The sequence below is a fragment of the Lampetra fluviatilis genome, unplaced genomic scaffold (genome assembly GCF_964198595.1).
Source record: "Lampetra fluviatilis unplaced genomic scaffold, kcLamFluv1.1 SCAFFOLD_212, whole genome shotgun sequence".
Classification (NCBI taxonomy): Eukaryota; Metazoa; Chordata; class Hyperoartia; order Petromyzontiformes; family Petromyzontidae; genus Lampetra; species Lampetra fluviatilis.
In genome coordinates, this window is record NW_027620848.1 from 27,270 (window position 1) to 99,054 (window position 71,785).

General features: G+C 50.0%; 1 protein-coding gene across 1 annotated transcript; it reads right to left on the bottom strand.

Annotated features, from left to right (window-relative positions):
- Window positions 1-12,261: 12,261 nt before the first annotated feature.
- LOC144954430 (uncharacterized) lies at window positions 12,262-33,530 on the bottom strand. Its single transcript, XM_078884933.1, has 6 exons — window positions 33,199-33,530; window positions 25,945-26,064; window positions 24,071-24,349; window positions 16,947-17,204; window positions 15,408-15,659; window positions 12,262-12,485 (listed from the first exon to the last, which is right to left on the bottom strand). Exons 1-6 carry the CDS (start codon window positions 33,242-33,244, stop codon window positions 12,262-12,264), a joined length of 1,179 nt encoding a protein of 392 aa, XP_078741059.1. The 5' UTR covers window positions 33,245-33,530.
- Window positions 33,531-71,785: the final 38,255 nt, after the last annotated feature.

The window sequence follows — 71,785 nt, forward strand, 5'->3', positions numbered from 1 at the left end:
GTCACTGGTGGTGTTGGCCGTGAGCGGGAATCCAACCCGTGTCGCCGGGTTCGTAGCGCAGCGCGCTAACCACTACACCCACCGCTCCCCACTATCAATCACACACACAACGCCCTACACACACACACATGGACTTACACACACACACACCTTAGATAGACACACATGGAGTTACACACACACACACATATGGACTCACACACACACACATGAACTTTAGATAGACACACATGGCCTTACACACACACACATACATAGACTTACACATATGGACTTACACACACACATGGACTCACACACACACATGCACTTTAGATAGACACATATGGACTTACACACACAAATGGAGTTACACACACACACACACATAGACTTACACACACATGGACTCACACATATGGACTTTAGATAGACACACATGGAGTTACACACACATACATGGACTCACACACACATACACACATGAACTTTAGATAGACACACATGGAGTTACACACACACACATCGACTCACACACACACATACATAGATTTACACACACATCGACTCACACATATGGACTTTAGATAGACACACATGGACTCACACACACACACATAGACTCACACACACACACATGGACTCACACACACACACATTGACTCACACACACACACACATGGAGTTACACACAGACACATCGACTCACACACACATGCATAGACTTACACACACATCGACTCACACATGGACTTTAGATAGACACACATGGACTCACACACACACACACATGAACTTACACACACACACATGGACACACGCACACATTAACTTTAGATAGACACACATGGACTTACACACACACACATGGACACACACACACACTAACTTTAGATAGACACACATGGAGTTACACACACACACACATGGACTCACACACACACATGAACTTTAAATAGACACACATGGCCTTACACACACACACATAGACTCACACACACACACATGGACTCACACACACACACACATCGACTCACACACACATGCATAGACTTACACACACATCGACTCACACATGGACTTTAGATAGACACACATGGACTCACACACACACACACATGAACTTACACACACACACATGGACACACACACACATTAACTTTAGATAGACACACATGGACTTACACACACATGGACACACACACACACACTAACTTTAGATAGACACACATGGAGTTACACACACACATAGACTCACACACACACACATGAACTTTAGATAGACACACATGGACTCACACACACACACACATGGACTCACACACACACACACACATGGAGTTACACACACACACACACACATCGACTCACACACACATGCATAGACTTACACACACATCGACTCACACATGGACTTTAGATAGACACACATGGACTCACACACACACATGAACTTTTGATAGACAAACATGGAGTTACACACACACACATACATAGACTTACACATATGGACTTTAGATAGACACACATGGACTTACACACACACACATGGACTCACTCACACACACACATGAACTTTAGATAGACACACATGGACTTACACACACACACACATACATAGACTTACACACACATCGACACACACACATGGACTTACACACACACATGGACTTACACACACACATGCACTTTAGATAGACACACATGGACTTACACACACACACACATACATAGACTTACAAGCACATCGACTCACACATATGGACTTACACACACACATGGACTTACACACACACACATGAACTTTAGATAGACACACATGGACTTACACACACACATACATAGACTTACACACACATCGACTCACACATATGGACTTACACACACACATGGACTCACACACACACATGCACTTTAGATAGACACATATGGACTTACACACACAAATGGAGTTACACACACACACACACATAGACTTACACACACATGGACTCACACATATGGACTTTAGATAGACACACATGGAGTTACACACACATACATGGACTCACACACACATACACACATGAACTTTAGATAGACACACATGGAGTTACACACACACACATCGACTCACACACACACATACATAGATTTACACACACATCGACTCACACATATGGACTTTAGATAGACACACATGGACTCACACACACACACATAGACTCACACACACACACATGGACTCACACACACACATGGACTTACACACACACACACATGCACTTTAGATAGACACACATGGACTTACACACACACACACACATACATAGACTTACACACACATCGACTCACACATATGGACTTACACACACACATGGACTTACACACACACATGAACTTTAGATAGACACACATGGACTTACACACACACATACATAGACTTACACATATGGACTTTAGACAGACACACATGGACTTACACACACACACATGGACTCACTCACACACACACATGAACTTTAGATAGACACACATGGACTTACACACACACACACATACATAGACTTACACACACATCGACACACACACATGGACTTACACACACACATGGACTTACACACACACATGCACTTTAGATAGACACACATGGACTTACACACACACACACACATACATAGACTTACAAGCACATCGACTCACACATATGGACTTACACACACACATGGACTTACACACACACACATGAACTTTAGATAGACACACATGGACTTACACACACACATACATAGACTTACACACACATCGACTCACACATATGGACTTACACACACACATGGACTCACACACACACATGCACTTTAGATAGACACATTTGGACTTACACACACACACATACATAGACTTACACATATGGACTTACACACACACATGGACTCACACACACACATGCACTTTAGATAGACACATATGGACTTACACACACAAATGGAGTTACACACACACACACACATAGACTTACACACACATGGACTCACACATATGGACTTTAGATAGACACACATGGAGTTACACACACATACATGGACTCACACACACATACACACATGAACTTTAGATAGACACACATGGAGTTACACACACACACATCGACTCACACACACACATACATAGATTTACACACACATCGACTCACACATATGGACTTTAGATAGACACACATGGACTCACACACACACACATAGACTCACACACACACACATGGACTCACACACACACATGGACTTACACACACACACACATGCACTTTAGATAGACACACATGGACTTACACACACACACACACATACATAGACTTACACACACATCGACTCACACATATGGACTTACACACACACATGGACTTACACACACACATGAACTTTAGATAGACACACATGGACTTACACACACACATACATAGACTTACACACACATCGACTCACACATATGGACTTTAGATAGACACACGTGGACTTACACACACACACGGACTCTCTCACACACATAGACTCACACACACACACACACATGGACTCGCACACACACATAGACTTACACACACATCGACTCACACATATGGACTTACATACACATGGACTCACACATATGGACTTTAGATAGACACACATGGACTCACACACACACACATAGACTCACACACACACACACACATGGACTCGCACACACACATAGACTTACACACACATCGACTCACACATATGGACTTACATACACATGGACTCACACATATGGACTTTAGATAGACACACATGGACTCACACACACACACATAGACTCACACACACACACACACATGGACTCGCACACACACATAGACTTACACACACATCGACTCACACATATGGACTTACATACACATGGACTCACACATATGGACTTTAGATAGACACACATGGACTCACACACACACACATAGACTCACACACACACACACACATGGACTCGCACACACACATAGACTTACACACACATCGACTCACACATATGGACTTACATACACATACAGTGAGTTGCCAAACGTCAGCCTCGAAACCTTAATGACTTGGAGAAGATCTGCAAAGAGGAGTGGGACAAAATCCCTCCTGAGATGTGTGCAAACCTGGTGGCCAACTACAAGGAACGTCTGACCTCTGTGATTGCCAACAAGGGTTTTGCCACCAAGTACTGAGTCATGTTTTGCAGAGGGGGTCAAATACTTATTTCCCTCATTAAAATGCAAATCAATTTATAACATGTTTGACATGCGTTTTTCTGGATTTTGCTGTTGTTATTCTGTCTCTCACTGTTCAAATAAACCTACCATTAAAATTATAGACTTATAATTTCTTCGTCAGTGGGCAAACGTACAAAATCAGCAGGGGATCAAATACTTTTTTCCCTCACTGTATGGACTAACACACACACACATGGGCTCACACACACACATAGACTCACACACATCGACGTACACACATTGACACGCACATCGACTTAAACACACACACATCGACGCAGACACGCACATCGACTGACATGCGCACATGGACTTAGACACATTAGAATTAAATTTTTTACTACATTAATTTGAAAATATTAGTTGTCTACACACACACACCATGCACACATTGACTAACACACACACATCGACATACACACACAGACACATTGACTTACACACACACACATTGACTAACACACACACATCGACTGACACACACACACATTGACTAACACACACACACATCGACTGACGCACAAATATCGACTGACACCCTCACACTTCGACATACACACACAGACACATTGACTTACACACACACACATTGACTAACACACACACATCGACTAACACACACACATTGACTAACACACACACACATCGACTGACGCACACACATTGACTAACACACACACATTGACTAACACACACACATCGACTAACACACACACATCGACTAACACACACACATTGACTAACACACACACACAGACTTATAAACACACATAGCGACGCACACACGCACGTTGACTTACATCCATCATTGATTTAGACGCACACACATTTTTTTTTCACTTACACACACATGGACTCACACACACACACATCGACTGACACACACACACATGAACTTTAGATAGACACACATGGACTTACACACACACACATGGACTCACACACACACACATCGACTGACACACACACACATGAACTTTAGATAGACACACATGGACTTACACACACACACATGGACTCACACACACACACATCGACTGACACACACACACATGAACTTTAGATAGACACACATGGACTTACACACACACACATGGACTCACACACACACACATCGACTGACATACACACACATGAACTTTAGATAGACACACATGGACTTACACACACACACATGGACTCACACACACACACATGGACTGACACACACACACATGAACTTTAGATAGACACACATGGACTTACACACACACACATGGACTCACACACACACACATCGACTGACACACACACACATGAACTTTAGATAGACACACATGGACTTACACACACACACATGGACTCACACACACACACATGGACTGACACACACACACATGAACTTTAGATAGACACACATGGACTTACACACACACACATGGACTCACACACACACACATCGACTGACACACACACACATGAACTTTAGATAGACACACATGGACTTACACACACACACATGGACTCACACACACACACATGGACTGACACACACACACATGAACTTTAGATAGACACACATGGACTTACACACACACACATGGACTCACACACACACACATGGACTGACACACACACACATGAACTTTAGATAGACACACATGGACTTACACACACACACATGGACTCACACACACACACATCGACTGACACACACACACATGAACTTTAGATAGACACACATGGACTTACACACACACACATGGACTCACACACACACACATGGACTGACACACACACACATGAACTTTAGATAGACACACATGGACTTACACACACACACATGGACTCACACACACACACATCGACTGACACACACACACATGAACTTTAGATAGACACACATGGACTTACACACACACACATGGACTCACACACACACACATGGACTGACACACACACACATGAACTTTAGATAGACACACATGGACTTACACACACACACATGGACTCACACACACACACATGGACTGACACACACACACATGAACTTTAGATAGACACACATGGACTTACACACACACACATGGACTCACACACACACACATCGACTGACACACACACACATGAACTTTAGATAGACACACATGGACTTACACACACACACATGGACTCACACACACACACATGGACTGACACACACACACATGAACTTTAGATAGACACACATGGACTTACACACACACACATGGACTCACACACACACACATGGACTGACACACACACACATGAACTTTAGATAGACACACATGGACTTACACACACACACACATGGACTCACACACACACACATCGACTGACACACACACACATGAACTTTAGATAGACACACATGGACTTACACACACACACATGGACTCACACACACACACATGGACTGACACACACACACATGAACTTTAGATAGACACACATGGACTTACACACACACACATGGACTCACACACACACACATCGACTCACACACACACACACACACGTAAACACACACACACGGTGGCAGACACGCACATGGTCTCACACGCACACAAGGACTTAGACGCACTAAAAAGTAAATTAATATTGACCAAGTAAATTTAGAAATATTTCTTTTCAGCACACACAAAAATATATTTTAAAGGTGATATTTAAAATAACAGGTTTCTATATATGTGAGTTTAGCGAAAGAAGCTAGGAATATAGACAGTTGTCTGTACACCAACATTTTTCGATTAAAAGCTTTCGTGACTGCAGGGATTCATCTTCTTGGTTCTTTCGGTAAAGTCACGTAGAAGGGAAATAATAAAATAATTAATATAAAACATAATAAAATAATTCTCACGACGTTTCGGCCACAACGCAAGCAGCCGTCCTCAGGTGAAGAATGAAACACCACCTGAGGACGGCTGCTTGCGTTGTGGCTGAAACGTCGTGAGAATTATTTTATGATGTTTTATTTTTATTATTTTATTATTTCCCTTCTACGTGACTTTACCGAAAGAACCAAGAAGATACACCAACATTATTAACGTAATATTTGCAGGGTGATTATTTTTAAAAATAGGTTTCTATCAACGTGAGTTGACACAATATGAAATATATTAATAATGACCAAGTTAATGAAGAAATATTTAGGTGTGAGCACACGCACAAAAACATTTGAATTTTTCCAAGGTCATTATTCAAATAACAGGTTTCTATCAACGTGAGTTTAGCGGAAGAAACAAGGAAATTTGACTTAATGTTGAGGCCTAGTCCCGTGCAGAGCCCCCGGCCTTTCCTAGATTGCCCAGCCTGCCGAGGTGGCACCTTGGCAGGCTTGGGGCTGGGCCGCTACCCCCCCCCCCCCACCATCACCCCCACGCACGCTACAATAATACTATCTTAGCGCTATAATATTAGTATCTACGGACTCTATAGTAGTAACTGCACGCATCGGGGTGGGAGGGGGGGTGAGAAAAGGACATGACACAGAGAAAATTTTACTTCAGCGTTTTGTGTATTTTATAGCATTTTTTACACCAAATAAAATGTCCCCCTCACCCCTCACCGAAGGCTCGTGACTTGGCATCCTCCATCCATCCCCACGGAAGGCTCGTGAGTGAGTTGTTATATTCGAGCGTGCCGAATAAACGATTAAATAAATATATTTTTCGATTTAAAGCTTTCGTGACTGCAGGGATTCATCTTCTTGGTTCTTTCGGTAAAGTCACGTAGAAGGGAAGTAATAAAATAATAAAAATAAAACATAATTAAATAATTCTCACGACGTTTCGGCCACAACGCAAGCAGCCGTCCTCAGGTGAAGACCAGGTCTAGTCGGGGAGACAGCGTCTAAATGAAACACCACCACGCTTGGAGCGTCTATTTAAGCTGGGTCGGAAGGACGGCTGTTTGTGTTGTGGCCGAAACGTCGTGAGAATTATTTTATTATGTTTTATTTTTAATTATTTTATGACTTCCCTTCGACGTGACTTTACCGAAAGAACCAAGAAGATACATGAAGATAAATCACACCAGATCGCTAATTTAACTCATTAAAAGTTGACGGATGGCAAAAAGGAATGGCGTTTGCCCACCGCGGGGAATTTTTGCATGGAACCTGGCTAATTTTATTTATTTACATAAACTTCACCGTTTGAGAACCAATTCCTTCGCAAGCGCGCGAACAAACACACAGAGACAGACAAAAAGATGCCTTTCGTAGGTAATATTCCTAATTCACTCATTCAATGCTATAGGGTATTTCTCGCCAGAGGTCGCAACCGGGTACCCGATACCCGTACCCTACCCGATACCCGGCTACCCGTACCCGGCCTGGTATGGGTAGCCGTTTGCGTACCTGGTGCGGCCGGGTACGGGTACGGGTAGGCCGTGAGTCACTGGTGAGTCACCGATTGTCACTCATTTCCCAACGTCTTGTCTCTTCTCACGATTCAAGTTCCTAGAATCAACCCACCCGCGCCTGCAACGTGGCTTCATCCCATAGGTCACAATCAGGTACCCGATACCCGTACCCTACCCGTACCCGGCCGGGTACGGGTACGGCCGGGTACGGGTACCCATTTGCGACCCTGGTGCGGCCGGGTACAGGTACGGGTAAGGAATCAAAACCCGTTTGTGACCTCTGTCTCTCGCTCCCCTATTGATTCATATAGGGGAATCCTCATTCCCCTACTGAATCCTATAGGGTATCCCTCCTTCTCCTATTGAATCCTATGGGGGATCCATCCCCTATAGAACCCTATGGGGGGAGGGGGGGCGATCCCATTCGTGACAGCATCACTTGAGGAGGCGTGGTGGTTCCTGCAACGCTTTTATTTGAGTTAGTCGACTAAGTTTCACACGCACATTTCCCAGTGTTAAAAACAAAGAATGCACATTCGAGAAAAAATTTTCTTGGTTCTTTCAGTAAAGTCACGTAGAAGGGAAATAATAAATTAAGTAAAATATTAAACAATAAAAATGATTTTTTTTTTTTTATTTCCCTTCTACGTGATGACTTTACCGAAAGAACCAAGAAGATGAATCCCTGCAGTCACGAAAGCTTTAAATCGAAATTCGAGAAGAAGTTGCATCTCCAGCGTCGTCACCGCCATCACCACCATCACCACCATCAGCGCCATCACCACCATCATCATCGTCACCGCCATCACCACCATCACCATCACCACCATCATCATCACCATCACCACCACCATCCCCGCCATCACCACCATCACCGCCATCACCACCATCACCATCACCACCATCACCGCCATCATCACCATCACCGCCATCACCACCACCACCACCACCATCACCACCACCATCATCACCTCCATCACCACCACCATTACCACCACCACCATCACCACCACCACCACCATCACCGCCATCACCACCATCACCATCACCACTATCACCGCCATCATCACCATCATCGCCATCACCACCATCACCATCATCACCACCACCATCACCACCACCGCCACCATCACCACCATCACCACCGCCATCACCGCCACCATCACCACCATCACCACCACCATCGCCACCACCATCACCACCACCACCATCACCACCACCATCGCCACCACCACCATCGCCACCACCACCATCGCCACCACCGCCACCATCACCACCACCACCATCACCACCATCACCACCACCATCATCACCATCACCACCATCACCTCTCGAGCACCACGATCACTGGGCTGTGCACACCGCGTTGAGCAACGGGAAGGAAAAGCAGCATTGCCATCGTGGCTATCGATATGGAAAATTAACAAAAAAATCAAGAAAATAACAACAATAATAAAACCGAGACTAATCATACACCACCATCATCATCATCATCACCATCATCACCATCATCATCGCCATCACCACCACCATCATCACCATCACCATCATCACCATCATTACCACCACCACCACCATCATCACCACCATTACCACCATCACCGCCATTACCACCATCACCACCATCATCACCACCATCATCACCACCACCACCATCATCACCATCACCACCATCACCACCACCATCACCGCCATTACCACCATCACCACCATCATCACCACCATCATCACCACCACCACCATCATCACCATCACCACCATCACCACCACCATCACCGCCATTACCACCACCATCATCACCATCACCACCTTCACCACCACCATCACCGCCATTACCACCATCACCACCATCACCACCATCATCATCATCATCTGCATCTCCACATCACCAGCTTCTTATGTTTTCCCATCACCATCATCTCCGATTACACTGGTCAACAACAACAAAAAAACATGTTTTTCTGGCCTGGACTTTTGCTACTGCTCTAGACTAATTTCCGGGTGCTGATTCCAAATCTGATTTTAGATTTGCTCGATCGCATCTCATTTTTTAAATACTTTATATTAAGTTCACTTGCTTGCTTGCTTGCGCGCTTACGACCGTGCAAATTTTTCGCTCGTTTTTTAACCCACTTCCCGTGATCCAATCGAGCTGACATTTTGCACACAGACTCGTTGTGCGTGACAATTTATTTTTGTGAAAAAGTGTCCACTTTTTAGGAAAAAAAAAATGTCATACTTAATTTAAAATACCAATGTGATAAAAATGAAACTCTTACTCAAGAAAAACAGAAATGAATAATAAAATAAAACCGATGCCACGCATATAAAGGATTTATAGTGAAAAACTTTGTTTTTACGGGTTAATTTTTTATGCTATCGGCATACCCCATTTTCATTGATTTTACCCGAAATTAACTCTGTCGCTTATGATTGCAAGTTGTTGCGAGTCATTGACTGCTTTAGTGTTAAAACATGGCGCTGTATTTTTAGGATAGTGTGTTTATAATATCATTTTATGTAGATATCCACATTTATACTGGTAGGAACGAAGTGAACCAGCCTACAATAGATTATATCGTCCGTCCGTCCGATGTCCGATTAGGTGTAGCAACATCGTCCCCTACACTGCAAACACTTGGCAGGACCCTACAAAAACCTTTACACTCAGTGAGGCTTTCCTGGCTAAACAAGTGTAACATTCCCTTATAATTCCCTGAGATAGCTTTTAATTAAAACATTTTTCCTGGCTAAACAAGTGTAACATTCCCTTATAATTCCCTGAGATAGCTTTTAATTAAATAATTTTACCTGGCTAAACAAGTGTAACATTCCATTATAATTCCCTGAGATAGCTTTTAATTAAAACATTTTTCCTGGCTAAACAAGTGTAACATTCCATTATAATTCCCTGAGATAGTTTTTAATTAAAACATTTAAATTCAAAATTAACTCACAGCGGCCTAAAGCCTACAGCTAGGCCTGAAGCCTAGAACTAGGCCTCAAACTCTCCCTTCGTATCGTACCCCCGCCATTTCATTTTATTATAGCCATTCATTTGTTCGTTCCTACCAGCCCACCCCGCAGGGACCTGTTTTAATACTTTTCTTCCGCAGTTTTTATTGACAATGCAATATTTGACATCTCAAAAACCTGATGCGATAGACAAAAACTGATGCCAGATTTGGAATCAGCACCCCAAAACTACCTTAAACCCGTTGGAATACCTTATGCCAGAGAAAGTGTGTTGACCGGTGTAATCACCATCATCTTCTGGACCATCATCATCACCATCCTCCATCTCCCATCACCACCACCACTACCATCATCTTATTCTTTACCATCATCACCACCACCGCCACCATCACCACACCACTATAGCCGCCACCATTGCCACCACCATTACCACCACCATCACCATCGCCATCATCACCACCATCACCATCGCCATCGCCATCACCGCCACCATCACCACCACCACCATCGCCACCACCACCACCACCATATTCTTCTTTACAACCACCACCACCACCACCACCATCCCCACCACCACTACCCCCACCACCACCACCACCACCACCACCACCACCACCATAATCTTCTTCACCACCAACACCAACACCACCACCACCACCACCACCACGGCGGCCATGACAGCCGTCTCAGAAGGCCTCCAGCCTCGTGGAGGCCACGAGGGCGGCCAAGATGGAGGCGGCCATCAGCGGCGCCGAGGTGATGAGAGACGGAGCGAGGGTGGAGGCTCCGTTCGTGTTGCAGAGGTTCGTGTTGCAGCAGTAGGTGAAGGTGTAGCCGACGAGGTTTGCGACGGAGAATGCTGCGCATTCCACCTTGTTGCCGCAGCCCTTGTTGATCTTTTTCGTGAGCACTGTTGGGTGAGAGATGGAGAGGTGGTTTGAGTTGCAGGAGGTTTTAGTTGATGGAGGAGGTTTTAGTTGATGGAGGAGGTGTTAGTTGATGGAGGAGGTTTTAGTAGGAGGAGGAGATTTTAGTTGGAGGAGGTTTTAGTTGGAGGAGGAGGTGTTAGTTGGAGGAGTTTTATAGTTGGATGAAGTTATAGTTGGAGGAGCTTTTAGTTGGAGGAGGTTATAGTTGTAGGAGGAGGTTTTAGTTGGAGAAGGTTTTAGTTGAAGGAGGTTCTAGTTGGAGGAGGTTATAGATGGAGGAGGTTTTAGTTGGAGGAGGTTTTAGTTGGAGGAGGTTTTAGTTGATGGAGGAGGTTTTAGTTGGAGGAGGTTTTAGTGGTAGGAGGAGGTTCTAGTTGGAAGAGGTTAGAGTTGGAGGAGGTTAGAGTGGTAGGAGGAGGTTCTAGTTTGAGGAGGTTATAGTTGGAGTAGGTTTTAGTTGGAGGAGGTTTTAGTTGATGGAGGAGGTTTTAGTTGGAAGAGGTTAGAGTTGGAGGAGGTTAGAGTTGGAGGAGGAGGTTTTAGTTGGAGGAGGTTTTAGTTGGAAGAGGTTAGAGTTGGAGGAGGTTAGAGTTGGAGGAGGAGGTTTTAGTTGGAGGAGGTTTTAGTTGGAAGAGGTTAGAGTTGGAGGAGGTTAGAGTTGGAGGAGGAGGTTTTAGTTGGAGGAGGTTTTAGTTGGATGAGGTTTTAGTTGGATGAGGTTTTAGTTGGAGGAGGAGGTTTTAGTGGTAGGAGGAGGTTCTAGTTGGAAGAGGTTAGAGTTGGAGGAGGTTAGAGTGGTAGGAGGAGGTTCTAGTTTGAGGAGGTTATAGTTGGAGTAGGTTTTAGTTGGAGGAGGTTTTAGTTGATGGAGGAGGTTTTAGTTGGAAGAGGTTAGAGTTGGAGGAGGTTAGAGTTGGAGGAGGAGGTTTTAGTTGGAGGAGGTTTTAGTTGGAAGAGGTTAGAGTTGGAGGAGGTTAGAGTTGGAGGAGGAGGTTTTAGTTGGAGGAGGTTTTAGTTGGAAGAGGTTAGAGTTGGAGGAGGTTAGAGTTGGAGGAGGAGGTTTTAGTTGGAGGAGGTTTTAGTTGGATGAGGTTTTAGTTGGATGAGGTTTTAGTTGGAGGAGGAGGTTTTAGTGGTAGGAGGAGGTTCTAGTTGGAAGAGGTTAGAGTTGGAGGAGGTTAGAGTTGGAGGAGGAGGTTTTAGTTGGAGGAGGTTTTAGTTGGATGAGGTTTTAGTTGGATGAGGTTTTAGTTGGATGAGGTTTTAGTTGGATGAGGTTTTAGTTGGAGGAGGAGGTTCTAGTTGGAAGAGGTTAGAGTTGGAGAAGGTTAGAGTTGGAGGAGGAGGTTTTAGTTGGAGGAGGTTTTAGTTGGATGAGGTTTTAGTTGGATGAGGTTTTAGTTGGAGGAGGAGGTTTTAGTGGTAGGAGGAGGTTCTAGTTGGAAGAGGTTAGAGTTGGAAGAGGTTAGAGTTGGAGGAGGAGGTTTTAGTTGGAGGAGGTTATAGTTGGAGGAGGAGAATTTAGTTGGAGGTGTTTATAGTTGGAGGAGGTTTTAGTTGGAGGAGGAGGTTTTAGTTGGAGGAAGAGGTTTTAGTTGAAGGATGTTATAGTTGAAGGAGGTTATAGTTGGAGGAGGTTTTAGTTGAAATAGGTTTTAGTTGGAGGAGGAGGTTATAGTTGGAGGTTTTAGTTGAAGGATGTTATAGTTGAATTAGGTTATAGTTGGAGGTTTTAGTTGAAATAGGTTTTAGTTGGAGGAGGAGGTCATAGTTGGAGGTGTTTATAGTTGCAGGAGGTCATAGTTGGAGGAGCTTACGGTAGGAGGCTACATTTGGATGAGTTCAGTTGCTAATCTTACCGTTCAACAACACCGCCGGCCCACCATCTAAAGTTCTCAACACCTCTTTGCCTCGGTGAGAGCTGAGAGATGAGAGAGAATGGAGATTCTCAGCCATTCCTCTACATCTCTCTCTTGGCCGTTAATCTCCCCGTTTACCCACAATACCTCCCGCCCCCTGTTTAAAGTCATCTCTCACCTGAAGGACACTACGTAGAATGTCCTCCTATGCCCACCTCTCTCACCGATAATACCAAGGGGGGGGGGGGGAGATTAACGGTGAGAACAGAGGTCGCAACCGGGTACCCGATACCCGTACCTTACCCGATACCCGGCTACCCGTACCCGGCCGGGTACGGGTACTCGTTTGCGAAACCTGGTGCGGCTGGGTACGGGTAGGCCGTGAGTCACAGGTGAGTCACCGATTGTCACTCATTGTCCCAACGTCTTGTCTCTTCTCACGATTCAAGTTCCTAGAATCAACCCACCCATGCCTGCAACATGTCTTCATCCCAGAGGTCGCAATCGGGTACGGCCGGGTACGGGTAGGGGTACGGGTAGGGTACGGGTACGGGTAGGGTACGGGTAGGATACGGGTACAAGTAGGGTACGGGTACAAGTAGGGTAGGGTACGGATAGGGTACGGGTAGGGTACGGGTACAAGTAGGGTACGGGTACAAGTAGGGTAGGGTACGGGTAGGGTACGGGTAGGCCGTGAGTCACTGGTGAGTCACCGATTGTCACTCATTTCCCAACGTCTTGTCTCTTCTCACAATTCAAGTTCCTGGAATCAACCCACCCGCGCCTGCAACATGGCTTCATCCCAGAAGTCGCAATCGGGTACCCGATACCCGTACCCTACCCGATACCCGGCCGGGTACGGGTAGGGTACGGGTACGGCCGGGTACGGGTACGGGTAGAGTACGGGTACGGGTATCGGGTACCTGTCTATCTCACTGTTTCTCTCTGTTTCTCAGTCTCTCTCTGTGTCTCTCTCTGTGTCTCTGTGTCTCTTTCCCCATCTCTACCCACCACCGCCACCTCTGTGCGTGTCTCGGCACTCACGGTTCTTGCTGGCTTTGCACTGCTGGCCGGACGCGCTGCAGTCGACGGTGCTGTTGGCCATCGTGCACGGAACGTTGGAGGTTTGATCGTCGCACTTGTAGCAGGTGAGGCCGCTCGGGGTGGAGGTGACGTTCGCGTTGCAGAGGCTCGTGTTGCAGCAGTAGGGCGTCGAGAAGCCGACGCCGTTTGCCACGGAGATTGCTGAGCAGATCGTCTTGCTGTTGCAGCCCTTGCTGATCTTGTTCGTGAGCGCTGTGGGTGAGAGATGGAGAGATGGAGGTTAGAGTTGGAGGAGGAGGTTAGAGTTGGAGGAGGAGGTTTTAGTTGGTGGAGGAGATGGAGATGGTGGAGGAGATGGAGATGGTGGAGGAGATGGAGATGGTGGAGGAGGTTTTAGTTGGATGAGGTTATAGTTGAAGGAAGAGGTTATAGTTGGAGGAGGTTAGAGTTGGAGGAGGAGATGGAGATGGTGGAGGAGGTTTTCAGTTGGAGGAGGTTTTAATAGGAGGAGGAGGTTAGAGTTGATGGAGGAGATGGAGAAGGAGGTTTTAATAGGAGGAGGAGGTTTTAGTTGGAGGAGGTTTTAGTTGGAGGAGGTTTTAGTTGGAGGAGGTTTTAGTTGGAGGAGGTTTTAGTTGGAGGAGGTTTTAGTTGGAGGAAACAGTCCATTCAGAAGCGATTCTCCCCCCCCCCCCCCGTCTCTCTCTGTGTCTCTCTCTGTCTCCCTCTGTGTCTCTCTCTGTCTCTCTATCTGTGTTTCTGTCTCCCTCTGTGTCTCCCTCTGTCTCTGTGTCTCTCCGTCTCACCCAGGACTCTCTCTCCGAGTCCTCCGAGCTCCATGTACGCGTACTGGAACGACTCCGTCTTTCTGTCTCTCTGTCTCTCTCTCTCTCTCTCTGTGTCTCACTTTCTGTGTCTCTCGCTGTGTCTCACTGTCTACGTCTCTCTCTCTGTCTCTCTGTCTCTCTCTGTCGCTCTCTCTGTGTCTCTCTCTGTGTCTCTCGCTGTGTCTCACTTTCTGTGTCTCTCGCTGTGTCTCACTTTCTACGTCTCTCTCTCTCTGTCTCTCTGTCTCTCTCTGTCGTTCTCTCTGTGTCTCTCTCTGTCGTTCTCTCTGTGTCTCTCTCTGTCGTTCTCTCTGTGTCTCTCTCTCTGTCTCTCTGTCTCTCTCTGTCGCTCTCTCTGTGTCTCTCTCTCTGTCTCTCTGTGTTTCTCTCTGTCTCTCTCTCTCTGTCTCTCTCTCTGTCTCTCAGTGTCTCTTTCTGTGTCTCTCTCTGTGTCTCTCTCTCTGTCTCTCTCTGTCTCTCTCTCTGTCTCTCTCTCTGTCTCTCTCTCTGTCTCTCTGTGTCTCTCTCTGTCTCTCTGTCTCTCTCTCTGTCTCTCTGTGTCTCTCTCTGTCTCTCAGTGTCTCTCTCTGTGTCTCTCTCTCTGTCTCTCTCTGTGTCTCTCTCTCTGTCTCTCTCTGTGTCTCTCTCTGTGTCTCTCTCTGTCTCTCTCTCTCCCCACCACCACCACGGCTGTGCGAGTCTCCGCACTCACGGTTCTTGTTGGCGTAGCACTGGTCGCCAGACGCGCTGCAGTCGACGGTGCTGTTGGCCATCGTGCACGGATCGTTGGAGGTTTGATCGTCGCACTTGTAGCACTTGAGGACACTCGGAGCGGGGGTCGAGGTGATGTTCATGTTGCAGAGGCTCGTGTTGCAGCAGTAGGGCGTCGAGAAGCCGACGCCGTTTGCGACGGAGATTGCTGAGCAGATCGCCTTGCTGTTGCAGCCCTTGCTGATCTTGTTCGTGAGCGCTGTGGGTTAGAGAAGGAGGAGGTTTTAGTTGGTGGAGGAGGTTTTAGTTGGAGGAGGTTTTAATTGGAGGAGGTTTTAGTTGGAGGAGGAGGTTAGAGTTGGAGGAGGTTTTAGTTGGAGGAGGAGGTTAGAGTTGATGGGGGAGATGGAGTTGGAGGAGGAGGTTTTAGTTGGAGGAAATGGAGTTGGAGGAGGAGGTTTTAGTTGGAGGAGATGGAGATGGTGGAGGAGGTTTTAGTTGGAGGAGGTTTTAGTTGGAGGAGGTTTTAGTTGGAGGAGGTTTTAATAGGAGGAAGAGGTTAGAGTTGATGGAGGAGATGGAGTTGGAGGAGGAGGTTTTAGTTGGAGGAGATGGAGATGGTGGAGGAGGTTTTAGTTGGAGGAGATGGAGATGGTGGAGGAGGTTTTAGTTGGAGGAGGAGGTTTTAGTTGGAGGAGGTTATAGTTGGAGGAGATTTTAGTTGGAGGAGGAGGTTAGAGTTGATGGAGGAGATGGAGTTGGAGGAGGGTTTAGTTGGAGGAGGTTGTAGTTCGAGGAGGTTTTAGTTGGAGGAGGTTTTAGTTGGAGGAGATGGTGGAGGAGGTTATATTTGGAGGAGGTTAGAGTTGGAGGAGGAGGTTTTAGTTGGAGGAGGAGATGGAGATGGTGGAGGAGGTTATAGTTGGAGGAGGTTTTAGTTCGAGGAGGTTTTAGTTGGAGGAGGTTTTAGTTGGAGGAGGTTTTAGTTGGAGGAGGAAGTTTTAGTTGGAGGAGGTTTTAGTTGGAGGAGGAGGTTTTAGTTGGAGGAGGTTTTAGTTGGAGGAGGTTTTAGTTGGAGGAGGAGGTTAGAGTTGGAGGAGGAGATGGAGATGGAGGAGGAGGTTATAGTTGGAGGAGGTTTAAGTTGGAGGAGGTTTTAGTTGGTGGATGAGGTTCTAGTTGGAGGAGGTTTTAGTTGGTGGATGAGGTTATAGTTGGAGTGCACTGCTACTCCACCTGTTCTACAACACCACAAGTCCACACGCCCAGCCGCCGTTTAAAATCCTCGCCATCTCTCACCTCGGGATTCTGTGTAGAATCCCAAGCTGAGAGAGAGAGAGGAGGGGGGGGGGGATTTTGTGTAGAATCCAACCCCCTCTCTCTCGCTCACCAACAATCTCGAGGGGGGTGGGTGGGATGGATTCCTGGTGACTTACGTCACGTGTGTAGTGTTGTGGATTCTGGAATCATCGGACTCGGTCTTGAAGGCAACACTCTTTATTTTACACTATGAGACATCTCCTTTACCGGTGGCAAAATATAGTAATAGGTTTTTACCCTTTCAACTTGTACAAAAACTGACACCTTCATACAAGACATCGTGTTTGCAATAACCACAACACAAGCAGTCAAAATGCAAACAAAAAGAAAGAACTCTGATGATGATAATGATATGCACTGTCCTTGAAGTTGATTGGTCCACACCCGAGACAGCTTTCCTTAGAGCCTAGTCTCCATTGGTGTTGGACCAGATGACGCCAAAAGGCGCACAACTCAAAGACAGCGCACTATCAGAGTTTTGAGAGCTCGGGGTAAGCATTTACACTATCAGACATCTCCTTTAGCAGTGGCAAAATATAGTGATAGGTTTTGACCCTTTCAACTGGTACAAAAACTGACACCTTTATACAAGGCATCATGTTTTCAATAACCACAACACAAGCAGTGTGTTGTGGTTATTGACTGCTTGTGTTGTGGTTATTGCAAACATGATGCCTTGTTTCGATTTAAAGCTTTCGTGACTGCAGGGATTCATCTTCTTGGTTCTTTCGGTAAAGTCACGTAGAAGGGAAGTAATAAAATAATACAAATAAAACATAATAAAACAATTCTCACGACGTTTCGGCCACAACGCAAGCAGCCGTCCTCAGGCGAAGACGGCTGCTTGCGTTGTGGCCGAAACGTCGTGAGAATTGTTTTATTATGTTTTATTTTTTTTTTATATTTTATTATGTTTTTTTTTATATTTTATTATGTTTTATTTTTATTATGTTTTTTTATATTTTATTATGTTTTATTTTTATTATGTTTTTTATATTTTATTATGTTTTATTTTTATTATTTTATTACTTCCCTTCTACGTGACTTTACCGAAAGAACCAAGAAGATGATGCCTTGTATAAAGGTGTCAGTTTTGTACCAGTTGAAAGGGTTAAAACCTTTTACTACTTCTATATTTGAAGTTTTCGTGACTGCAAGGATTCATATTCTTGGTGTTTTTCGGTAAAGTCACGTAGGTAAAACATTTAAAATTAATAAAAGTAAAATAAAAATAAACTAAAAATCACGACGTTTCGGAGGCAACACAAGCTTCTGTCTTCAGGTGGAACCGTCACAGCACGATAGCTGTATCAAGTAAGATACAGCACGATTGCTGTATCAAGTGAGAGAAATTCCAAGGAAATAGTCCTTGTATATATACTGGTTGAGGGTGGGAGGAGCCAAGGTAGGCCCTGAATATTATTGTTGTGAGATTCGGTGTGGCTCAAGCCGCTGTTAGGAATGAGTCTTTGTTGTGTAGAATGGTTGACCTGGGAGGTTCCAAGAGTTGTTAAGGTGTAGCTGCTGTAAAGGTGTGTGAAATGGGACTGAGCCTTTTGTTATGTAGAGGTGGTGCGGCTGAAGCCGCTGCCAGGAATGAGTCTTTGTTGTGTAGAATGGTTGAACTGGGAGGTTCCAAGAGTTGTTAAGGTGCAGTTGATGTAAAGGTACGTGTAAATGGGACTTAGCCTTTTGTTATGTAGAGGTGGTGGGGCTGAAACCGCTGCCAGGAACGAGTCTTTGTTGTGTAGACTGGTTGAACTGGGAGGTTCCAAGAGTTGTTAAGGTGCAGTTGATGTAAAGGTGCGTGTAAATGGGACTTAGCCTTTTGTTATGTAGAGGTGGTGCAGCTGAAGCACGCTGCTTGGAATGAGTCTTTGTTGTGTAGAATGGTTGAACTGGGAGGTTCCAAGAGTTGTTAAGGTGCAGTTGATGTAAAGGTGCGTGTAAATGGGACTTAGCCTTTTGTTATGTAGAGGTGGTGCAGCTGAAGCACGCTGCTTGGAATGAGTCTTTGTTGTGTAGAATGGTTGAACTGGGAGGTTCCAAGAGTTGTTAAGGTGCAGTTGATGTAAAGGTGTAAATGGGACTGAGCCTTTTGTTATGTAGAGGTGGTGCGGCTGAAGCCCTGCCAGTAATGAGTCTTTGTTGTGTAGACTGGTTGAACTGGGAGGTTCCAAGAGTTGTTAAGGTAAGGCTGATGTAAAGGTGCGTGTAAATGGGACTGAGCCTTTTGTTATGTAGAGGTAGTGCGGCTGAAGCCGCTGCCAGGAATGAGTCTTTGTAGTGTAGAATGGTTGAACTGGGAGGTTCCAAGAGTTGTTAAGGTGCAGTTGATGTAAAGGTGCGTGTAAATGGGACTGAGCCTTTTGTTATGTAGAGGTGGTGCGGCTGAAGCCGCTGCCAGGAATGAGTCTTTGTAGTGTAGAATGGTTGAACTGGGAGGTTCCAAGAGTTGTTAAGGTGCAGTTGATGTAAAGGTGCGTGTACATGGGACTTAGCCTTTTGTTATGTAGAGGTGGTGCGGCTGAAGCCGCTGCCAGGAATGAGTCTTTGTTGTGTAGAATGGTTGAACTGGGAGGTTCCAAGAGTTGTTAAGGTGCAGTTGATGTAAAGGTTCGTGTGAATGGGACTGAGCCTTTTGTTATGTAGAGGTGGTGCGGCTGAAGCCGCTGCCAGGAATGAGTCTTTGTTGTGTAGACTGGTTGAACTGGGAGGTTCCAAGAGTTTTTAAGGTGTGGTTAATGTAAAGGTGAGTGTAAATGGGACTGAGCCTTTTGTTATGTAGAGGTGGTGTGGCTGAAACCGCTGCCAGGAATGCGTCTTTGTTGTGTAGAATGGTTGAACTGGGAGGTTCCAAGAGTTGTTAAGGTGCAGTTGATGTAAAGGTGCGTGTACATGGGACTGAGCCTTTTGTTATGTAGAGGTGGTGCGGCTGAAGCCGCTGCCAGGAATGAGTCTTTGTAGTGTAGAATGGTTGAACTGGGAGGTTCCAAGAGTTGTTAAGGTGCAGTTGATGTAAAGGTGCGTGTACATGGGACTTAGCCTTTTGTTATGTAGAGGTGGTGCGGCTGAAGCCGCTGCCAGGAATGAGTCTTTGTTGTGTAGAATGGTTGAACTGGGAGGTTCCAAGAGTTGTTAAGGTGCAGTTGATGTAAAGGTTCGTGTGAATGGGACTGAGCCTTTTGTTATGTAGAGGTGGTGCGGCTGAAGTCGCTGCCAGGAATGAGTCTTTGTTGTGTAGACTGGTTGAACTGGGAGGTTCCAAGAGTTGTTAAGGTACGGCTGATGTAAAGGTGCGGTTTCTGTGAATGGGACTGAGCCTTTTGTTATGTAGATGAAACACCACTTTTGCTAAGTTGTGGGGATTAATTCTAGATTTGCCAAATATGTGTGGGTGGTAAAGCTTAAAGCAGGAAAACCAGTGTGTGAAAAAATTAACCCGTAAAAACAAAGTTTTTCACTATAAATCCTTTACATGCGTGTCATCGGTTTCATTTTATTATTCATTTCTGTTTTTCTTGAGTAAGCAAGCAAGCAAGTGAACTTAATATAAAGGATTTAAAAATGTAAGATCACCTCTTGACATGCCCCGTATATTCCCGAGGGCACTAGCGTTGACCCGTTTTACCACTTTCAAGAACCTGGCGTCTTCAATGTAACTGCTCTATAAATAGTCTCCATTGTACAGCGTGGGGGCAGGGATTTCATGCCATGTGGTTAGTCAACATTTGCGTCATCATGAAACGGGCGGCTAGAGTCCTCTCGTCCTCTGGCTTGAGATGGCTGCCACCTATGGGTCAGATGATTGTCTGCCAGCATTAAGCAATTGGTCATTAAATATTTTTAAAAAGTTTCCCTAAAAAGTTGTAAAATTTCGGAAAAAATTTTTTCACGAAAATTAATTGTCACGCACAACGAGTCTGTGTGCAAAATGTCAGCTCGATTGGATCACGGGAAGTGGGTTAAAAAAACGACCGAAAGATTTGCACGGTCGTAAGCGCGCAAGCAAGCAAGCAAGTGAACTTAATATAAAGGATTTTAAAAAGAAAGAAGAAACTGTACGGTAACTGAAGAATAGTGCCTGTCAAATAAGATGGTCCAAATATGTGTAGTTAGATCTGTTTTGCATGGCTATCGCTAATCTTTATTTGAACAATTCGTTCGGCAGTACAACCCGGCACACTCGGGTCAACGGACCTTCAAACTCCACTATCTTGGGAGCTACAGACCCGGCCCTTACAAGTGTAGTGGGTTCCAATTAGGTGCACACACACACACACACAGCTTGGAGGCAACACTATTAATTGAACGGTGAGTACTATAATATCGTACATGAGTTTCGATTTAAAGCTTTCGTGACTGCAGGGATTCATCTTCTTGGTTCTTTCGGTAAAGTCATCACGTAGAATGGAAATAATAAAATAAAATAAAGTGTCTACTCGACAGACCTGCTCTCCACCTGAGGACGGCTGCTTGCGTTGTGGCCGAAACGTCGTGAGAATTATTAAATTATGTTTTATTTTTATTATTTTATTATTGTCAATAAAAAAACATATTATTTTATTATGTTGTATTTTAGTTATTTTCAATAAAAAACATATTATTTCATTATGTTGTATTTTAGTTATTTTCAATAAAAAACATTATTTCATTATGTTGTATTTTTATTATTTTCAATAAAAACATTATTTTATTATGCTAGATTTTTATTATTTTATTATTTTCAATAAAAAAAATATTATTTAATTATGTTTTATTTTCATAATTTTATTATTTCCAATAAAAAAAACATTATTTCATTATGTTGTATTTATGTTATTTTCAATAAAAAACATATTATTTTATTGTTTTATTTTTATTATTTTCAAAAAAAAAATATTATTAGATTATGTTGTATTTTTATTATTTTCAAAAAAAAATATTATTAGATTATGTTGTATTTTTTTATTATTTTCAATAAAAAAACATTATTTTATTATCTTTTATTTTTATTATTTTATTACTTCTGTAATAACAGGCATGTAGGGCTCACGTGGTGATTGGCTTGCCGGTCCCGCTTTGTAGCCAATGAGGGGTGAGCCAGGGAGCATGGCCTCGGCGTGATCGCGGCGTGTCGGCAGGGGTGATTGGCCTGGCCAATCGGGGCCTCAGCTAATGGGAAGCCGGATCAGAGGCGTGGTCAAGGGATTGACGGGGAACCATCTGGAACGGTCAACGCTGACTACGGAGGATTGGCTTAGGGCAGGGGTCGGCAACCTACGGCTCCGGAGCCGCATGCGGCTCTTTGCGGGCTGCTTCTTGACGATATGTACGTATGTACAGTATGTACAGTATGTACTCAGATGCATTGCGGCTCTTGAAATGCTGAATTTTGTACCGAATTGGAAAGAAATGGCTCTTCTTGTTATTTTGGTTGCCGACCCCTGGCTTAGGGGTACCACGTGACCCAGGGATTAAGAGGAGGAGAGACAGAGGAGTCGGGAGCAGACCTGGCAACGAAGAGAGCAGAAGTCACGCGCGAACGGGGCTCCGGGTGCCACGTGCGCGGTGGGGACTTAGCTGGGAGTCTGCCCGCTTTCCGTTGTCTGTCAGCAACGGGAAGCGTGTGTGTGTAACTGTGGAAGTTGGAAAATAAAGGGACTGATTCCGGAAGCCGTCTCGAGAAGGTTTATTACACTTTCATTCTACGTGATGACTTTGCCGAAAGAACCAAGAAGACCGTACACGAGGTGGTGACCACCTTCCTCAACTCACTAACACTCTAGAACACGACACAGAGTGGACCAGTGTCTCAGCACTCACGGTTCTTGTTGGCGTAGCACTGTTCGCCAGACGCACTGCACGACACGGTGCTGTTGGCCAGCATGCACTGGTCGTTGGAGATTTGATCGTCGCACTTGTAGCACTTGAGGGCGTTCGGAACTACGGGGGTGGGGGTCGTTGCCACGGTCGGCACCACATTTCTGTTGCAGAGGTTCGTGGCGCAGCAGTAGGGCAGGGAGAGACCCACGTCGTTTGCGACGGAGATCGCAGCGCAGATTTCTTTGCTGCCGCAGCTCTTCGTGTATTTGTTCGTGAACGCTGTTGGGGAGAGAGGGAGGGAGGGAAGTTAGAGTTGGGGTAGGAGGAGGTTAGAGTTGGAGGAGGAGGTTTGAGTTGGAGGAGGTTTTAGTTGAAGGAGGAGGTTTTAGTTGGAGGAGGTTTTAGTTGGAGGAGGTTTTAGTCGGAGAAGGTTTTAGTTGGAGGAGGTTTTAGTTGGAGGAGGTTTTAGTTGGAGGAGGTTTTAGTCGGAGAAGGTTTTAGTTGGAGGAGGTTTTAGTTGGAGGAGGTTTTAGTTAGAGGAGGTTTTAGTTGGAGGAGGAGGTTTTAGTTGGAGGAGGTTTTAGTTGGAGAAGGTTTTAGTTGAAGGAGGTTTTAGTTGGAGGAGGTTTTAGTTGGAGGAGGTTTTAGTTGGAGGAGGTTTTAGTTGAAGGAGGAGGTTTTAGTTGGAGGAGGTTTGAGTTGGAGGAGGTTTTAGTTGGAGGAGGAGGTTTTAGTTGGAGGAGGTTTTAGTTGGAGGTTTTTCTTGGAGGAGGTGTTAGTTGGAGGAGGAGGTTTTAGTTGAAGGAAGTTTTAGTTGGAGGAGGTTTTAGTTGGAGGAGGTTTTAGTTGGAGGAGGAGGTTTGAGTAGGAGGAGGTTTTTCTTGGAGGTTTTAGTTGGAGGAGGAGGTTTTAGTTGGAGGAGGTTTTAGTTGGAGGAGGATTTAGTTGGAGGAGGTTTTAGTTGTAGGAGGTTTTAGTTGGAGGAGGTTTTAGTTGGAGGAGGTTTTAGTTGGAGGAGGAGGTTTGAGTTGGAGGAGGTTTTAGTTGGAGGAGGTTTTAGTTGGAGGAGGTTTTAGTTGGAGGAGGAGGTTTGAGTTGGAGGAGGTTTTAGTTGGAGGAGGAGGTTTTAGTTGGAGGAGGTTTTAGTTGGAGGAGGTTTTAGTTGGAGGAGGAGGTTTGAGTTGGAGGAGGTTTGAGTTGGAGGAGGAGGTTTGAGTTGGAGGAGGTTTTAGTTGGAGGAGGAGGTTTGAGTTGGAGGAGGTTTTAGTTGGAGGAGGAGGTTTGAGTTGGAGGAGGTTTTAGTTGGACGAGGAGGTTTTAGTTGGAGGAGGTTTTAGTTGGAGGAGGAGGTTTGAGTTGAAGGAGGTTTTAGTTGGAGGAGGAGGTTTGAGTTGGAGGAGGTTTTAGTTGCAGGAGGAGGTTTGAGTTGAAGGAGGTTTTAGTTGGAGGAGGAGGTTTGAGTTGGAGGAGGTTTTAGTTGCAGGAGGAGGTTTGAGTTGAAGGAGGTTTTAGTTGGAGGAGGAGGTTTTAGTTGGAGGAGGTTTTAGTTGGAGGAGGTTTTAGTTGGAGGAGGTTTTAGTTGGAGGAGGAGGTTTTAGTTGGAGGAGGTTTTAGTGGCAGGAGGTTTTAGTTGCAGGAGGTTTTAGTTGGAGGAGGTTTTAGTTGAAGGAGGAGGTTTTAGTTGAAGGAGGTTTTAGTTGGAGGAGGAGGTTTTAGTTGGAGGAGGAGGTTTTAGTTGGAGGAGGAGGTTTTAGTTGGAGGAGGTTTAGAGTTGGAGGAGGAGGTTTTAGTTGGAGGAGGTTTTAGTTGAAGGAGGAGGTTTAGAGTTGGAGGAGGAGGTTTTAGTTGGAGGAGGAGGTTTTTGTGGCACTCACGCATCTTGAAGACGTAGCACTGTTCGCCAGACGCGTTGCAGTCTACGGTGCTGTTGGCCATCGTGCACTGGTCGTTGGAGATTTGATCTTCGCACTTGTAGCAAGTGAGGCCGTTCGTCACTAGAGGGACACATCGTGGGGTGGAGAGGGGGGGGAGAGGGGGATGGAGTGAGAGGGGGGGAGTGGGGGGGAGAGGGGGGGGAGAGGGGGGGAGAGGGGGATGGAGTGAGAGGGGGGAGGAGAGAGGGGGGGAGGGCGAGAGGGGGGGAGAGGGGGGGTGAGGGGGGGAGAGGGGGATGGAGTGAGAGGGGGGAGGAGAGAGGGGGGGAGGGGGAGAGGGGGTAGAGAAGGGGGGTGAGGGGGGGAGAGGTTGATGGAGTGAGAGGGGGGAGGAGAGAGGGGGGGAGGGGGAGTGGGGGGGAGAGGGGGGGGAGAGGGGGGGAGAGGGGGATGGAGTGAGAGGGGGGGAGTGGGGGGGAGAGGGGGGGGAGAGGGGGGGAGAGGGGGATGGAGTGAGAGGGGGGAGGAGAGAGGGGGGGAGGGCGAGAGGGGGGGAGAGGGGGGGTGAGGGGGGGAGAGGGGGATGGAGTGAGAGGGGGGAGGAGAGAGGGGGGGAGGGGGAGAGGGGGGGAGAGGGGGGGGAGAGGGGGGGAGAGGTTGATGGAGTGAGAGGGGGGAGGAGAGAGGGGGGGAGGGGGAGTGGGGGGGAGAGGGGGGGGAGAGGGGGGGAGAGGGGGATGGAGTGAGAGGGGGGAGGAGAGAGGGGGGGAGGGGGAGAGGGGTGGAGGGGGAGAGGGGGGGAGAGGGGGGGGAGAGGGGGATGGAGTGAGAGGGGGGGGAGTGGGGGGGAGAGGGGGGGGAGAGGGGGGGAGAGGGGGATGGAGTGAGAGGGGGGAGGAGAGAGGGGGGGAGGGGGAGAGGGGGGGAGGGGGAGAGGGGGGGAGAGGGGGGGGAGAGGGGGATGGAGTGAGAGGGGGGGAGTGGGGGGGAGAGGGGGGGGAGAGGGGGGGAGAGGGGGATGGAGTGAGAGGGGGGAGGAGAGAGGGGGGGAGGGCGAGAGGGGGGGTGAGGGGGGGAGAGGGGGATGGAGTGAGAGGGGGGAGGAGAGAGGGGGGGAGAGGGGGGGAGGGGGAGAGGGGGAGAGGGAGGGGGGAGAGGGGGGAGAGGGGGGGAGAGGGGGGGAGAGGGGTGGGAGAGGGGGATGGAGTGAGAGGGGGGGAGTGGGGGGGAGAGGGGGGGGAGAGGGGGGGAGAGGGGGATGGAGTGAGAGGGGGGAGGAGAGAGGGGGGGAGGGCGAGAGGGGGGGAGAGGGGGGGTGAGGGGGGGAGAGGGGGATGGAGTGAGAGGGGGGAGGAGAGAGGGGGGGAGGGGGAGAGGGGGGTAGAGAGGGGGGGTGAGGGGGGGAGAGGTTGATGGAGTGAGAGGGGGGAGGAGAGAGGGGGGAGGGGGAGTGGGGGGGAGAGGGGGGGAGAGGGGGGGAGAGGGGGATGGAGTGAGAGGGGGGAGGAGAGAGGGGGGGAGGGGGAAAGGGGGGGAGGGGGAGAGGGGGGGAGAGGGGGGGGAGAGGGGGGGAGAGGGGGATGGAGTGAGAAGGGGGGAGTGGGGGGGAGAGGGGGGGGAGAGGGGGGGAGAGGGGGATGGAGTGAGAGGGGGGAGGAGAGAGGGGGGGAGGGGGAGTGGGGGGGAGAGGGGGGGGAGAGGGGGGGAGAGGGGGATGGAGTGAGAGGGGGGAGGAGAGAGGGGGGGAGGGGGAGAGGGGGGAGAGGGTGGAGGGGGAGAGGGGGGAGAGGGGGGAGAGGGGGGAGAGGGGGGGGGAGAGGGGGGGAGAGGGGGGAGAGGGGGGAGAGGGGGAGGGGGAGAGGGGGGAGAGGGGGAGAGGGGGGGAGGGGGAGAGGGGGGGAGAGGGGGGAGAGGGGGGAGAGGGGGGAGAGGGGGGAGAGGGGGGAGAGGGGGGAGAGGGGGGAGAGGGGGGAGAGGGGGGAGAGGGGGGAGAGGGGGAGAGGGGGGAGAGGGGGGAGAGGGGGGAGAGGGGGGGAGAGGGGGGGAGAGGGGGGGAGAGGGGGGGAGAGGGGGGGAGAGAGGGGGGAGAGGGGTGGAGGGGGAGAGGGGGGGAGAGGGGGGAGAGGGGGGGAGGGGGAGATGGGGGAGAGGGGGGAGAGGGGGGGAGAGGGGGGAGAGGGGAGGAGAGGGGGGGAGGGGGAAAGGGGGGGAGAGGGGGGGAGAGGGGGAGAGGGGGGGAGAGGGGGGGAGGGGGAGAGGGGGAGAGGGGGAGAGGGGGGGGAGAGGGGGGGAGAGGGGGGGAGAGGGGGGGAGAGGGGGGGGGAGAGGGGGATGGAGTGAGAGGGGGGAGGAGAGAGGGGGGGAGGGCGAGAGGGGGGGAGAGGGGGGGTGAGGGGGGGAGAGGGGGATGGAGTGAGAGGGGGGAGGAGAGAGGGGGGGAGGGGGAGAGGGGGTAGAGAGGGGGGGTGAGGGGGGGAGAGGTTGATGGAGTGAGAGGGGGGAGGAGAGAGGGGGGAGGGGGAGTGGGGGGAGAGGGGGGGGGAGAGGGGGATGGAGTGAGAGGGGGGAGGAGAGAGGGGGGGAGGGGGAGAGGGGGGGAGGGGGAGAGGGGGGGAGAGGGGGGAGAGGGGTGGAGGGGGAGAGGGGGGAGAGGGGGGGAGAGGGGGGAGGGGGAGAGGGGGGAGAGGGGGGAGAGGGGTGGAGGGGGAGAGGAGGGGAGAGAGGGGGGAGAGGGGGGGAGAGGGGGGAGAGAGGAGGAGAGGGGGGGAGGGGGAGAGGGGGGGAGAGGGGGGGAGAGGGGGAGAGGGGGGAGAGGGGGGAGAAGGGGGAGGGGGAGAGGAGGGGAGAGAGGGGGGAGAGGGGGGGAGAGGGGGGAGAGGGGAGGAGAGGGGGGGAGGGGGAGAGGGGGGGAGAGGGGGGGAGAGGGGGAGAGGGGGGGGAGAGGGGGGGGGAGATGGGGATGGAGTGAGAGGGGGGAGGAGAGAGGGGGGGAGGGGGAGAGGGGGGGGAGAGGGGGGGGGAGAGGGGGATGGAGTGAGAGGGGGGAGGAGAGAGGGGGGGAGGGGGAGAGGGGGGGGAGAGAGGGGGGAGAGGGGGGGAGAGGGGGGGAGGGGGAGAGGGGGGAGAGGGGGGAGAGGAGGGAGGGGGAGAGGGGGGGAGAGGGGGAGAGGGGGAGAGGGGGGGAGGGGGAGAGGGGGAGAGGGAGGGAGGGGGAGAGGGGGGGAGGGGGAGAGGGGGGGAGGGGGAGAGGGGGAAAGGGGGGGAGAGGGGGAGAGGGGGGGAGGGGGAGAGGGGGAGAGGGAGGGAGGGGGAGAGGGGGAGAAGGGGGAGAGGGGGAGAGGGGGGGAGGGGGAGAGGGGGGAGAGGGGGAGAGGGGGAGAGGGGGGGAGGGGGGGGAGAGGGGGAGAGGGGGGAGAGGGGGGAGAGGGGGGAGAGGGGGAGAGGGGGAGAGGGGGGGAGGGGGGAGAGGGGGGGAGAGGGGAAGAGGGGGGGAGAGGGGGGGAGGGGGGGAGGGGGGGGAGGGGGAGAGGGGGAGAGGGGGGGAGGGGGAGAGGGGGGGAGGGGGAGAGGGGGAGAGGGGGGGAGGGGGAGAGGGGGGGAGAGGGGGGGAGGGGGAGAGGGGGGGAGGGGGAGAGGGGGGGAGGGGGAGAGGGGGGGAGAGGGGGGAGAGGGAGAGGGGGGGGGAGAGGGGGGGAGAGGGGGGGAGAGGGGGGAGAGGGGGGAGAGGAGGGAGGGGGAGAGGGGGGAGAGGGGGGGAGAGGGGGGAGAGGGGGGGGAGGGGGGGGAGAGGGGGGGAGAGGGGGGGGAGAGGGGGGGAGAGGGGGGGAGGGGGGAGAGGGGGGAGAGGGGTGGAGGGGGAGAGGGGGGAGAGGGGGGAGAGGGGGGAGAGGGGTGGAGGGGGAGAGGGGGGAGAGGGGAGGAGAGGGGGGAGGGGGAGAGGGGGGAGAGGAAGGAGAGGAGGGAGAGGGGGGGAGAGGGGGGGAGGGGGGAGAGGGGAGGAGAGGGGGGAGGGGGAGAGGGGGGAGAGGGGGGAGAGGGGAGGAGGGGGAGAGGGGGGGGAGAGGGGGGAGAGGGGGGAGAGGGGGGAGAGGGGGGGAGAGGGGGGGGAGGGGGGAGAGGAAGGAGAGGGGGAGAGGGGGGGAGGGGGAGAGGGGGGGAGAGGGGGGAGAGGGGGGGAGAGGGGGGGGAGGGGGAGGGGGAGAGAGAGGGGGGAGAGGGGGGAGAGGGAGAGGGGGGGAGAGGGGGGAGAGGGAAAGGGGAGAGGGGGGGAGAGGGGGGAGAGGGGGGGGGGAGAGAGGAGGGATGGAGAGGGGGGGTGGAGAGGGGGGGGGGATGGGGAGGGGGAGACAGTCACATGACCATGGTCTATCCACTGCTGTCTCGCCAGGCCGAGTTTTTCTCCACCAATCACAGAGCTCGCAGTAGACCACTCACTCCACTCTCATCCTGGTGGTGGTGGTGATGGTGGTGGTGGTGATGGTGGTGGTGGTGTTGGTGATGGTGGTGGTGGTGATGGTGGTGGTGGTGATGGTGGTGGTGGTGATGGTGGTGGTGGTGATGGTGGTGGTGATGATGGTGGTGATGGTGGTGGTGGTGATGGTGGTGGTGGTGATGGTGGTGGTGGTGATGGTGGTGGTGATGGTGGTGGTGGTGATGGTGGTGGTGGTGGTGGTGATGGTGGTGGTGGTGATGGTGGTGGTGGTGATGGTGGTGGTGGTGATGGTGGTGTTGGTGATGGTGGTGGTGGTGATGGTGGTGGTGGTGATGGTGGTGGTGGTGATGGTGGTGGTGGTGATGGTGGTGATGGTGGTGGTGGTGATGGTGGTGGTGGTGATGGTGGTGGTGGTGATGGTGGTGGTGATGGTGGTGATGGTGGTGGTGATGGTGGTGGTGATGATGGTGGTGGTGGTGATGGTGGTGGTGGTGATGGTGGTGGTGGTGATGGTGGTGGTGGTGATGGTGGTGATGGTGGTGGTGATGGTGGTGGTGATGATGGTGGTGATGGTGGTGATGATGGTGGTGATGATGGTGGTGATGGTGGTGGTGATGGTGATGATGGTGATGATGATGGTGATGATGGTCGTGATGATGGTGGTGGTGATGATGGTGATGGTGGTGGTGATGGTGGTGGTGATGATGGTGGTGGTGGTGGTGATGGTGGTGGTGGTGGTGGTGGTGATGATGGTGGTGGTGATTGAGGTGATGGTGGTGGTGATGGTGTTGGTATGATGGTGGTGATGGTGGTGGTGATGGTGGTGATGATGGTGGTGGTGATGATGGTGGTGGTGATGGTGGTGATTGAGGTGATGGTGGTGATGATGGTGGTGGTGGTGGTGGTGGTGATGGTGGTGATGGTGGTGATGATGGTGGTGATGATGATGGTGGTGGTGATGGTGGTGATGGTGGTGGTGATGGTGGTGGTGATGGTGGTGGTGGTGATGGTGGTGGTGGTGATGGTGGTGGTGGTGGTGGTGATGGTGGTGGTGGTGATGGTGGTGTTGGTGATGGTGGTGGTGGTGATGGTGGTGATGGTGATGGTGGTGGTGGTGATGGTGGTGGTGGTGATGGTGGTGGTGGTGATGGTGGTGATGGTGGTGGTGGTGATGGTGGTGGTGGTGATGGTGGTGGTGGTGATGGTGGTGGTGATGGTGGTGATGGTGGTGGTGATGGTGGTGGTGATGATGGTGGTGGTGGTGATGGTGGTGGTGGTGATGGTGGTGGTGGTGATGGTGGTGGTGGTGATGGTGGTGATGGTGGTGGTGATGGTGGTGGTGATGATGGTGGTGATGGTGGTGATGATGGTGGTGATGATGGTGGTGATGGTGGTGGTGATGGTGATGATGGTGATGATGATGGTGATGATGGTCGTGATGATGGTGGTGGTGATGATGGTGATGGTGGTGGTGATGGTGGTGGTGATGATGGTGGTGGTGGTGGTGATGGTGGTGGTGGTGGTGGTGGTGATGATGGTGGTGGTGATTGAGGTGATGGTGGTGGTGATGGTGTTGGTATGATGGTGGTGATGGTGGTGGTGATGGTGGTGATGATGGTGGTGGTGATGATGGTGGTGGTGATGGTGGTGATTGAGGTGATGGTGGTGATGATGGTGGTGGTGGTGGTGGTGGTGATGGTGGTGATGGTGGTGATGATGGTGGTGATGATGATGGTGGTGGTGATGGTGGTGATGGTGGTGGTGATGGTGGTGGTGATGGTGGTGGTGATGGTGGTGATGGTGGTGATGGTGATGGTGGTGATGGTGGTGGTGGTGATGGGGATGGTGGTGATGATAATGGTGGTGATGGTGGTGACGGTGGTGATGATGGTGATGGTGGTGATGATGATGGTGATGGTGGTGGTGATGGTGGTGGTGGTGATAGTGGTGGTGATTGTGGTGGTGATTGTGGTGATGGTGGTGGTGATGGTGGTGACGGTGGTGATGGTGGTGGTTTTGATGGTGGTGTGGTGATGGTGATGGTGGTGATGGTGGTGATGGTGGTGATGGTGGTGATGGTGGTGATGATGGTGGTGGTGATGATGGTGGTGATGGTGGTGGTGATTGTGGTGGTGATGGTGGTGATGGTGGTGGTGATGGTGGTGGTTTTGACGGTGGTGTGGTGATGGTGGTGGTGGTGATGGTGGTGGTGATGGTGGTGGTGACGGTGGTGATGGTGGTGGTTTTGATGGTGGTGATGGTGGTGATGGTAGTGGTTTTGATGGTGGTGATGATGGTGATGGTGATGATGGTGATGATGGTGGTGATGGTGGTGACGGTGGTGATGGTGGTGATGGTGGTGATGATGGTGGTGGTGGTGGTGGTGATGATGGTGGTGGTGATGGTGGTGGTGATGGTGGTGGTGATGGTGGTGACGGTGGTGACGGTGGTGATGGTGGTGGTTTTAATGGTGGTGTGGTGATGGTGGTGGTGATGGTGATGGTGGGGGTGATGGTGGTGACTGTGGTGATGGTGGTGATGATGGTGGTGACGGTGGTGGTGATGGTGGTGATGGTGGTGGTGATGGTGGTGGTTTTGATGGTGGTGTTGTGATGGTGGTGATGGTGATGGTGATGATGGTGATGGTGGTGATGGTGGTGGTGATGGTGGTGTGGAGATGATGATGATGATGATACTACTACTGATGATGATGATGATACTACTACTGATGATGATACTACTACTACTTCTGATGATGACACTACTGATGATGATGATACTACTACTGATGATGATGATGATGATGAAGCTCATTCGCTCACCTCCGCAGATGACGAGGCTGACGAGTGTGACGAGGAGAATCTTCATGTTGAGATTGACGAGGAGGAGGTTGTTGAGGAGCTGGAACGTCGTGGGGAACGTCGCTGGAACGTCGTGGGAACGTCGGATATTCTGACGATGTTGGGCGTAGCAGTGAGACTTGTACGAGAGAAGATACGCCCACTCACTCACTCACCACTCACTCACTCACGCACTCACTCACCCACTCACCCACTCACCTACTAACTCACTCACTCACTCACCTACTAACTCACCCACTCACTCACCTACTAACTCACCCACTCACTCACTCACACACTCACTCACACACTCACACACTTACTCACCTACTAACTCACCCACTCACTCACCTACTAACTCACCCACTCACTCACTCACTCACACACTCACTCACACACTCACACACTCACTCACCTACTAACTCACCCACTCACTCAGCCACTCACCCACTCACTTACCTACTTACCTACTAACTCACCCACTCACTCACCTACTAACTCACCCACTCACTCACTCACCCACTCATTCACTCACCTACTCACTCACTCACTCACCCACTCACCCACTCACTCACTCACCCACTCACCCACTCACTCAATCACTCACTCACCCACTCACCTACACACTCACCTACTCACCCATTCACCCACTCACTCACTCACCCACTCACCCACACACTCACCCACACACTCACCCACTCACTCACCTACTCACCCACACACTCACCCGCACACTCACCCACACACTCACCCACACATTCACCTACTCACCCACACACTCACCCACGCACTCATAGAAGTGACTCTCTCCCTAATCTCTCCCTCCCAACCCTCCCCCATTAACACAACTGACGTCTTTGCGTGCGAGAATGAAATTCCTTTACCGCTCGGACCACCCTCGCTTAGCTTGGGGCTGCACCCAAACCAAGACGACCCCCTTGTTGAAGCAGCTTCCTCGCTGCGTTCTAAGTCGTTCAGCAGCTCTGCTGATGCTGCTGGAATTTTTCGCCTGAGGACGATTGCTGGTTGGTATTCTTTTACTAGCTACGTGACGTGACCGAAAGAAGCGAATAGCATGGATTCCTGCAGGTGCCAATGCTTCAAATCACAGACACACACACACACAGACACACACACAGACACACACACAGACACACACACAGACACACACAGACACACACACAGACATACAGACATACAGATACAGACACACAGACACACAGACACACACATACAGACACACAGACACACACATACAGACACACAGACACACAGACACACACATAGAGACACACACACACAGAGACACACAGAGACACACACAGACACACAGGCACACACAGACACACACACAGACACACATACAGACACACAGACACACAGACACACACATAGAGACACACACACACACAGAAACACACACACAGACACACACACATACAGACACACACACATACACACACACACAAACAGACACACATATAGACACACACACACACATACAGACACACAGACCAGACACACACACACAGATACACACACATACAGACACACAACAACAACAACCGCCATTCGCCACTAAGTGGCGGTGACGTCACCACGACGCTTGTGCCAGGCTATGTGCACCTTGAGGCCACGTGAAGTGTCGAACGCCCGCTGGCAGGAGGTCACGGGGCAGACCCAGCAGGTGCCACGGGTCGACTGACTGAGATGACCGAGATGACTGGCTGATGCACCACCTGTGCCCCCTACTGTGCCAACTTGCTGTGCTTTATCCACCCGGCGCTCCGCTCGTTGTTGTGAGCGTCGCTCCTTCGCCCTCCGTTGTTGCTGGAGGGCGACTGCCTCCAACTGCCCAGTAGCGTCCTTCACGAGCCTCCTGCACAGAGGCCGATCTTGACACCGCTGGTACCGGTCATCGGCAAGTCCACTCAGCTCCACGTCCTCATGTACCACATCACTCCATCTCTTCTCTAGCCCGTGCCGCGCCCGTTTAGCCCCCTCGATCCGGCCGAACAAAAGCTGTTTAGGCATGCGGTGGCTGGGCATGCGGGCTACATGACCCAGCCAACGCAGCCTTGCCTGCCGGAGGAGCTCACCGATGGGACTTTGCCCAGATCTTTCAAGGATTTGTAAGCTCCTCACACAATCCAGCCTGCAGGTTAAACCCAGGATGGATCGTAGGCAGGCCAGCCTAAATGTTTCCAACCGGCAAATATCCTCCATTAGGGGGGTCCACGTTTCGCAAGCGTAGAGAAGGGAGGGAATGACCGTGGCCGAGAAGACCCGAAGATTCCTGCGAAGCGACAGACCAGGTAGCTTCCACACAGTGTTACGCAAACGATGAAAAGATATTGCCGCTCGACTGATTCGGAGTGAGACCTCTGCTGATAAACTGGAGCCGGTCATAAGCACACTGCCCAGGTATGGGAAACTCTCCACTCTCTCCACAACTGCCCCATCACCGATTGGGAGTTGTGGGGGTGGAGTGCCCGATGGTACAAAATACCCAGGCAGGTGCTTAGTTTTGGTGGGGCTGATGGTAAGGCCCCACCTCTTAGTGGCACGCTCCAGTCTCAGCAGCAGCGTCTCCAACTCCTCCTCTGAATGAGCAGCTATTACCAAATCACACAGACACACACACACATACACACACATACACATACACAGACACACAAACACACAGACACACACATACACACACAGACACACAAACACAGACACACACACAGACACACAAACACAGACACAGACACAAACACAAACACACAGACCCACACACACAGACACACACATACACATGCACAGACACACAAACACACAGACACACACACAAACACATATGGCTGCTATTAGCAATTCTGTCAAGTTTGTAATAACATCTCTTTAAAGTCACGAAGGTATAAAATAAATAAAACATCACGACGTTTCGATCGCAACACAAGCGTTCGTCCTCAGGCAGAAAAAATAATCCAGCGGTGAAACTGCTGAACCAGCGGGAAATATTTTCATCTCAGACATGACGGATTGCAAATGCTGTTTACTTCAAAGATTCGCATGTTCATTTGATAATTGTGGCGGTACATTTACTTGGTTAAAAGTGCCGAAATTAACATAGATACCAGAACATCTAGGAGTATTGTTAAATGATAAAAGGTTGTATATTTCGATTTAAAGCTTTCGTGACTGCAGGGATTCATCTTCTTGGTTCTTTCGGTAAAGTCATCACGTAGAAGGGAAATAATAAAATAATAAAAATGAAACATCATAAAATACAATTTTAAAATAATAAAAATAAAACATAATAAAATAAGAAATTTAAATAATTAAAATAAAACATAATAAAATATAATAATAAAAATACAACATAATACAATAAAATAATAAAATAATAAAAATCAAATGTTGTAAAATAAAATAATAAAAACTAAACATTGTAAAATAAACATTTTAAATAATAAAAATAAACCATTATAAAATAAAATAATAAAAATAAAACATAATAAAATAATAAATTTAAATAATAAAAATAAAACATTATCAAATAAAATAATAAAATCATAAAAATAAAACATCATAATAAAATACAATTCTCACGACGTTCCGGCCACAACGCAAGCAGCCGTCCTCAGGTGAAGAACAGGTCTGTCGGAAAGACAGTGTCTGAATGAGCACCACCAAGCTTGGCAGCGTATATACTTAAATATATACTCAAATATACGCTGCCAAGCTTGGTGGTGTTCAGAAGAACAGGTCTGTCGGAAAGACAGCGTCTGAATGAACACCACCAAGCTTGGCAGCGTATATTTAAGCTACTGGGTTGGAGGGGGAAGAGCGCCTTGACAAAGGAATTTGCATATCAAGAAGAATTTAGCATATTTCTGGGAAATGCAGATATGGGATTAGTCACTTCTTGTGGAATGCGTAGGAGGTGGGTGGGGGTTTCAAAGTCATATTATTCCCGTACATTATGCAGGATTAGCAGCATCAAAGAGAGGGAGTAGGATTAGCAGTAATAATAGTAAGGAGCTGCAGCAACTAAATCACCACGTAAAAAACTAAAATATAAAATACGTCAGTATCATCAATATACTAAAGCCTGGTGGTGTTTCATTCAGACGCTGTCTTTCCGACAGACCTGTTCTTCACCTGAGGACGGCTGCTTGCATTGGGGCCGAAACGTTGTGAGAAATATTTTATTATGTTTTATTTTTATTATTTTATTATTTCCCTTCTACGTGATGACTTTACCGAAAGAACCAGCGAGAATTATTATTTTATTTTATAATGTTTTGTTTGTATTATTTTATTATATTTTTTGGGGGGGGGAGCTCAATAATGCATTTATTTTTTCAAATTCCTTTGTCAAGGCGCTCTTCCCCCTCCAACCCAGCAGCTTAAATATACACTGCCAAGCTTGGTGGTGCCCATTCAGACGCTGTCTTTTCGACAGACCTGTTCTTCACCTGAGGACGGCTGCTTGCGTTGTGGCCGAAACATCGTGAGAAATGTATTTTATATGTTTATTTTTATTATTTTATTATTTCCCTTCTACGTGATGATTTTACCGAAAGACCCAAGAATAGGTTGTCCATTATTGTTTCGCAATTGATCCATAAGAGCTCAAATTTGTGGTTTAAGCACATTAAGGTGATACTTTGTATGGATGAGTTCATCAATACCATAGTGATGCAGGAATTCATATTCTAAGGTCGTTTTGGTAAAGTCACCGATAGACCCAAGAATATGATGGAAATTTATGACATGTGTAATGGGTTCCGGAGACACTTGTAGAGGTAACTTCTTTATTACAATACAACACTCTAACAGTCCTGATATTCTGTTACAGCCTAGGTACACAGCCTAGCGACACAGCCTAGGTACACAGCCTAGCGACACAGCCTAGGTACACAGCCTAGCGACACAGCCTAGCGACACAGCCTAGGTACACAGCCTAGGTACACAGCCTAGCGACACAGCCTAGGTACACAGCCTAGCGACACAGCCTAGGTACACAGCCTAGCGACACAGCCTAGGTACACAGCCTAGCGACACAGCCTAGCGACACAGCCTAGGTACACAGCCTAGGTACACAGCCTAGCGACACAGCCTAGGTACACAGCCTAGGTACACAGCCTAGGTACACAGCCTAGGTACACAGCCTAGGTACACAGCCTAGCGACGCAGCCTAGGTACGCAGCCTAGGTACACAGCCTAGCGACACAGCCTAGGTACACAGCCTAGGTACACAGCCTAGCGACACAGCCTAGGTACACAGCCTAGGTACACTGCCTAGATACGCAGCCTAGGTACGCAGCCTAGGTACACAGCCTAGGTACACAGCCTAGGTACACAGCCTAGCGACACAGCCTAGGTACACTGCCTAGGTACACAGCCTAGGTACACAGCCTAGATACACAGCCTAGGTACACTGCCTAGGTACACAGCCTAGGTACACAGCCTAGGTACACAGCCTAGCGACACAGCCTAGGTACACAGCCTAGATACACAGCCTAGCGACACAGCCTAGTCTGGCTACGCTCTGGGGTCCTCCGGCTACAACTACCCTATGGGAGGCTACCTGACCCGACCCAGCCAAGGTGCGGGTCTGGACTCTGGCTTCCTCGGAACTCGCCCTTACAAGGACGTAGAGCCGGGAGTCCCAGAGTCCCACCACTGGACCTCACAGCGTCCCGGCCCTTACAAGGACAAGCGGGACGAGGGGGTCCAGGGTCCTAAGCTGGCTGGCTGGTCTTGGGTCTTGGGTCTTGAGCTGGGAGCTGCCCTTTTATGCCTCGTCCCCAACGAGGGGTGGGGTTGTGTGCGCCCCCAGCTATCCCACAGAGCACATTTGTGTAAAGTGCTTGTGTTACTTCAGGATATGAATTGTTAATGGTAATTGAGAACCTACTGATGTAATCCATGTACAGTGCGGTAGTTACTTGAATTTCAGATTTTTTCTTGGTTTACTAGTTCATAAAGCTTATGTTCGCCAGGCAAACGTTTTCAATAAATATAATAATTAAGCTGATATAATTTTTATAAAAATGTTATCACGATCAGACACTAACAACTACTTCAACCATTTGTACTTTTTCCGCAAAAAAATAGTTGACTTGATTCAACGTCTTACGTTTAAAGACGTTGGAAACCACTGAATTTAAAGATGCTGTTCTTTTTCATAATAGTGAACTTAGTACTCTGAGGGGAAGCTTTTACCGCTTTCCAATGATTTAGATTTGAACATTAAGTGCGTATTTGTTTTCGTTCAACTGCTTCAATCCGAAATATCTCAACAACAATTCAAGATATAACGAGGATTTCGCGTTAACTTTATTTTCTGTTGAACGCTTTCTCAAACGGAAATCAACGCAATCTTATATTTCGAACGGTTTCTGAATCTTCTTGGTTCTTTCGGTAAAATCACGTAGAAGGGAAATAATAAATAATAAAAATAAAACATAATAAAATACAATTCTCACGACGTTTTGGCCACAACGCAAGCAGCCGTCCTCAGGTGAAAAACAGGTCTGTCGGGGAGACAGCGTCTGAATGAACACCACCAAGCTTTGTATCTTATTATGTTTTATTTTTATTATTTTATTATTTCCCTTCTACGTGATGACTTTACCGAAAGAACCAAGAAGATGAATGCCTGCAGTCACGAAAGCTTTAAATCGGTTTCTGAATGTTTATAGGGAATTTAAATTCAAGATTTGGGGGCCTTAACATGAAAAATCTCGGATTACGTTATGTTTGCTGTTGTTTGTGTCTAAAAAGCTACCTATATACCACATTTCAGCTTTCTACCTTGTCGGGAAGTACCCTGGAGGTTTTTGAGACGTACATGCAGATTATATACAAATACTGTGCAGAATAAGTGTATAATCCTGAGGTAAAGTTAAACTGTGTGTTGTTGCTGAGTTGATAGAGGTGCATTTGTGGCGAATGTGGAGCGAAGGGAAATGCAAGTGTAATGCGAGCTCTGGTCCAATCACGTGGCCCGGGGTATTGGGGGGCGGAGCCTGGTCTGCGGTGCGTGTGGTAGGGGTGTTGTTTATACAGTAATCCCTCACCACTTCGCGGTTCAAGTTTCGTGGCCTCAGTGCATCGCGGATTTTTCGAACTGATTTAAAGGCCTCATTATACCTGTGCAGTAACACCATCATCATCATTCATCATCACATTCATCGAACTGCACAGGTCTGTCATCGTCGTCATCGTCACCGTCATTGTCATCGTCGTCGTCATTGTCATCGTCGTCGTCGTCATTACTGGAGTCAAGTCTCAAGATACTACTGTCATTGGTGAGTGTAGAACACCATGATACGCATCGTATGAGAGAGAGTGAATGTATAATATTAAGGTTTTATAATTAAATAGATTTAAGTAAAATATATAAAGTATAAATATACATATTTTAAACATTCTGGTACCCACACACACACATATACGGAAATTCCTAGGGGGCCAATCCTACTTCGCGGATTTTCACCTATCGCGAGGGGTTCCGGTCCCCATTAACCGCGATAAATGAGGGATCACTGTATGCCCCTTTTTCCAAAAATTAATATTAAGAAGAATTAGGCCAATATATATATATTTTGTTAAATTAAATAAACAGGACCCTGCGGGGTGGGCTGGTAGGAATAATACTAATACCGGTACAGGGATATCGACCGGGTATAGAGGAGTTAAAAAGAAAATGATTTGTGCATGGGGGGTGAGCAATGACGTACACACCCCCCCTCCCCACTGACCCGCGCGCCCACAGAGCAAGGATTGCAACAGGCGATGTCATTGGCTGCGCCGGAAGCGACGGCCATCTTGTTTAGTTCATGTAGTTCACGGATCGCAGGGGGAGCGGGCGGCCATCTTGTCGGACAGACGGACAGTCGGACGGACGGACAGACGGACACATTAATCTATTGGTGGTCTGGTCCACTTCGTTCCTACCAGTATGAAAACAACCCCTACTCCTCACAGGCCACACCAGGCATTTGAAAAAAAAAACGTGGAAGGCCATTAAACGGCAAAACTTCGGAGCAAAGAGAGGCCAGATACTATCTAGAGATATCCAGATGGACGAAAGGTCGATGGCCTAACATTCCCAAGACGGTCTGGAGATGCACAGATAACGTGCAGAACAGGAAAAACAACTGTTACAACTCGCGTTTTCTGTAACGGTTTTCCTTAACGGAGAAAAGTAGAAACTTAACAAAAAGAATCAACCAACGGTATAAGACTGCAGCCTACAATAGGGGCTTTTTATTAGTAATTCCCTTATTTTACTCGTACTCACCGTATATATATATATATTATTTTGTATTGTATCTTTTTTTCTACATGACCTTACAAAAAAAGAACAAAAAATACGAATTCCAACAGTCAAGGAAGCGTAAGTGGAAACTTAATTACACTTAACCTCAAGACATAAAAAAAAAATGAACTCGAGTAAAACAGTGCAATCCCTGTGTAATGCGGGCGAAAGCGACCTTCCGGATGTGACGTCACGGGGAGGTGGAGTCAGGTGACGTGGGAGGAAGGTTCGGGTCCTTAAGCGGTAAAACCGGAAGCAGAGGGGAGTTGGAGAGAGATTGGAAAAGGGTGAGGCCACGTAGGGCGAACCAAGGAGGGGTGGCACCGTCGGCCAGCGGTGGCCAACCCTGGAGACAGTAGTGGGCTACTGGAGGGAGTGAAGCTGCAGCGAGTACAGCCAGGGAGGCTGTGTTAGGGAGACAGCGGTGAGGCTGCCAGGAGCTACGGGAGCGACAGAGAGAGAGAGACAGCAACGAGGCTGTCAGAGTCCACGGGAGTGACCCAGAGCGGAGGCTGCAGCGAGTACAGCCGGAGGGGCTGCGTGAGGGTAACAGCAGCGAGGCTGCTAAGGAGCTACGGGAGCGACGGAGACCCACAGCGGAGCTGTTGGCGGTGACGGAGCGACAGCGGAGTCGGCGCCGTGTGGACGGAGCAAATAAAGGACAGCCGTGTGGAAACAGAGACCGAACCGAATAAAGGACACTGAGCCAGACATCGTGGTCAAGTCTTTTATTACACCTGTATACAGTTAGACAACAAACATCAATAAACAGATGGCAGCCATAACCCCATGGGGGGCGTCTGTTTTCTTGTTGTTTGTTTTCCTTTCGCAAGAGACGCGCAGAGAGGAGAGGGTGTTTTACGTTTTGGGTTTTAACACAAACAGACATAAGCTTGACGGGAAACAGCACGCTCTGGGTCACTAAGGATGAGGGGGGGGGGCAATCAGAATATAGGCCTTGTGTTGCCTTTTCGCTCTCCATCTACGTAACTTCACCAAATGAACCAAATATACGAACCCCTCCCATCACGAAAAACTTAAGTTCAAACTAAAACTATTCTCCAGCATCGAAATATAACTCAAAATAGAACACCAATCCATGGAGACAGACTCATAACGAGCTTGGCAAAACCCTCAGAATAATGATGTAACGAGGAGCATTACGAATATTCATTAAACATAAACCGAACAAGAACCACGAGATATTAAGACCGGGGGTAACTCATAAGAGATACAAGGAGTAAATCTAACACACAGGATCACCTAAATGTATTCCATCGAACCAAAAAGCCTCCCCGGCCACCTTTGTCTTCCAACGGTTCGGCACAAACATACCAGCCATGAATACGTATGGGGGGGGGGTTTGGCCTCGAGATGACCCCCACTCAGGGCGGCCATAAGGAGAGACCGCAGGGAGGGGCAGAGAGGGCACCTGTTTTTTCGTGTTTTCGAGGGGTAGGGGGCTCCACGTCTTGGTTTTAACACAAACAGATAAACTTAAACTACCCGCTCGGGGTCACCAAAGGATGAAAAATGGGGGGGGGGGGGGGGCAATCATTCATGGCCACGGGGTAAGAGCAGAACAAAATACGCATATCTTCTTGGTTCTTTCGGTAAAGTCAAATAGAATGGAAATAATAAAATAATCAAAATAAAACATAATAAAATAAGTTTTAAATCGAAATAGAATATGTTGGGGCCGCTGGCCCCCGCGGTCCCTCCTGGCTGCTCAAATATGTGGGGGCCGTTGGCCCCCGGGGTCTCTCCCTCGCGCATCCTCTATTCCGTTCGCGTTGCCACACCGCCCTAATACCCGCTAGGGTGTCGCCGGCATTCGAACGCGACGCCCCTACTCATCCAGCCTCACGCAGCGCTCCCCCGCTGCGAGCATACGTACGCACAGCATGATCAATCAAACGTCATACACCGTTACGTACAGCTCTCGCACGCTGCGAGCGTCTGCCCGTCTACCGCCCTGTGCAGCACTCGTCTCCACGTCGAAAAACCACGTTACCAATCGCGCACCTGTATCATACACGGAGTGAACGCACGCGCAGACACGCAGCTCCACACGCGACACCCACTCTCGCGTCGCTCTGCGCAGCGCTCCCACGAGGCGAGCCGCTGTATACGCAGCACCACACGCGTTCACGCTTCTCAACGAGATCAGACGAGGCCACGATCAGCTATTAATGTTTTATTGTCTGCTACCTGGGACTTGTTGTTAAATCAATATGTATCGACGAGGCTGGCCTGTCCTACTACCCCTGGGCCTATTCCCTATTTATTGGCTTACGATACCCTTTCACCTTGCTACTCACGGTTCGAGGTATTCGGCGTCCTGTGGCTTTTCCTCGATGCTCGTCCGGACACGTCACGCGGACGTCCGGAGGGCAGAGCTGGGAGCCGCCTTGAACGCGGGCCTCTTGAAGTCGAGTGAGATCCCTCTACCTTGCTACGATCGCTTTTATCCTATCTCCCCGACCCAGGCCCCGCCTTCCAAGCCTTTTCTTGCTTCTTCGGCGCTTAAGCGCGGCGCATATTCTAATTAGTTCCATTGCCGTGCATACCTTTATTATGCGCTCTTTACTCCTCCGGGGCTTAAGCGCGGCGCATATTCTAATTAGTCCAATTCTCATGCATGGTGCCTTGGTTATGCGAATTATGCAGCGGCGTCCATCACAAAGCTTATGCCCCTTTGCCTGCCCCGTCGATACGTGAATGTGTGGGGTGTGTGGGGTGCGTTTCACCCGCGGGGGCCGAGTGGCCCCTCGCTGCGACCTTGCCATCTTAATGCCGGTCGCAGCGCCGCGAAGTAGCATCGGGGGAGGTCGTCCAATTCCCTGGTCACCGGAAACCGTGACAGTTATCCCGATAAGGGTTTCTCGGATTAAAACCGGTTGGCCAGGTGACTTCCCCTCGGAGCTCTATGGGGGGGGGGGGGGTGGGGGAAATGCGTGCGGGTGTGTTCATGTTAGGTGAGGTGGGGGGACGCGGGGGTCGGCTCCGTCACTTGGTGGTGGCGAGGTCGGGGATGGGGCGCCCGCCGAGCGGCTTCGTGGCGGCGGCATCACAAATACGCATATATATTTATTTATTTCCTCTCCCAAGAAACGCAAGGGAGGAAATTCAGATAGAAGGGGAGACACAGTCACACATCAGGTATCTCACTCATCACCACCAACGGAGGAGCGCCACCATCATCTCAGCATCTCAACACCATCACCACCAACACAGGAAGACTCAAGAAAATCAGCAAGTATGACGGGGCTCGCTGAATAGCGAAGTGCTAAGCCAAGCAGCGGTCTGCATCACCGCTATACCGAGCCGTCGAGGTGCGAGTGAAACTGACGGAGATTTCAGTTCTCATTCTCGAGCAATAGCGAAGACACCCAACGTCAACTCAACGTCATCCTAACGTCAACCCAGCAACGAATGAGAGCTTCGTTCTTCGCCAAAGCACCCACTGGGATTTTTGTATACAGCGTTGGTGTGTAGAGGTGTTTTTTCTGCAATATTTCGCTGTCTTTTCTTGGATTTTCTGTTTGCACTCAGTCACTTAGTCACTTTAATATGTTTTTTGCTCGTGTTTTTGTTTTTTGTTTGTTGCGGTTGCACCCGATTCAAGAGCCGAATGGCTCACAGGGCTACACCTAATACATGAACTTGAACTCACTCACTCACTCACTCACACTCACTCACTCAACCACTCACTCACTAACACACTCACCCACTCACCCACCCACTCACCCAATCACCCACTCACTTTACAACACACTCACTCACTCACACACCCACTCACTCACCCACTCACTCACCCACTCACACACATTTTCTGTTTGCACTTAGTCACTTTAAGATGTTTTCTTGTTCATGTTTTTGTTTTTTGTTTGTTGCGGTTGCACCCGATTCAAGAGCCGAATGGCTCACAGGGCTACACCTAATACATGAACTTGAACTTGAACTCACTCACTCACACACTCACTCACTCACTCACCCATTCATCCACTCACTCACCAACACACTCACCCACTCTCCCACCCACTCACCCACTCAATCACCAACACACTCACTCACTCACTCACCCACTCACTCACCCACTCACTCACCCACTCACTCACTCACTCACCCACTCACTCACTCACACTCACACACATTTTCTGTTTGCACTTAGTCACTTTAAGATGTTTTCTTGTTCATGTTTTTGTTTTTTGTTTGTTGGGGCTGCACCTGATTCAAGAGCCGAATGGCTCACAGGGCTACACCTAATACATGAACTTGAACTTGAGTCGGCGAGCGCGCATAGCCGCGTCGTCCATCACCGAGCGCAAAGGTGCCGGCCACCAACGCACGAGTGAACGAGCATCGCCGTGACAACAACTACAGAGACGGGCGCCCACCTGCCAGCACCGAGCCCTATTCTTAGGTTTTTTCGGTAAAGTCACGTAGGTAAAAATAATAATGAAAGTAATGATTATGAATCATGCAAAAAAGATTTAACTACACATATTTGGAGCATTCCTGGCAGCGATTTCAGCCGCACCACCTCTACATAATAATAGGCTCAGTCAACCATTCTACATGTAATGCGAGCGTAAACGGGCTCGCGGGATGTGACGTAACAGGTGGGAGGAGTTAGGGTCACGTGGGTAGAGAGATAGCTTTTAAGGACAGGAACCGGAAGGGCTGGAGGAGAGTGTGAGAATAAAGACAGGAGGAGGCCACGCAGGGCAGGAGGTGGAAAGTGGCGTGATCGCCACAGGGTTGGGACTCGGTACCGTTGGCCAGCGGTGTCCGGGCACGGAGGCGACGGAGAGCCAGCAGCGGGGCTGCATAGTGAGCAGCCGTGGGGCTGCAGGTCGGAGGCAGAGAGGCTGAGTAACGAGCCAGCAGCGGGGCTACATAGTGAGCCAGCAACAAGTCTGCAGGAGCGACGGCAGCAGTGGGGCTGCCGAGCGGGAGACGGAGGAGACTCTGAGCGAGACGCCGTGCGGGCAAAGTTGTACGAACCAATAAAGGACAACGGAGACAGACCCAGTGCAAGAGTCCTTTATTACATACACAACAAAGACTCATTTCTTGGCAGCGATTTAAGCCGCACTACCTCTACGTAATAATAGGCTCAGTCAACCATTCTACACAACAAAGACTCATTTCCTGGCAGCGATTTCAGCCGCATCACCTCTACATAAAAAAGGCTCAGTCCCTTTTACACGCACCTTTACATCATCCGCACCTAGTCTACACAACAAAGACTCATTCCTAGCAGCGTGCTTCAGCCGCACCGAACTTCACAACAATAATATTCAGGGCCTACCTTGGCTCCTCCTACCCTCAACCAGTATATATACAAGGACTGTTTTCTTGGAATTTCTCTCACTTGATACAGCTATCGTGCTATGACGGTCCACCTGAAGACGGAAGCTTGTGTTTCCTCCGAAACGTCGTAATTTTTATTTAATTTTTATTTTACTATTAATCTTAATTTTATTTTTTTACCTACGTGACTTTACCGAAAAAACCTAAGAATATGAATCCTTGCAGTCACGAAAGCTTCAAATCTAGAATCACCGAGCCCCACCAGGGCCACCTGGCGCCACCTAGCGACCAAGCCACCCCAAGGACAACGTCGGGCCAACGCCGCTCATCTAGCAACTTAGTAATCATTGGAAATATGTTATCAACCATGCAAAAAATATTTAACTACACATTTTTGGACCATCTTATCTGACGGGCACTATTTTACTCTACCGAGTGTTAGCATCCCCAGGGTTTAACAGTACTCTCCTTTGTCGTATTTAATTAATTTACCCACCCAGGAGCATAACAAAAGGCGGCTTAATCCTAGCTGGCGTATCTACATATGCCATCTATATTACAAAGGCTCAGTTCCAGCAGCAGTACTGACCATCTCACAACTCCTTCTCTCCCGCGGCCCTTCCTGGCTCCTCCCCCCTTAACCAGTATATAAGGTTGTAGCTCTTGGGACTTCGCTTCACTTGATACAGATGTTTTGCTGTGACAGTTTCACCTGAAGACGGAAGCTTGTGTTCCCTCCGAAACGTTGTGATTTTATTGTTTTTATTTTTTATTAATTTTAATTTCATTTTTTACCTACACGGTGACTTTACCGAAAGAACTAAGAGTAAGAGAGAAAGCCGTTCGTATTCCCTCCCCTACACTCATAAACTCGCGACGGCGTCTGTTTAAATGCAAGAATTTACCAAGGAGACAATTCCACGCACTCACCCGATGGAATCAACCCTAGCCAATCCTATGAAGACCAATTATAAACAATGAATCATCGACTGGCCGTGAAGGCATCGCGGCTCGTCGCGGATTAGAATAAGTCATTTAGTGCCTTAGTTTTATTGTTTTTGTTTTTCATTCATATCTTTTAATCGCACCTACGACCAATAGATTTGTCGATGCAAACGAAACTCTTGAAATCCTCATCACCAATCTTTTGACGTATACTTTTGCCTTTGGGGTATAATAAGTTGCTTATATTGCCTTCATATGAATATCGCTGCATGCCTGTTTTAAAAACTCTCCCTACTGCCGTATATGCTCATGACGCGGTGGAATGAATGAGATGTGCGGTGGGAAAGGAGAAATTACGGTTGTTAGAAATGTTTTAGTCATTCATTTTCGTTAATTGCATAATCTCGCCAATGAATCTATGGACGTATGCTTTTGCCTTTGCATGTTAGAGTGTCATATGTTTGTTTAGAATTAAAATTGCTTAAAACAGAAGTATGTTGAGTGTTTCTTTCCAAGTCCATGCAAAATTGTCTTATTTATAAGAACTGTATCCTGCGTTGAGATATGTATTTGGAGACCTAACATAACATAAACACACTAAGATAATCAGTATATGTTTAATCAAAGAATCGTTTTATTCCGATTGATACAACTCTGGATAACGAAGCTAAGCCTAATTATCATAACTACACACATGAACATAATTGTAAGCATTCGCATAATTTAAGCGATTATCTCCGTGATTATCATAATGTATGCATACAATTATATACATTAGCATAATTTATGCGAATTAGGCATTTTAAAAAAAACGTTTATTAACTTTATTATTTCATCTTAAATTTAATAACCCGACATATACAACAATATCCAATCACCATCCTCCATCTCCCATCACCACCACCACCATCATCTCCTTTCCCATCATGAATATCCAATCACCATCCTCCATCCACCATCACTACCACAATCAATCTCCCACCAACTCCCACCAACACCACCACCAACACCACCCACCACGGCGGCCATGACAGCCATCTCAGAAGGCCGCCAGCCTCGTGGAGGCCATGAGGGCGGCCATGATGGAGGCGGCCATCAGCGGCGCCGAGATGATGAGAGACGGAGCGAGGGTGGAGGCTCCGTTTGTGTTGCAGAGATTCGTGTTGCAGCAGTAGGAGAAGGTGATGCCGACGAAGTTTGCGACGGAGATCGCTGCGCATTCCACCTTGTTGCCGCAGCCCTTGTTGATCTTGTTCGTGAGCACTGTGGGTGAGAGATGGAGAGATGGAGGAGGTTATAGTTGGAGGTGTTTATAGTTGGATGAGGTTATAGTTGAAGGAGGTTTTAGTTGGAGGAGGTTTTAGTTGGAGGAGGAGGTTATAGTTGGAGGTGTTTATAGTTGGATGAGGTTATAGTTGGAGGAGGAGGTTATAGTTGGAGGAGGAGGTTTTAGTTGGAGGAGGAGGTTTTAGTTGGAGGAGGAGGTTTTAGTTGGAAGAGGTTGTAGTTGGAGCAGTGCAGTAGCTACTCCTCCTGCTTTACAACACCTTGGGATTCTGTGTAGAATCCCAAGGTGAGAGAGTGAGGGAGGGAGGGGGGAATCTACATAGAATCCCCCCTCCCTCTCTCTCTCTCACCCACAATCCCGAGGGAGGGGGGGTTCCCGGTGACACGAGTCACGTGTGTGATGACGCGTTGTTAGTGTGGCACGTGTCACGTGACGCTGTTATGTTTCCGCGTGTAAATCGGCTCGAGTGGCGTTGACGCTGGCGGCAATGAAATGTGGTCTAGAAGTCTAAAGTCTCTCTCTGTGTGTCTCTGTCTTGTGTGTCTCTCTGTGTGTGTGTCTCTCTGACTGTCTCTTTGTGTGTCTCTCTGTGTCTCTCTGTGTGCCTCTGTCTTGTGTGTGTGTCTCTGTGTGTGTGTGTCTCTTTGTGTGTGTCTCTCTGTGTCTCTCTGTGTGCCTCTGTCTTGTTTGTGTGTCACTCTGTGTGTGTGTCTCTCTGTGTGTGTTTCTCTGTGTCTCTGTGTGTGTGTCTGTCTTGTGTGTGTGTCTCTCTGTGTGTGTCTCTCTGTGTCTCTCTGTGTGCCTCTGTCTTGTGTGTGTGTCTCTCTGTGTGTGTGTCTCTCTGTGTGTGTTTCTCTGTGTCTCTGTGTGTGTGTCTCTGTCTTGTGTGTGTGTCTCTCTGTGTGTGTCTCTCTGTGTCTCTCTGTGTGCCTCTGTCTTGTGTGTGTCTATCTGTGTGTGTGTCTCTGTGTCTCTCTCTGTGTCTCTGTGTGTGTGTCTGTCTTGTGTGTGTGTCTCTATGTGTGTGTCTCTCTGTCTCTCTGTGTGCCTCTGTCTTGTGTGTGTGTGTCTCTGTGTGTGTGTCTCTCTGTGTGTCTCTCTGTGTCTCTCTCTGTGTCTCTGTGTGTGTGTCTGTCTTGTGTGTGTGTCTCTCTGTGTGTGTCTCTCTGTGTCTCTCTGTGTGCCTCTGTCTTGTGTGTGTGTCTCTCTGTGTGTGTGTCTCTCCGTGTGTCTCTCTGTGTCTCTCTCTGTGTCTCTCCGTGTGTCTCTCTGTGTCTCTCTCTGTGTCTCTGTGTGTGTGTCTCTGTGTCTCTGTCTCTCTCTCTGTGTGTCTCTCTGTGTGTCTCTCTGTGTCTCTTTCTCTGTGTCTCTGTCTCTCTTTCTCTGTGTCTCTTTCTTCGTCTCTCTGTCTGTCTCTCTGTGTCTCTCTCTGTCTCTCTGTGTGTGTGTCTCTCTCTCTGTGTCTCTGTCTTGTGTGTGTCTCTGTGTCTCTGTCTCTCTCTCTGTGTGTCTCTCTGTGTGTCTCTCTGTGTCTCTTTCTCTGTGTGTCTCTCTGTGTCTCTGTCTCTCTCTCTCTGTGTCTCTTTCTCTGTCTCTCTGTCTGTCTCTCTGTGTCTCTCTCTGTCTCTCTGTCTCTCCGTCTCTGTGTCTCTCCGTCTCTGTGTCTCTCTGTTTCTCTCTCTGTGTCTCTGTCTCTCTCTGTGTCTCCGTGTCTCACCCAAGACTCTCTCTCCGAGACCTCCGAGCTCCTTGTACACATTCTGGAACGACTTCTGGCTCTCTGCCTCTCTGTGTCTCTCTGTGTCTCTCTGTGACTCTCTCTGTGTCAGTGTGTCTCTGTCTCTCTGTGTCTCTCTGTGTCTCACTGTGTCTCTCTCTGTGTCTCTCTCTGTCTCTCCATGCGTCTCTCTCTCTCTCCATCTCCCCCCACCCCCCATCTCTCCCCACCACCGCCACAGCTGAGCGTGTCTCGGCACTCACGGTTCTTGTTGGCGTAGCACTGTTCGCCAGTCGCGCTGCAGTCCACGGTGCTGTTGGCCATCGTGCACTGAACGTTGGAGATTTGATCGTCGCACTTGTAGCACTTGAGGACGCTCGGAGCGGGGTCGAGGTGATGTTCACGTTGCAGAGAGTGGTGTTGCAGCAGTAGGGCGTTGAGAAGCCGACGCTGTTTGCGACGGAGATTGCTGAGCAGACCGTCTTGTTGTTGCAGCCCTTTCTGATCTTGTTCGTGATCGCTGTGGGTGAGAGATGGAGGAGGAGGTTAGATTTGATGGAGGAGATGGAGTTGGAGGAGGTTATAGTTGGAGGAGGTGAAAGTTGGAGGAGGTTATAGTTGGTAGAGGAGGTTTTGGTTGGAGGAGGAGGTTTTGGTTGGAGGAGGAGGTTTTAGTTGGAGGAGGAGGTTTTATTTGGAGGAATCAGTCCATTCAGAAGCGATTCTCCCCCCCCACCCCGTCTCTCTATGTCTCTCTCTGTCTCTCTCTCTCTCGCCACCGTAGGGTGCGGCTGCACACACGCGTTGCTCCTGCCCCTACCTATGTGAGGTTGGAGGCCTGGGCTCAGGTGATAGCCTGAGCCTAGCCTGAGAGAGCGTGGACGCGTTTTTAGACGCTTTACCCCGCTGTTTTTTTTTAGTTTATTGAGTCGTTGTTATCAACATCTTTCTCTTCCCTCACTGTGAGTACTCCGTTTCCTTCACGTGGTGCTGGTTTTATTTGTTGTGTGTGTCTTTCCCCCGTCCCTACGGCACCACGCCCAGGTGTGCTGGTCGAGCAGCCTTGGGCCGGCTGTGGCTGCCTCTCTCCCTCTTCCCCCCCCTCTCTCTCTGTGTGTCTCTCTTTCTGTGTCTCTCTCTCTTTCTGTGTCTCTCTCTCTGTGTGTGTCTCTCTCTCTATCTGTCTCTCTCTCTCTGTGTCTCTCTCCTTCTGTGCCCCCCTCGGTGTTTGTCTCTGTGCGTCCCTCTCTCTGTGTCCCTCTCCTTCTGTGTCCCTCTCGGTGTTTGTCTTTGTGCGTCCCTCTCTCTGTGTCTCTCCCCTTTCTGTGTCCCTCTCGGTGTTTGTCTCTGTGTGTCTTTCTCTCTCTGTGTCTCTCCCTCCCTCCGTGTCTCTCTCTGTCCCCCCCCCTCCCTCCGTGTCTCTCTCTCTTCTGTGCCCCCCCCCTCTGTACACCTCGCGGTGTCTGTGTTGTGTGTGTCCTTCTCTCCCTCCGTGTCTCTCTCTCTCTCTCTCTCTTTGTGTTCCTCTCGCAGTGTGTGTCTCTTTCTGTTGTGCGTCGTCTCTCTCTGTCTCTCTTTGTCTCTCGCTGTCTCCCCCCCCCCCCCCGGAGGGAGGGAGGGGACTTTTCTTCGTCTCCCTCCACCTCGCAGCTTTAATTATTTTTGGTTATTTTTTTTATTTTTTTTTTGCTAGTGCTTTAGTGCTGTGGCCACACAGAAAAAATGGCACAGCACGAGCACCTTGAAGCCTTGACAGACGAACATGGCTTCATTTGTTTCCCTCCTCCGGAGACCCCGCCCGACGACATCGCCGCCGCGGTGGCCGAGCACGTCGGCCTGGCGGCCATCCGGGTCATCCGGCGGAAGAACCGCGGCTACGCGGTGTATGTGGCTGGGGTAGAGGGAGCGGCGCGCATCGTGGAGGCGGGGCTCAACGTCGGGGGAGAGGGGGACTGTTCGTGCAGTGCACCACCCTATCCACGCCGGCGGTGAAGGTCACCATCTCCGGCGCGCCGCCCTACCTCAGGTGCACCGAACTGATGAAAGACCTCCAGCGATGGGGAGTGGTGGTCTCCCGCATTGTCTGGTTACCGATGCGGACACGGAACCCGGCAATGAAACATATCATGTCGGGCCAGCGGCAGGCTTTCATAATACTAAAAGGTGGAAACACCGAACTGGACGTAACCATGAAACATACCATCGGTGGTCGTGTACACACTGTGTACTTATCAACGGCGGCGCCACGCTGTTTTGGGTGCGGCGGCTTCGGCCACACGAGGGGTAGCTGCCCAACCAAAGCGAAGGAGGGGGGGGCGTGGCCTGCCAAAGAAAGCACCACCACGCAGCGGGCGCCGGTGCCGCAGCCGCGGCAGCCACAGCAACAGAAACAGCAGCCGCAGCAGCAGCCGCAGGCGCAGCAGCCGCAGCAGCAGCAGCAGCGGCCGCAGCAGCAGCAGCGGCCGCAGCAGCAGCGGCCGCAGCAGCAGCCGCAGCAGCAGGTCCAGCAGGAGCAACGGCCGCGGCTGAAGCGCGACCGCGCTGACTCCGCGCCCGGGAGCGTGAAAACAACGTCAGCTGACAGCGACAAAGATGAAGGCTTCACCATCATCAGGTCGCAGAAGAGGGGGAGAGCAGACAGGCGCGTGAGCGCTCAGCTCAAGAAGGCGGCCACGGCAGCCGCCACTAAAGAGGCAGTCAACCGCCCGGGTGTGGCGGGAGGGGAAGCTATGGACACCACAACCACCACCACCGCCACCACTGCCACCACCACCACCGCCACCACCAGCGAGGCGCACCCACCGGCTGCGCCGGATGCGGCCGAACCGGAGGCCCGACCGCCGGACCCGGACCTGGCCACACCCGCCCTGGCGGAGGAGGAGAAGGAGGGTGGGGGGGGGGGAGCCACCGGGCACCCCCGGCGCCACTGACGTGTCAGGCGGCGCTGCGGTGCTCGGGGGCACCTCTTCTCCCGGCCCGACGACCAGCGGGGTGATGACCGAGGAACCCGAGGAGGGGGGGTCTCTCCCGGGACTTGAGCCCGAGCCTGATGGGACCCCAGCTCTGCACATGTCGGGGGAGATGGTAGCAGAGGCCCGCGTCGACGAAGACTTTGGCGACGAGCCGTCAGAGTCGGAGTCGGGGTCGGAATCAGAGCTGAAGGTGGGGTTAGATGTCCATGACGACGCCGGCGTTGTCACCTTGGAGGGTTTAGGGAAGATGGAGGAGTGCACGCCCGAAAACCTCCTCCTCTTCATGAAAGCAGCCTTCAACTGACGCAATGTCGTGGTTCAGGACTCGTTCCCCGACGGGCCGAGTTTCCTGACGACGGCCCAATCAGTGACACAAGATCCGGAGAAATTTGGTTTCAGCCCGCGGGTGATCTACCGGCTGAAAAAAATGATAAGCAGGGTCAGGAAGAACTCAATCTCCCCTCCATAACACTCCGATGGCGTTGCTACCACCACCACCGCTACCACCGCTTGGTGCGATGGCATCTGGGGTCAAGGCAGCCTCGTTGAACTGTAACAGCGCCCGCGGCGACAAACGATGGCATCGCGTGTGCTGTCTCTTGAAGGAAAACAAGATTGACGTGGCCTTCCTACAGGAGACCCACTTCGACGGCGCTCTACAAGCCCGGCGACAGCACCTCCTGGGCGGCCGTTCCTTCTTCAGCAATGGTGAGGAGAACCGGGCAGGGGTCGCGTTCATGTTTGGCCTGGACTTTGCCCCTCAGGACGTCGTTTTTAAAGAAATAGTGAAAGGACACTTGATTGAGGTGCGCTTTGTGATTAATGGCACCAGGTTGGTGTGTGTTAATGTGTACGCGCCAAGTAAGAGTCACGGAAGGGGGCTCTTCTTCGCCGGCGTCTTGCGAGACACCCTGGAGGCGGCTGATGCAGGCGACGTGCTGACCCTCATAGGAGGTGACTTCAACTGCACGCTCGACCCGGCCCTCGACCGAAATGGCGCTGAACCCCACCCGGAGTCCGCGCGGCCGCTGGCCGACGTTGTGTGAAGGCAGGGGCTGCTGGACATGTGGCGACTACGCCGGCCAACGCAGCGGCAGTACACCTGGAGCCGTTGTGACTACCGGGGGAGAGTCTGCCTCGCCAGGTTGGACCGTTTTTACGTCAGTGCCGCAAGCGCCAACCGGACCGGCAAATGTAAGATCATCCCAGCCGGTTTCTCGGACCACCACCTGGTCACCGTGCGGCTGCATGTCCCTCGGGAGAGGCGCGGCAGCGCGTACTAGAAGCTCGACCTGAGGCTGCTCGAAGACGCGGCTTTCAAGAAGACTTTGAGGGCCTGCTGGGCTTAGTGGGTGGCGGCCAGAAAGAGCTCACACTGCGCCCTGACGTGGTGGGAGCACGTGAAGGCGCAGACGAGGGCACTGTGCATGCAGGTCCGGAGCCAGCACGCCATCGCCAATGGGGGTGCGGCGGGCCGGCTGAGGGACGAGCTGCTGCTCCTGGAGGCGGAACTTGGGGCCTCTCGCGACGTTCGCGCCGAGGCAGGCAGGGCGCTGCTGGAAAAGCAGCAGCTATTTAGAGCTGTCACGGACCGGCAAGCAGCAGGATCGTACGTGCAACAGCGGATGCAACACCTTGCCCACATGGACTCCCCCTCTAAATTTTTCTTCGGCCTGAATCGCGAGCCCAGCGACAACAACAACAACAACAGCCGCAGCATCCCGTGTCTGCAGACCGGGGGGGGGTGCGGACTGTCACAGCAGAAAGGGAGATCGCCAGGATCGCACGGGACTACTACGCCACACTTTTCCGAGGTGGTGACACGGATGAAGAGGCGGTCCGGTAGCTACTCGACGGATGCCCCATCCTGGCGGACTCTGGGATCGAGCGCACGGAGGGCCCCATCACAGGAGAGGAGCTCTGCACCGCGGCGAGAGGGTTGGCGACCGGCAAAGCCCCAGGAATCGACAGCCTACTGGCCGAATTTTACACAACCTTCTGGGATGACCTCGCGCCGCACCTGCTGGAGGTCTTTGCGGAGAGCCTGCGGAGGGGGGTGCTCCCGCAGAGCTGCCGGAGGGCCGTCGTCACCCTGCTGCCCAAGAAGGGAGACCTGCGCCGCATCGAGAACTGGCGGCCGGTTTCTCTTCTGTGTGCCGACTACAAAATCTTTGCGAAGGCGCTGGCCAACCGCCTCAAGTCGGTGGTGGGCCAGCTGGTTTCACCCGAGCAAACCTACTGCATCCCTGGCCGATGCTTGCACGACAACGTGAGCACGGTCAGGGACGTGATCGCACTGGCGGAGAGGGACGGCACGGACTTGGGCCTCCTCTTCCTCGACCAGGAGAAGGCCTTCGACCGGGTCAGCCACCCCTTCCTGGAAAAAATGCTCGCCGCGTCCGGGTTTGGGCCGGATTTCAGGTCGCACGTGCGGCTCCTGTACGCGGGTGCGTCGAGCCTGCTGAAGATCAATCAGCAGCTCAGCGCCCCTTTCCCCGTGGCGAGTGGAGTCAGGCAGGGGTGCCCACTGTCAGGCCTCCTCTACGCCCTGGCCATCGAGCCCCTCGTGCGCCGCCTCAAGCTCTCCCTGTCGGGGTACAGGGTGCCGGGCCCCGAGGAGGCGGTCGTCAAGGTGTCGGCGTACGCGGACGACCTGTGCGTGGTCGCCACGGACATGCATGACGTAGCTGCACTGAGTCGGGCGGTGGAGACCTACGAGGCGGCGTCCGGTGCCAAGATCAACTGGGCGAAGACCTCGGCTCTGCGCCTAGGGCCGCAGGGCGCCGCGTGCCCGGTGCTCCTCCCAGGGGGTGTCGCCTGGCAGGCCGACGGCGTCCGGTACCTGGGCGTCCACCTCGGAAGGCCCCACGTCACCAGCAAAACTGGCCCGAACTGGGGGACCGGTTCTAGGCGAGGCTGGCGGTATGGGCGCGCCTAGCCCCGGCGATGTCCTTCAGGGGGCGGGTGCTGGTAAGCAACAACCTGGCGGCCGCGGTGCTGTGGCACAGGGCGAAAACCCTCCAGCCCCCGGAGTGGATACTCGGGGGAGCAGCCCGCTCGCTCACCCGCTTCATGTGGCAAGGAAAACACTGGTTGAGGCCAGGAGTCCTCCGCCTACCGGTGGGCGAGGGCGGCCAGGGCCTGGTTGACATCCACGCCAGGGTTCTGACCTTTAGGCTTCAGACCATGCAGCGGCTGCTGTATGGCAGGGAGACCCTGCCCTGGGTGGCACCCACCCTCGCCTTGCTGAGAGGCGCCGGGGGCGGCCTGGGCTATGGAAGAGAAATTTTCTTGTTAGATCTGGCCCGGGTCGACTACGCGGGGCTGCCGGCCTTCCACCGGAGCCTCCTGGATGCGTGGCACAGTCTGGCCTGGGACAGAGGAGACCCGCAATGCACGTTCGGGCAGTTTCTGCGCGAGCCACTGTTCATCAACGGCCGCTTCGCTGAGATCCGAGAGGAAGCGACGCTGGCCCGCCGTTTCACCTCAGCGGGGATTCGAGCGGTGGGGGACTTGGTGCGGGACCGCGACCGGCACCCAGCGTGGAGGTCCGCGGCTGATGTCAGCGGTGCCGCCGGACTCCGCACCGTGCTGACCGGGGAGAAGCTGCTGCGGGCGGCGCTCGTGGTAATGCGGGAGCTGCGGCTGCGGCTCGAGGCGCCTGAAGACGGCGCCCCCCCTCCCTCCTTCCCTGAATTGCGGTTCACCTGCGCCCAACCCACCGGGCGTGATGACTCCGGCAAACTACTAAAACTCGGGAGCTGCCAGAGCGTGACCTTTCGGGGCGCGCTGAAGGGAGCGCTGTACACGTGCAGCGTGAAGGCGCTGCGCTGCCGGGAGCTGGCGGAACTCCCAGACACCAGGTGGAGGAGTGCCTTGGCACCGTCGGGCGCGGCCACCCCCCAGTGGGGCCGCCTGTACAAGCCCCCATCACCAAACGCTGTGGGGACCTGCAGTGGAGACTGCTCCACTGGACGCTGCCCTCGGCAGCATGGCAAAATAAAATCACCCCGGAGGCGTCAGACCGATGAGCTTTCTGCGGTGCAAGAGAAGACCTGGCGCACCAGTACATGGGGTGCGCACGGCTGTCCCCGCTGTTCCAGCTCCTGGGAGACATCTCAACGAAACTGGGGATGAGCTTCCAGAAAAACTGGTTCGCGTACGGAGTACCGTACTTACCAAACAAGAGCCACGACCTGGTAAATTTCATTTGTGCACAGGCCAAAATGGCCATTTATAAAACCCGTAAAAAAAAACTGGCCGGTGCGTCCGGATGCCGGCTGCTCGGCGGTGGCGACGACGCGCGGACTCGTCAAGGCGCGGCTCCAATTGGAGCACGCGTACCATGTACACGCGGGGGGTGATCATGCCGTTTTCTGCGAAAGGTGGGGGGCCGGTCAGGCCCTCTGCACCGTGTCAGATGGCCTCGGAAGGCGGCGGAAAGCGGCGACGCGGTACTGGCGCTGCGCGCCGGAATGTGGCGCAATGTGCCGGTGTTTTTTTGTTTCCTGCCGCTAGGGCTCGCAAAAATGCGAAAATGACTCCAGCGCAATTGCGCTGGGGGTAATAAAGTTGCCCTAAAAGTCAAAAGTCTGTCTCTCTCTCTGTCTCTCTCTCTCTGTTTCTGTGTGTGACTCTGTGTGTGTCTCTCTCTCTGTGTTCTGTGTCTTTCTCTGTGTCTGTGTCTTTCTATCGGTCTATCTCTCTGTCTCTATCTCTGTCTCTCTCTGTCTCTGTGTCTCTCTCTCTGTGTCTATGTGTATTTCTCTGTGTCTTTGTGTCTTTCTCTGTTTCTCTCTGTGTCTCTCTGTGACTCTCTCTGTCTCTCTGTGTCTGTCTCTCTGTCTCTCCCCATCTCTCCTCACCACCGCCACGGCTGAGCGTGTCTCGGCACTCACGGTTCTTGTTGGCGTAGCACTGTTCGCCAGTCGCGCTGCAGTCCACGGTGCTGTTGGCCATCGTGCACTGAACGTTGGAGATTTGATCGTCGCACTTGTAGCACTTGAGGGCACTCGGTGTCGAGGTGATGTTCACGTTGCAGAGAGTGGTGTTGCAGCAGTAGGGCGTTGAGAAGCCGACGCCGTTTGCGACGGAGATTGCTGAGCAGACCGTTTTGTTGTTGCAGCCCTTGCTGATCTTGTTCGTGATCGCTGTGGGTGAGAGATGGAGGAGGTTTTAGTTGGAGGAGGTGAAAGTTGGAGGAGGTTATAGTTGGTAGAGGAGGTTTCAGTTGGAGGAGGTTTTAGTTGGAGGAGGTTTTAGTTGGAGGAGGTTTTAGTTGGAGGAGGTTTTAGTTGGAGGAGGTTTTAGTTGGAGGAGGTTTTAGTTGGAGGTTTAAGTTGGAGGAGGTTTTAGTTGGAGGAGGTTTTAGTTGGAGGAGGTTTTAGTTGGAGGAGGTTTAAGTTGGAGGAGGTTTTAGTTGGAGAAGGTTAAAGTTGGAGGAGGTTTTAGTTGGAGAAGGTTGTAGTTGGAGGAGGAGGTTTTAGTTGTAGGAGGTTTTAGTTGGAAGAGGTTTTTGTTGGAGGAGGTTTTAGTTGGAGGAGGTTTACGTTGGAGGAGGTTTTAGTTGGAGGAGGTTATAGTTGGAGGAGGTTTTTGTTGGAGGAGGTTTTAGTTGGAGGAGGTTTACGTTGGAGGAGGTTTTAGTTGGAGGAGGTTTTAGTTGGAGGAGGTTTTAGTTGGAGGAGGTTTTAGTTGGAGGAGGTTTTAGTTGGAGGAGGTTTTAGTTGGAGGAGGTTTTAGTTGGAGGTTTAAGTTGGAGGAGGTTTTAGTTGGAGGAGGTTTTAGTTGGAGGAGGTTTTAGTTGGAGGAGGTTTAAGTTGGAGGAGGTTTTAGTTGGAGAAGGTTAAAGTTGGAGGAGGTTTTAGTTGGAGAAGGTTGTAGTTGGAGGAGGAGGTTTTAGTTGTAGGAGGTTTTAGTTGGAGGAGGTTTTTGTTGGAGGAGGTTTTAGTTGGAGGAGGTTTACGTTGGAGGAGGTTTTAGTTGGAGGAGGTTATAGTTGGAGGAGGTTTTAGTTGGAGGAGGTTTTTGTTGGAGGAGGTTTTTGTTGGAGGAGGTTTTAGTTGGAGGAGGTTATAGTTGGAGGAGGTTTACGTTGGAGGAGGTTTTAGTTGGAGGAGGTTTACGTTGGAGGAGGTTTTAGTTGGAGGAGGTTTTTGTTGGAGGAGGTTTTAGTTGGAGGAGTGCAGGGAGGGGGGGATTCTACATAGAATCCCCCCCCCCTCTCTCTCACCCACAATCCCGAGGGAGGGGGGGGTTCCCGGTGACACGAGTCACGTGTGTGATGACGCGTTGTTAGTGTGGCACGTGTCACGTGACGCTGTTATGTTTCCGCGTGTAAATCGGCTCGAGTGGCGTTGACGCTGGCGGCAATGAAATGTGGTCTAGAAGTCTAAAGTCTCTCTCTGTGTGTCTCTGTTTTGTGTGTCTCTCTGTGTGTGTGTCTCTCTGATTGTCTCTCTGTGTGTCTCTCTCTGTATCTCTCTCTCCCAGTCTCTCTGTGTGTCTCTCTCACTGTGTCTCTGTGTGTTTCTCTGCGTCTCTCTGTGCCTCTCTCACCCAGTCTCTCTGTGTCTCTGTGTGTCTCTCTCTGTCTCTCTCTGTCTCTGTGTCTCTCTCTCTGTGTCTCTGTGTGTTTCTCTGCGTCTCTCTGTGTCTGTCTCTCTCTCTGTCTCTCCCCATCTCTCCCCACCACCGCCACAGCTGAGCGTGTCTCGGCACTCACGGTTCTTGTTGGCGTAGCACTGTTCGCCAGTCGCGCTGCAGTCCACGGTGCTGTTGGCCATCGTGCACTGAACGTTGGAGATTTGATCGTCGCACTTGTAGCACTTGAGGGCACTCGGTGTCGAGGTGATGTTCACGTTGCAGAGACTGGTGTTGCAGCAGTAGGGCGTTGAGAAGCCGACGCTGTTTGCGACGGAGATTGCTGAGCAGACCGTCTTGTTGTTGCAGCCCTTGCTGATCTTGTTCGTGATCGCTGTGGGTGAGAGATGGAGGAGGTTTTAGTTGGAGGAGGTTTTAGTTGGAGGAGGTGAAAGTTGGAGGAGGTTATAGTTGGTAGAGGAGGTTTCAGTTGGAGGAGGTTGTAGTTGGAGGAGGTTTTAGTTGGAAGAGGTTATAGTTGGAAGAAGTTTTAGTTGGAGGAGGTTTTAATAGGAGGAGGAGGAGGTTATAGTTGGAGGAGGTTGTAGTTGGAGGAGGTTATAGTTGGAGGAGGTTGTAGTTGGAGGAGGTTTTAGTTGGAGGAGGTTTTAGTTGGAGGAGGTTTTAGTTGGAGGAGGTTTTAGTTGGAGGAGGTTTTAGTTGGAGGAGGTTTTAGTTGGAGGAGGTTTTAGTTGGAGGAGGTTTAAGTTGGAGGAGGTTTTAGTTGGAGGAGGTTTTAGTTGGAGGAGGTTTTAGTTGGAGGACGTTTTAGTTGGAGGAGGTTTTAGTTGGAGGAGGTTGTAGTTGGAGGAGGTTTTAGTTGGAGGAGGTTTTAGTTGGAGGAGGTTTTAGTTGGAGGAGGTTTTAGTTGGAGGAGGTTTTAGTTGGAGGAGGTTTTAGCTGGAGGAGGTTTTAGTTGGAGGAGGTTTTAGTTGGAGGAGGTTGTAGTTGGAGGAGGTTTTAGTTGGAGGAGGTTTTAGTTGGAGGAGGTTTAAGTTGGAGGAGGAGGTTTTAGTTGCAGGAGGAGGTTTTAGTTGGAGGAGGAGGTTTTAGTTGGAGGAGGTTTTAGTTGGAGGAGGTTTTAGTTGGATGAGGTTTTAGTTGGAGGAGGTTTTAGTTGGAGGAGGTTTTAGTTGGAGGAGGTTTTAGTTGGAGGAGGTTTAAGTTGGAGGAGGTTTTAGTTGGATGAGGTTTTAGTTGGAGGAGGTTTTAGTTGGAGGAGGTTTTAGTTGGAGGAGGTTTAAGTTGGAGGAGGTTTAAGTTGGAGGAGGTTTTAGTTGGAGGAATGCAGGGAGTGGGGGGGATTCTCTCACCCTCTCTCTCTCACCCACAATCCCGAGGGAGGGGGGGTTCCCGGTGACACGAGTCCCGTGTGTGATGACGCGTTGTTAGTGTGGCGTTGACGCTGGCGGCAATGAAATGTGGTCTAGAAGTCTAAAGTCTCTCTCTGTGTGTCTCTGTCTTGTGTGTCTCTCTGTGTGTGTCTCTCTGTCTGTCTCTCTGTGTGTCTCTCTCTGTGTCTCTCTCTCCCAGTCTCTCTGTGTCTCAGTGTGTCTCTCTCACTGTGTCTCTGTGTGTTTCTCTGCGTCTCTCTGCGTCTCTCTGTGCCTCTCTCACCCAGTCTCTCTGTGTCTCTGTGTGTCTCTCTCTGTCTCTCTCTGTCTCTGTGTCTCTCTCTCTGTGTCTCTGTGTGTTTCTCTGCGTCTCTCTGTGTCTGTCTCTCTCTCTCTGTCTCTCCCCATCTCTCCCCACCACCGCCACAGCTGAGCGTGTCTCGGCACTCACGGTTCTTGTTGGCGTAGCACTGTTCGCCAGTCGCGCTGCAGTCCACGGTGCTGTTGGCCATCGTGCACTGAACGTTGGAGATTTGATCGTCGCACTTGTAGCACTTGAGGGCACTCGGTGTCGAGGTGATGTTCACGTTGCAGAGACTGGTGTTGCAGCAGTAGGGCGTTGAGAAGCCGACGCTGTTTGCGACGGAGATTGCTGAGCAGACCGTCTTGTTGTTGCAGCCCTTGCTGATCTTGTTCGTGATCGCTGTGGGTGAGAGATGGAGGAGGTTTTAGTTGGAGGAGGTTTTAGTTGGAGGAGGTGAAAGTTGGAGGAGGTTATAGTTGGTAGAGGAGGTTTCAGTTGGAGGAGGTTGTAGTTGGAGGAGGTTTTAGTTGGAAGAGGTTATAGTTGGAAGAAGTTTTAGTTGGAGGAGGTTTTAATAGGAGGAGGAGGAGGTTATAGTTGGAGGAGGTTGTAGTTGGAGGAGGTTATAGTTGGAGGAGGTTGTAGTTGGAGGAGGTTTTAGTTGGAGGAGGTTTTAGTTGGAGGAGGTTTTAGTTGGAGGAGGTTTTAGTTGGAGGAGGTTTTAGTTGGAGGAGGTTTTAGTTGGAGGAGGTTTTAGTTGGAGGAGGTTTAAGTTGGAGGAGGTTTTAGTTGGAGGAGGTTTTAGTTGGAGGAGGTTTTAGTTGGAGGAGGTTTTAGTTGGAGGACGTTTTAGTTGGAGGAGGTTTTAGTTGGAGGAGGTTGTAGTTGGAGGAGGTTGTAGTTGGAGGAGGTTTTAGTTGGAGGAGGTTTTAGTTGGAGGAGGTTTTAGTTGGAGGAGGTTTTAGTTGGAGGAGGTTTTAGTTGGAGGAGGTTTTAGCTGGAGGAGGTTTTAGTTGGAGGAGGTTTTAGTTGGAGGAGGTTGTAGTTGGAGGAGGTTTTAGTTGGAGGAGGTTTTAGTTGGAGGAGGTTTAAGTTGGAGGAGGTTTTAGTTGCAGGAGGAGGTTTTAGTTGGAGGAGGAGGTTTTAGTTGGAGGAGGTTTTAGTTGGAGGAGGTTTTAGTTGGAGGAGGTTTTAGTTGGATGAGGTTTTAGTTGGAGGAGGTTTTAGTTGGAGGAGGTTTTAGTTGGAGGAGGTTTTAGTTGGAGGAGGTTTAAGTTGGAGGAGGTTTTAGTTGGATGAGGTTTTAGTTGGAGGAGGTTTTAGTTGGAGGAGGTTTTAGTTGGAGGAGGTTTAAGTTGGAGGAGGTTTAAGTTGGAGGAGGTTTTAGTTGGAGGAATGCAGGGAGTGGGGGGGATTCTCTCACCCTCTCTCTCTCACCCACAATCCCGAGGGAGGGGGGGTTCCCGGTGACACGAGTCCCGTGTGTGATGACGCGTTGTTAGTGTGGCGTTGACGCTGGCGGCAATGAAATGTGGTCTAGAAGTCTAAAGTCTCTCTCTGTGTGTCTCTGTCTTGTGTGTCTCTCTGTGTGTGTCTCTCTGTCTGTCTCTCTGTGTGTCTCTCTCTGTGTCTCTCTCTCCCAGTCTCTCTGTGTCTCAGTGTGTCTCTCTCACTGTGTCTCTGTGTGTTTCTCTGCGTCTCTCTGCGTCTCTCTGTGCCTCTCTCACCCAGTCTCTCTGTGTCTCTGTGTGTCTCTCTCTGTCTCTCTCTGTCTCTGTGTCTCTCTCTCTGTGTCTCTGTGTGTTTCTCTGCGTCTCTCTGTGTCTGTCTCTCTCTCTCTGTCTCTCCCCATCTCTCCCCACCACCGCCACAGCTGAGCGTGTCTCGGCACTCACGGTTCTTGTTGGCGTAGCACTGTTCGCCAGTCGCGCTGCAGTCCACGGTGCTGTTGGCCATCGTGCACTGAACGTTGGAGATTTGATCGTCGCACTTGTAGCACTTGAGGGCACTCGGTGTCGAGGTGATGTTCACGTTGCAGAGAGTGGTGTTGCAGCAGTAGGGCGTTGAGAAGCCGACGCTGTTTGCGACGGAGATTGCTGAGCAGACCGTCTTGTTGTTGCAGCCCTTGCTGATCTTGTTCGTGATCGCTGTGGGTGAGAGGTGGAGGAGGTTTTAGTTGGAGGAGGTGAAAGTTGGAGGAGGTTATAGTTGGTAGAAGAGGTTTCAGTTGGAGGAGGTTAAAGTTGGAGGAGGTTGTAGTTGGAGGAGGTTTTAGTTGGAGGAGGTTATAGTTGGAAGAAGTTTTAGTTGGAGGAGGTTGTAGTTGGAGGAGGTTTTAATAGGAGGAGGAGGAGGTTATAGTTGGAGAAGGTTGTAGTTGGAGGAGGTTTTAGTTGGAGGAGGTTTAAGTTGGAGGAGGTTTAAGTTGGAGGAGGTTTAAGTTGGAGGAGGTTTTAGTTGGATGAGGTTTAATTTGGAGGAGGTTTTAGTTGGATGAGGTTTTAGTTGGAGGAGGTTTAGTTGGAGGAGGTTATAGTTGGAGGAGGTTTTAGTTGGATGAGGTTTTAGTTGGAGGTGGTTTAGTTGGAGGAGGTTGTAGTTGGAGGAGGTTTTAGTTGGAGGAGGTTTAGTTGGAGGAGGTTGTAGTTGGAGGAGGTTTGAGTTGGAGGAGGTTTAGTTGGAGGAGGTTGTAGTTGGATGAGGTTTTAGTTGGAGGAGGTTTTAGTTGGAGGAGGTTTTAGTTGGAGGAGGTTTTAGTTGGAGGAGGTTTTAGTTGGACGAGGTTTTAGTTGGAGGAATGCAGGGAGTGGGGGGGATTCTCTCACCCTCTCTCTCTCACCCACAATCCCGAGGGAGGGGGGGTTCCCGGTGATACGAGTCACGTGTGTGATGACGCGTTGTTAGTGTGGCACGTGTCACGTGACGCATTTATGTTTCCGCGTGTAAATCGGCTCGAGTGGCGTTGACGCTGGCGGCAATGAAATGTGGTCTAGAAGTCTAAAGTCTCTCTCTGTGTGTCTCTGTCTTGTGTGTCTCTGTGTGTGTGTCTCTCTGTCTGTCTCTCTGTGTGTCTCTCTCTGTGTCTCTCTCTCCCAGTCTCTCTGTGTCTCTGTGTGTCTCTCTCACTGTGTCTCTGTGTGTTTCTCTGCGTCTCTCTGCGTCTCTCTGTGCCTCTCTCACCCAGTCTCTCTGTGTCTCTGTGTGTCTCTCTCTGTCTCTCTCTGTCTCTGTGTCTCTCTCTCTGTGTCTCTGTGTGTTTCTCTGCGTCTCTCTGTGTCTGTCTCTCTCTCTCTGTCTCTCCCCATCTCTCCCCACCACCGCCACAGCTGAGCGTGTCTCGGCACTCACGGTTCTTGTTGGCGTAGCACTGTTCGCCAGTCGCGCTGCAGTCCACGGTGCTGTTGGCCATCGTGCACTGAACGTTGGAGATTTGATCGTCGCACTTGTAGCACTTGAGGGCACTCGGTGTCGAGGTGATGTTCACGTTGCAGAGACTGGTGTTGCAGCAGTAGGGCGTTGAGAAGCCGACGCTGTTTGCGACGGAGATTGCTGAGCAGACCGTCTTGTTGTTGCAGCCCTTGCTGATCTTGTTCGTGATCGCTGTGGGTGAGAGATGGAGGAGGTTTTAGTTGGAGGAGGTTTTAGTTGGAGGAGGTTGTAGTTGGAGGAGGTTTTAGTTGGAGGAGGTTTTAGTTGGAGGAAGTTTTAGTTGGAGGAGGTTTTAGTAGTAGGAAGAGGTTTTAGTTGGAGGAGGTTTTATTAGGTGGAGGAGGTTTTAGTAGGAGGAGGTTTAAGTTGGAGAAGGAGGTTGTAGTTGGAGGAGGAGGTTATAGTTGGAGGAGGTTTTAGTTGAAGGAGGAGGTTTAAGTTGTAGGAGGTTTTAGTTGGATGAGGAGGTTTTAGTTTGAGGAGGAGGTTTTAGTTGTAGGAGGTTTTAGTTGAAGGAGGTTTTAGTTTGAGGAGGAGGTATTAGTTTGAGGAGGAGGTATTAGTTGGAGGAGGAGGTTTTAGTTGGAGGAGGAGGTTTTAGTTGGAGGAGGAGGTTTTAGTTGGAGGAGGTTTTAGTTGGAGGAGGTTTTAGTTGGAGGAGGTTTTAGTTGGAGGAGGTTTAAGTTGGAGGAGTAGGTTATAGTTGAGGAGGTTATAGTTGGAGGTTGTAGTTGGAGGAGGAGGTTTTAGTTGGAGGAGGAGGTTATTGTTGGAGGAGGTTTTAGTTGGAGGAGGTTTTAGTTGGAGGAGGTTTAAGTTGGAGGAGTAGGTTTTAGTTGAGGAGGTTATAGTTGGAGGAGGAGGTTGTAGTTGGAGGAGGAGGTTTTAGTTGGAGGAGGAGGTTATTGTTGGAGGAGGTTTTAGTTGGAGGAGGTTTTTGTTGGAGGAGTAGGTTTTAGTTGGAGGAGGTTAAAGTTGCAGGATGTTTTAGTAGGAGGAGGAGGTTTAAGTTGGAGGAGGAGGTTGTAGTTGGAGGAGGAGGTTTTAGTTGGAGGAGGTTTTTATTGGAGGAGGTTAAAGTTGGAGGAGGTTTTAGTTGGAGGAGGTTTTAGTTGGAGGAGGTTTAAGTTGGAGGAGGTTTTAGTTGGATGAGGTTTTAGTTGGAGGAGATTTTAGTTGGAGGAGGTTTTAGTTGGAGGAGGTTTTAGTTGGAGGAGGTTTTAGTTGGAGGAGGTTTTAGTTGGAGGAGGTTTTAGTTGGAGGAGGTTTTAGTTGGAGGAGGTTTTAGTTGGAGGAGGTTTTAGTTGGAGGAGGTTTTAGTTGGAGGAGGTTTTAGTTGGAGGAGGTTTTAGTTGGAGGAGGTTTTAGTTGGAGGAGGTTTTAGTTGGAGAAGGTTTAAGTTGGAGAAGGTTTAAGTTGGAGGAGGTTTTAGTTGGATGAGGTTTTAGTTGGAGGAGGAGGTATTAGTTGGAGGAGGAGGTTTTAGTTGGAGGAGGAGGTTATTGTTGGAGGAGGTTTTAGTTGGAGGAGGTTTTTGTTGGAGGAGGTTTAAGTTGGAGGAGTAGGTTTTAGTTGAGGAGGTTATAGTTGGAGGAGGTTTTAGTTGGAGGAGGAGGTTTAAGTTGGAGGAGGAGGTTGTAGTTGGAGGAGGAGGTTTTAGTTGGAGGAGGAGGTTATTGTTGGAGGAGGTTTTTGTTTTAGGAGGTTTAAGTTGGAGGAGTAGGTTTTAGTTGGAGGAGGTTAAAGTTGGAGGAGGAGGTTTTAGTTGGAGGAGGTTTTAGTTGGAGGAGGTTTTAGTTGGAGGAGGTTTTAGTTGGAGGAGGTTTTAGTTGGAGGAGGTTTTAGTTGGAGGAGGTTTTTGTTGGAGGAGGTTTAAGTTGGAGGAGGTTAAAGTTGGAGGATGTTTTAGTAGGAGGAGGAGATTTAAGTTGGAGGAGGAGGTTGTAGTTGGAGGAGGAGGTTTTAGTTGGAGGAGGTTTTAGTTGGAGGAGGTTTAAGTTGGAGGAGGTTTTAGTTGGAGGAGGTTTTAGTTGGAGGAGGTTTTAGTTGGAGGAGATTTTAGTTGGAGGAGGTTTAAGTTGGAGGAGTAGGTTTTAGTTGAGGAGGTTATAGTTGGAGGAGGAGGTTGTAGTTGGAGGAGGAGGTTTTAGTTGGAGGAGGAGGTTATTGTTGGAGGAGGTTTTAGTTGGAGGAGGTTTTTGTTGGAGGAGGTTTAAGTTGGAGGAGTAGGTTTTAGTTGGAGGAGGTTAAAGTTGGAGGATGTTTTAGTAGGAGGAGGAGGTTTAAGTTGGAGGAGGAGGTTGTAGTTGGAGGAGGAGGTTTTAGTTGGAGGAGGTTTTAGTTGGAGGAGGTTTAAGTTGGAGGAGGTTTTAGTTGGAGGAGGTTTTAGTTGGAGGAGGTTTAAGTTGGAGGAGGTTTTAGTTGGATGAGGTTTTAGTTGGAGGAGATTTTAGTTGGAGGAGGTTTTAGTTGGAGGAGGTTTTAGTTGGAGGAGGTTTTAGTTGGAGGAGGTTTTAGTTGGAGGAGGTTTTAGTTGGAGGAGGTTTTAGTTGGAGGAGGTTTTAGTTGGAGGAAGTTTTAGTTGGAGGAGGTTTTAGTTGGAGAAGGTTTAAGTTGGAGGAGGTTTTAGTTGGATGAGGTTTTAGTTGGAGGAGGAGGTATTAGTTGGAGGAGGAGGTTTTAGTTGGAGGAGGAGGTTATTGTTGGAGGAGGTTTTAGTTGGAGGAGGTTTTTGTTGGAGGAGGTTTAAGTTGGAGGAGTAGGTTTTAGTTGGAGGAGGTTTTAGTTGGAGGAGGTTTTAGTTGGAGGAGATTTTAGTTGGAGGAGATTTTAGTTGGAGGAGGTTTTAGTTGGAGGAGGTTTTAGTTGGAGGAGGTTTTAGTTGGAGGAGGTTTTAGTTGGAGGAGGTTTTAGTTGGAGGAGGTTTTAGTTGGAGGAGGTTTTAGTTGGAGGAAGTTTTAGTTGGAGGAGGTTTTAGTTGGAGAAGGTTTAAGTTGGAGGAGGTTTTCGTTGGATGAGGTTTTAGTTGGAGGAGGAGGTATTAGTTGGAGGAGGAGGTTTTAGTTGGAGGAGGAGGTTTTAGTTGGAGGAGGTTTTAGTTGGAGGAGGTTTTAGTTGGAGGAGGTTTTTGTTGGAGGAGGTTTAAGTTGGAGGAGTAGGTTATAGTTGAGGAGGTTATAGTTGGAGGTTGTAGTTGGAGGAGGAGGTTTTAGTTGGAGGAGGAGGTTATTGTTGGAGGAGGTTTTAGTTGGAGGAGGTTTTAGTTGGAGGAGGTTTAAGTTGGAGGAGTAGGTTTTAGTTGAGGAGGTTATAGTTGGAGGAGGAGGTTGTAGTTGGAGGAGGAGGTTTTAGTTGGAGGAGGAGGTTATTGTTGGAGGAGGTTTTAGTTGGAGGAGGTTTTTGTTGGAGGAGTAGGTTTTAGTTGGAGGAGGTTAAAGTTGGAGGATGTTTTAGTAGGAGGAGGAGGTTTAAGTTGGAGGAGGAGGTTGTAGTTGGAGGAGGAGGTTTTAGTTGGAGGAGGTTTTTATTGGAGGAGGTTTAAGTTGGAGGAGGTTTTAGTTGGAGGAGGTTTTAGTTGGAGGAGGTTTAAGTTGGAGGAGGTTTTAGTTGGATGAGGTTTTAGTTGGAGGAGATTTTAGTTGGAGGAGGTTTTAGTTGGAGGAGGTTTTAGTTGGAGGAGGTTTTAGTTGGAGGAGGTTTTAGTTGGAGGAGGTTTTAGTTGGAGGAGGTTTTAGTTGGAGGAGGTTTTAGTTGGAGGAGGTTTTAGTTGGAGGAGGTTTTAGTTGGAGGAGGTTTTAGTTGGAGGAGGTTTTAGTTGGATGAGGTTTTAGTTGGAGGAGGAGGTATTAGTTGGAGGAGGAGGTTTTAGTTGGAGGAGGAGGTTATTGTTGGAGGAGGTTTTAGTTGGAGGAGGTTTTAGTTGGAGGAGGTTTTTGTTGGAGGAGGTTTAAGTTGGAGGAGTAGGTTTTAGTTGAGGAGGTTATAGTTGGAGGAGGTTTTAGTTGGAGGAGGAGGTTTAAGTTGGAGGAGGAGGTTGTAGTTGGAGGAGGAGGTTTTAGTTGGAGGAGGAGGTTATTGTTGGAGGAGGTTTTTGTTTTAGGAGGTTTAAGTTGGAGGAGTAGGTTTTAGTTGGAGGAGGTTAAAGTTGGAGGATGTTGTAGTTGGAGGAGGAGGTTTTAGTTGGAGGAGGTTTTAGTTGGAGGAGGTTTTAGTTGGAGGAGGTTGTAGTTGGAGGAGGTTTTAGTTGGAGGAGGTTTTAGTTGGAGGAGGTTTTAGTTGGAGGAGGTTTTAGTTGGAGGAGGTTTTTGTTGGAGGAGGTTTAAGTTGGAGGAGTAGGTTTTAGTTGGAGGAGGTTAAAGTTGGAGGATGTTTTAGTAGGAGGAGGAGATTTAAGTTGGAAGAGGAGGTTGTAGTTGGAGGAGGAGGTTTTAGTTGGAGGAGGTTTTAGTTGGAGGAGGTTTAAGTTGGAGGAGGTTTTAGTTGGAGGAGGTTTTAGTTGGAGGAGGTTTTAGTTGGAGGAGGTTTTAGTTGGAGGAGATTTTAGTTGGAGGAGGTTTAAGTTGGAGGAGTAGGTTTTAGTTGAGGAGGTTATAGTTGGAGGAGGAGGTTGTAGTTGGAGGAGGAGGTTTTAGTTGGAGGAGGAGGTTATTGTTGGAGGAGGTTTTTGTTGGAGGAGGTTTAAGTTGGAGGAGTAGGTTTTAGTTGGAGGAGGTTAAAGTTGGAGGATGTTTTAGTAGGAGGAGGAGGTTTAAGTTGGAGGAGGAGGTTGTAGTTGGAGGAGGAGGTTTTAGTTGGAGGAGGTTTTAGTTGGAGGAGGTTTAAGTTGGAGGAGGTTTTAGTTGGAGGAGGTTTTAGTTGGAGGAGGTTTAAGTTGGAGGAGGTTTTAGTTGGATGAGGTTTTAGTTGGAGGAGATTTTAGTTGGAGGAGGTTTTATTTGGAGGAGGTTTTAGTTGGAGGAGGTTTTAGTTGGAGGAGGTTTTAGTTGGAGGAGGTTTTAGTTGGAGGAGGTTTTAGTTGGAGGAGGTTTTAGTTGGAGGAAGTTTTAGTTGGAGGAGGTTTTAGTTGGAGAAGGTTTAAGTTGGAGGAGGTTTTAGTTGGATGAGGTTTTAGTTGGAGGAGGAGGTATTAGTTGGAGGAGGAGGTTTTAGTTGGAGGAGGAGGTTATTGTTGGAGGAGGTTTTAGTTGGAGGAGGTTTTTGTTGGAGGAGGTTTAAGTTGGAGGAGTAGGTTTTAGTTGGAGGAGGTTAAAGTTGGAGGATGTTTTAGTAGGAGGAGGAGGTTTAAGTTGGAGGAGGAGGTTGTAGTTGGAGGAGGAGGTTTTAGTTGGAGGAGGTTTTAGTTGGAGGAGGTTTAAGTTGGAGGAGGTTTTAGTTGGAGGAGGTTTTAGTTGGAGGAGGTTTTAGTTGGAGGAGGTTTAAGTTGGAGGAGGTTTTAGTTGGATGAGGTTTTAGTTGGAGGAGATTTTAGTTGGAGGAGGTTTTAGTTGGAGGAGGTTTTAGTTGGAGGAGGTTTTAGTTGGAGGAGGTTTTAGTTGGAGGAGGTTTTAGTTGGAGGAGGTTTTAGTTGGAGGAGGTTTTAGTTGGAGGAAGTTTTAGTTGGAGCAGGTTTTAGTTGGAGAAGGTTTAAGTTGGAGGAGGTTTTAGTTGGATGAGGTTTTAGTTGGAGGAGGAGGTATTAGTTGGAGGAGGAGGTTTTAGTTGGAGGAGGAGGTTATTGTTGGAGGAGGTTTTAGTTGGAGGAGGTTTTTGTTGGAGGAGGTTTAAGTTGGAGGAGTAGGTTTTAGTTGGAGGAGGTTAAAGTTGGAGGATGTTTTAGTAGGAGGAGGAGGTTTAAGTTGGAGGAGGAGGTTGTAGTTGGAGGAGGAGGTTTTAGTTGGAGGAGGTTTTAGTTGGAGGAGGTTTAAGTTGGAGGAGGTTTTAGTTGGAGGAGGTTTTAGTTGGAGGAGGTTTAAGTTGGAGGAGGTTTTAGTTGGATGAGGTTTTAGTTGGAGGAGATTTTAGTTGGAGGAGGTTTTAGTTGGAGGAGGTTTTAGTTGGAGGAGGTTTTAGTTGGAGGAGGTTTTAGTTGGAGGAGGTTTTAGTTGGAGGAGGTTTTAGTTGGAGGAGGTTTTAGTTGGAGGAGGTTTTAGTTGGAGGAGGTTTTAGTTGGAGGAGGTTTTAGTTGGAGAAGGTTTAAGTTGGAGGAGGTTTTAGTTGGATGAGGTTTTAGTTGGAGGAGGAGGTATTAGTTGGAGGAGGAGGTTTTAGTTGGAGGAGGAGGTTATTGTTGGAGGAGGTTTTAGTTGGAGGAGGTTTTAGTT

Bases quoted from the DNA above. Each gene is read 5' to 3' on its own strand.
- LOC144954430 (XM_078884933.1), bottom strand. From the start codon at position 33,244: ATGAAGATTCTCCTCGTCACACTCGTCAGCCTCGTCATCTGCGGAG. The intron at 24,350-25,944 runs GTGAGTGCCACA...TCTCCCCAACAG, and splicing joins GTGCTACGTCTTCAAGATGC to CGTTCACGAACAAATACACG. The intron at 15,660-16,946 runs GTGAGTGCGGAG...TCTCACCCACAG, and splicing joins GTGCTACGCCAACAAGAACC to CGCTCACGAACAAGATCAGC.